Below are 71,504 nucleotides of genomic sequence, written 5' to 3'. Positions count from 1 at the left end.
TCTTGAGTCTCTGATGGTGTATTATTGGAGCCAGCGTTTGTAGTACTAAGACGGCGGATGGGCACGTTTGTCTGTTCGACCACTTAGCATTACTCGCTAAATATGTAACGACTAGTTACATTTGGAATTTTATTGATATGGTATGGAGTTTTTTTTATATGCCTAGCTAGATGCACAAAAGAATATATTTGCACTCATATATTGTCGTAGCAAGGGTCAATAATTTATGTAGGAGACTATTCCTTATTACCTAATCAATGTCATGAAACTAAACTAAACTCTACGCAAAACAATAAGCAAATAAACATTAGTCACAAGGAAAACAAAACAACCAAATTATCTACGTTGTTGCTGCATGTTTTTATGAATGTGCAGATTAACACCCTCTTTTCTCTTTACGTTCTCTTGGTTTTGAGGGACCGGCTAGAAATTACTTTTGTTGGGGAAGGTTTTTGGTTTGGTCCCCCTTCCTCTTTTTGTATTCTTTCCTTTTTTTTTACTTTATTAATAAAGTTAAATAGAGGGATGGGCGGTGGGTTTCCGGTTGTGATGGCCCCCTTTCTTTCGAGATTGCGGGTGGGTGTTTGACGCTCCAAATCAGCTGTCACAGAGGAGCTAATATCGCCTAATCCTCTATTTATTAATAATAATAATAATAATAATAATAATAAAAAGGAAAACAAACAAAGAATACGTACATAACATAAACCTTCATCAAGGTTAGCATAAACATTTTCACATTCATCTAGAAGCTAATATGGACTCGGACTCTCTAAAATCTGATGTGGATTTAATTAGGCTTTCAGTTGGGACTTAGGAGTTGACTTGGTGACAGTTCAATCCATGCATAAGCATATAAAGGGGTTGGAACAATTGAATTCAAATAAAATTGAAGCTGTTATCGAAAAAAAAAATTTGAAGCCAACCTAAGAAGAAAACAAATGAAAACTAGAAGGGAGAAAAGAAAACTAGAATGCGCCCCACGCGCGGAGAAAAGGAAAAAAGGGAAACTCAAGCGAGCCCTCTCCCAGCCGAACGCCGCCGGCGCTCCTGCTGTTGCGTTCCGGTCCGAGAGGGGATGGTGGATCTGCCCTGCGGCGTGGTCCCATGGCAGTGCTGCTGTCCTGGTTTTGGTGTGGGGGTGTGTGAGCTCGGTGGGGGCAGATTGATCGAGATTTGCTCGGGTTTCTGGGTGTTGTGGTGGAGGCCTGAATCAGAGATGGAGGATAGCGGCTGCATCTCGGAAGGGGAAGAGCGCTCTGGATCTCTTCTTCTCCGATCGTGGGTGAGACCTGACATGGAGCAGCGGCAGAGGCTTCGAGCGTCACGGCCTGTTCTGGGTGCTTGGCGGAGGCTGGGTCTTCGATCTCGTGGCAGAGATGAGCCTATAGTGGGTCTGCGTCTTTCTGAGATCTGGGTTCTGACGTCGGCCAGGTTTTGGGATGGTCGGCTTTGTGGGGTGGCGGTGTTGTGGCGTTGGGATGCATTGCGGTGGCGGTCCAGTGCAAGGCGATGGGACGGTGGAGCTCGCTGGCAGCTTGCTAGGTGGACGGTGGCGCTAGTTGTTTGTGGTGAGCGGTGGGTGGGCCGGGCCTTAGTGTCTAGGTCATGCCACTGGTTGGGCCGGGCCTTTGTGTCAGGGCCATGCTGCTTGGGCTTTTCTTTGTTGTTGTTGTCTTCAGTGTTTTAGTTACTTGCAGTGTTTCTGTTTTTGCTTTGTCGGAAATATGCTCCAACCGTGTTCTGGTTGGAGCCAGTGGCCTGTGTGCCAGTCTTTACACCTTGTGTGCCTGTTTTGCACTAGGTAGGCAGCGAGTTCCTTGCACTTGCAAATGGTCGCTGCCTCTTAGTAGCAGAGTGAATTTAAGTGTCACTGGATGTAGTGTCCAGTGGCATCATGATGGGAAAGCTGTGCGTATGGTAGTTATGCTTTGCTGCAGTCGGGTTGCAGATCAAGTTATATTTCCTTTGTGTCACTGCTGCGTTAATGCAATTAAAGCAAATAGAGTCGCCAGTAGAGCGCTCTTTGCTAGTTGGTGCTTTGTTGAGTACAAGCATTTAGTAGAGACTCAGGATAGTATTTCAGGATGTTCTACTTATTGTAATCAGTGGTGTAGGCTCAATGTCCCCCCTTGTATTCGACAGTTTTTTTAATTAAGGCTATCAAGGCTTGAGGGCTGCCGCACTGCCCTTTTTCTCAAAAAAAAAAAAAAAAAAAAAAATGTTCTCACGTGTGAGGAAACCGGCGACTACGGGGTTGTGGGAGTTATAGATGCATCACGTGCCAATACACGTGATCTACTACAGTACAGTCAGTACTCGCGCGGCACGGTGCAGCGTTGCACGATAGACAATCCCATGGTTTAACATGTCTTTGATTGCTGAGGGAATCTCCAGTTGTCAAAATCTTGGATTTTGTTTCTTTTCAGTGAACTGATGATATGCTGCACAAATATTTTCGTTCTTTTCAGTGCAACTGATGATTAAGAGAATAAGTATTAATGTATTATGCACAAATATGTATGCCCGATTACACAGCTGGAGATTCTCGCCCTCCTTCTCTCTCATGGACAAGTAGCCGTTACTGGAAGAAGAACCGGGTGGCGACGATCCGATAGTAATCAGTGTGGCTCTGGCCTCGTCCTCGTCGCCTTTGGACGGCCAGCCGGTCTCGGAGATGTGAACCAGAAGCTTCTTGTAGCCGAGGGATCTGAGAATCGCTTGGTCAAGCTTTTGTTGGATCTGATGCTCTTCGATCTTCGTCAAGTTCAAATCCATGAGATTTTTCTGCTGTGTTTCAAATCGTTAACTTGAATTTCCCTGAGTTTCAGGCTATGCAGAAAAACCGCTCGAAGATCCAAGGCGGCGTGAAATTCAACAACTGGAAAACTCGCTTCGGCGTGAAGGTAGCCATGAAGACGTCGTTTGCTGCCGGCCTCCACGTCCTCGGGAGTCCTCGTGAGGGATTCAGTACCAATGGCCTTGGCTCCATGCAGTTGGATGAATTTCACATAATCCATGATCCAATTCTTTTAGGAGCAGCCACATCATCTAGCATAACTTGTTGCCTTTTAGTCACTAACGAAGGCCAAATCGCCGTTAACATTCTCTTCCCCCTTTGTCCTCTCTCTATTCTATTCCCAACTTTATAACAAGTTCTTTCATGAATTCAATGATTTTCTTGCACAAGGTTGGATTTTAATGGGTTCTTCCTTGAGACCTTGACCTGTATTTATTTGGCTTCTGATGGTCCTAATGATATATGCACATGGGGAATGGGGGATTGTTATCCCACTTGAATTTTAATACCAGATTATATTCATTTAAGTTTTGATCCAAACTGAGGGGAAACATCGATCGCACCTCCCAAATTCGTTAAAGAGGGTCCTTTGATCCCTAATCTGTTCCAATTATACTCAAATCATGGACCAAAAGATGGAGTAGTACATAGTAATATCATCACATGATTCACATCCACCACTTTCCCTTTACTTCCCTTCCCCCTAATTTCTGTAGCTCATCAAAGTCTTCCAAGTAGACTTGAAAAAATCAAAATTTTATTGAACTATAGAGAAAGCCAGAAAGGAGTCGATGTCATGGATTATATCAGATTTTCTCTTAGAGATTTTTATATTCATTTGGGTTTCCATTTGATTTTGAAATTATAAACTCATATGAATTTGTTGGATGAGAAATGAGAGAGGAAGAGAAGAACTGAAGAAAAGAAGAAAGGAACAAAATTTGAATATCGTTTGTACATATTCAATTCCTTGTAAATATCTCCACGGTGTCGTAAAGATCTTGGTGATTTAGATATAGGTAAGTAGGTAACCACTAACCAATAGACTAAAAGAACACTGATGGTGAAATAAAGGTAAATTTAAACTCAATTGCAGGAAAAAAAAAAAGAACAGATAATTGAATCACATTATGAACAAAGTTAATTGAATCACATACAGATGTCAACAGAAGGTTGTGGTAGAGAATTCTGGACATACCATCTTCACGTAAATTCATGACTTATTCACTTCAGAGGATCCCATATCTGAAATCTATTGGTCTGTGTTTGGTTTGATTGGAAAATATTTTGCTTCTTTTGTTATTGGTGTTATTGTAGTAGTCGATTCAATTATCCGAGAAAAGGATTTGCAGGACCCAAAGAATAGGCGGAACATAAGATGTGATGAATCACTACATGCCGTTTTTCGTGTTAAGTCTATTGATATGTTTAAAATGAATAAAGTCATGTCGAAGCATATATGGTCATTGAACAGAGAAGTAGGTAATTCTCTACCCCGACCTCTGTTGACATCTATATGTGATTCAATTGACTTTATTCATAATGTGATTCAATTAACTATGTTTCCAGATCTAAGATCATTCAACCCCATAATAGGTTATCTCTCTCTACCTTAAAGCTCCAAGAGGATTCGTATGGCTGCGATTATAAAGTGCAAGTCATTTACTGAGGCGAGTATGGGTGCTCATGCATGGGTTTTTCACCCTCCCCATTCTCCGTTGTTCTTATTCGTGTTCTTGTTCTACGCTCTGGTTCTTGGTTCCATCTCGACAACCATGGTTCTTTCTTGAGATGTGTCTCTATGGTAGAGGGAATGATGTTGTTTTGAGGGATCTTCTCCCCTTGGATGTTGGGGTTTCATATAGTTTTTTGGGATTCAATTGGCATCGGACAATCAGTACGGTAATCCATGCTTTTCTACTTCTGGTGGTATATCGACGACATCTTGCAGTTGACAGCGTAGGGGTTTTCGTATTGTATTGGGCCTCTTATTGAGCCTATGTTTTAGCATTTAGTTTTTTAAGGTTTAATTTCCTTATACTGGCTCTTTATTTGAGCACAATTGAAAATTAATTTTTCTTTTTATTATTAGTTCGTTTGGGCTTGTCCATCGGACTTATCTCTGGTTCTATTTTCAGCTCTTTGGGCTTGCTTTGAGGGCGGCTTAATGAATTCCTCATTACCAAAAAAAATAAATAAAATAAAAAACAGTTAACTTATCTTTAATCTTCTTTGGTACCTTGAACATTCAATTGCATATAGCTCTCTGCTCAAGCATATACTATACTAGGTTTAGTTTTATTTTGGTATCTTAAATGGACTGTCTTTTCCTTGGTTGGTTTCATTGTTGCTCTTAGCTTGATCATGAATATGGTTATAAGTGTGTGCATATATATTGTAATTTGACATGCATTTCAACGCCTCTAAACTTCTAGGTGCATTAAGTTAAAATACAGAAAAAATTACCTTTGAAAGATTCATTTTTCTTCCACTATTACTCATTAAGGACAGGTAATCTCACACACCTTCTATTCTCTAGTTTAAGACTGATTTTACATTATGTATTTATAAGAAATCAACTTATAATAGGATGAACCATTCGCTTTTATTTACTTTTATTTAGATCATATCCATTCCGTACGTGAAAGTCACTGACCAAGTCACTCACTGTCTATCACATGTTATCTACCAAGTCATTAGCTAAGTCACTGTTATATCCATGTCACTGGCAAGATTACATTGCATGTCACTGACCATATCACTGTAACACGTAAGCTTAAGCTGCTTCGAAAGAGAAATCCTTTTAGGAGGCATGCTTAAGGCTTTAAGAGGTCCAACGACTCGAAGACTTTTGGAGGCATGGCTGGACTCGCGCTTATAGGGGCCATTCTGCAAAACGAAAACTAAAAGGAGCTCTAACGGCCTGCTCTCAGCACAGGAAAAATGCACTACGGCACGCCAATTTTACCAAGAGTATCCTTGTCCCTCATCATATTCTCTCTTACTTTCAATGGAAGCAAAGCAAACCCACTTCTACTCAATCACTCTCTCGTCTCAATACTTGTAAACATAAAATCAGATCAGGCAGGATCTTACGAAATCGATCAAGGATTTCAACGGAGATCGCCAGGCTCTGAACCCAATAAATCTGCCTCTCGATCAGATTGTGGAAATTGGAGGGTATGTAGTTGGGCCCGGCCCGTGCTGCTCAGCCCTAGTTCTACTTTATAATAAAAGCCCCTCTCTCTTACGACTAACGGGGGGAAGCTAGGGTACTCTCTCCCCTGTGCGGCTACAGTCCCAAATCCTAGCCAGGGATCCTCATCTTTCGCCGCGTTTGACTCAGGTCAGCCAAGGGTTTTGGTTTTACGTGTTTTATTTGTGTATGAAATCTGATTATGCTTATGCTTTCTGGTTCTAGAATCAGAAAAAAGGTTATGGGCTTTTATAAACTCTGTGTATGCTACTTATTATCATGGAAGAGACGGTGTTCTGGTTTTGAATTATATGAAATATGAGATATTTTTGTTTGTCGGGACAGTGGCCTAGTTGAGACTAACAATTTCCTTTTCCTTCTCATATTCACAGCAGAGCTGGTGAGTTTAAATATGTTTTTAATCACGGAAAATAGAGAAATATAATCAGAAACGAAAATCCTGGTACAGTACAGAATGTTGGTTATTGTTAAAGGTGTTTTCTTGCACCACAGTGTTAAGGATTTTGTATTGCTGCCGAATTTTTCACTTGTGCCAGTTGTTTGTTGGTTCTTCTGCGGTTTATTTTTTGCAGCACACTATGAGATTGTATTGCATCTCTGTGGAGCATATCTGTTCTTTCTCATATCCATATCCATACACACAATGAGATTTAGCTACGTTGAGCCCCCAAACCATTCTCAAGCTGCAATTAATGGAATCTATGCAGGCTATTATTCTGGGTCATATCACACTGTTGGTCAATAATATTAACCCCAACTACCTATTAGTATCCTAAACTTTCTCTGAGACAGCAGGATGTCCTCTTTGTGATTTATGATACATCCATCTATAATAATAGATAACAGAGGTGGAGTTAATAGAGAACAGAGGCTGACTTATGGACATGTTGATAATGGATGAAAGTGATGAAGATACAGGAAAGTAGAACAGTCTTCCTTCCTTTGGATTGCTGGAGTCTTCTAGTTGTTCAAGTGTTTCACTTGTCTTCTAGATGTTTCGTGTAGGTTTCATGTTCTTTGAATTGGGTCAAGTTTAGTTTACCTAAGGGATTGGCTGTCAAATATTAATAATCAGACTTTTAGGGGTCCTTTGAAGTTTTTAATGAGCGTCATTTGATGCTTGGTCTGTTCTAGTGTCTTCTCAGGCTCCATATAAGGGCTACTATGTATTTGTTCAAATCAGAGTGAATGAGATTGAGTTTGTTTTGTTATAAACAATTTCCTGTCGAGTGGTTCGTGACAAGTCTTGTTGTGTGTGATTCCAGATTGCTCCTTTCTTTTCCCTTCAATCCCAGACTCCTAACCACAATCTCCTTCCCCTCCCCCCCCCAAAAAAAACACTGTAGCCCACTCTAAAATCCATCCTCTTAAGTACTTAAACACAGATACCCCTAGGTTGTCCTACATCAAGCTACATATAAATTTCTTTAAACATCGGTTACTGTTGAGGCATTATATACCTACTGAAGTTTTCACTAGTGAAAATCTTGCTATTGCAAACAGTAGTTATATAGCACTTCTGCATTTTCTCTTACTTCTTCAATGCTATCTTTTTTGCTGTGCATCTTGTTTTTGTATTTATTGCAATTATGTGAAGTATCTCCCTTCTATTTCCTAGTGTGTAACCATATTCTACCTAAAACAGTACAATATTTTTTTGGGTTAAAATCTGATGATTTATTCTATGGATTGAGTTCTCTATGATAATTGTCAAATACTATTGTAGTGGTGATGATTTGCTGAATCACTTTGATCAATATGTTTTATAAGAAGACTTGGGAAAATGGATAAGATTTTGCATTCTGCATTCCTGTGTTTACTACATTATATAATTATATTGTATGGCTTCGTCATTGCTTTATTCTCTGCTAATGTGATAATGATTACTGGTTCACTTTGACTAGCTTGTTTGTAATAAGACATAGGAAAATGTGTAAGATTTAGAATATGCATTCTGTATTCCTGTCTCACTAAAGCAGATGGTATGCTTTCATCCATGCTGCATTATCTGCCAGAGTCAAAGACACTAGTTTCACTTTTACCATCTATTTTCAGTTATGTCTATGAAGGGGGAGTCTTCATCAAAGCAGGGAGAAGAAATATCTGTTTTTGTATTGGTGACTACCTTTGAGGGTGACTTCTATGGTGCATTATTTGAAGTAAAACTGGATCGAAGAGGTCAAGTCATGGGTGGATGTGGAGCAACTCAGCCCCCACTACTTGACCCTGTAGCACGTTTCTTTGAAAAGGATAGTAATATTCCTGAATTTTATACCTTCGGTGGTGTTTGCATATGCAACAAGTTATATCTATTGCTCAGTAGTGGTTCAGACATTGGTCCATGCAATGATGATGATGAGATCACCACTCCTAAGAAGCCTGACTCTTTGAATGGATACATTTTGGACATTAAGACTAGGGCACTCGTTAAGTTCAGCCCTCCCAAAGCATCTAAGTCATCTGGAACTGTTATACATGCGTACGAGAAAATTTATTTTCTTTTAGATCCATTTTGCTTCCCATGTGAACCAGAAGATTCTTTCGAGCGCTATGATCCGATCAATGACTCTTGGGAATCACTGAAGCCTTTTCCGTATTCTAAGGATTGGGCCACAACAAAGATAACCGGTCACGCCGTTTATGATGGGTCCATTTTGTTTTCTATATATGGCCACAGGCAACCGGCAGTGATGGCTTATCATGAAAATAGAGATTATTGGGAGCCAGTCAAAGTTGAGGACTTTTGTTGGAGTGGAAAGGCCTTGGTTGTAGGCAATACTATGTATGCCTTATCCTTGCAACCTGGGGAGGTTATAGCATTCTCTATCATAACGGATCAAACTGATGAAGGTCATGCTGCCTTTTCTCTTGGCAAGCCATCGCTGTTGTCAGGCATGGAGATTAAGTTCCCACCGAATCCTTCAAGGAGATCACAATACTTGGCTCATTTGGGTGGCCTGGAATTTTGTCTTGTCCAGAGTGGTTTCACATACAAAGGCAATGATCGGCAACCTCTTTCTATCACCACATTTCGAATTGAGGAGGGAAACAATATCAAGATCTTACATTCAGCAGTTCGTGATGTGGATATTGAGGGCTTTAGTGGTTTCCTTGTTAGCTTCTGCTTCACGCAGTAAGTTCATCACCTTTTCTGGTCATTTCCTCTTTAAATAATTTTTTGAAAAGTCACTTTTATATGAATTCTGGTTCTGGTTTTATCTTTGACTCCGAGAATGTGAAGACATTGAACATAAAGAAGTTGATTTAATGAAACAATCATTGAGCAGCCAAAACAAGAAGAAACAATCATTGTTAGTTACTATCCTCACCTCTCAGTCATGATAAACTGTTTTAGATGTATTATTTAAAAGAATAATAATAAAAATTAAAATATAAAAAAAAGAGGCCTTTCTCTGCCACACTAAAATCTAGAGGAGCAAGTTGTAATGTGTAGCACAGTCCTGACCCTTACCTGAATTTTGGACTCCTGGACGGGTCCAAAGGTGTTGAGGAGTAATAACAGCTCTGCGGAAGGAGTGGAGCTCGCGGGCCGTGAAGAAGGTGAAGGTTTCGGTGTCCACAGAGTCATTCCCCTAATCATCATGGCGATGAACTTATCTCCCAAGTTTTGACTTTCTCGGGTTCTCAGCCGTGTTTGAGAGCAGATGGGATCTGGTCAGTTTTAATCCTTCAATCCAACATTGGGGTTGTGGGACTTTCTATTCATTGATTTTGCATTTTTGGTACTGTTTTGTATGTTATGGAGGTCTTAGTTAGAATCTACAACATTAGTTTCAGAGTACCGTTTAGTATGTCAAGGAGGTGTTAGTTTTAGTATTGTCAATTTTATGCAAGTTTTGGTGGGATGTTTAATTCTCACAAGATATTTGAACCAGTTGTCACCTGAGAATGGTTAGCAAGTATTCTTATTATATATTGTGTGTATATAGATTGGATCCCTTATTCGGTGAAACACAGAAAAATTTATCGTTAAATCCAACATTGGGGTTGTGGGACTTTCTATTCATTGATTTTACATTTTTGGTACTGTTTTGTATGTTATGGAGGTCTTAGTTAGAATCTACAACATTAGTTTCAGAGTACCGTTTAGTATGTCAAGGAGGTGTTAGTTTTAGTATTGTCAATTTTATGCAAGTTTTGGTGGGATGTTTGATTCTCACAAGATATTTGAACCAGTTGTCACCTGAGAATGGTTAGCAAGTATTCTTATTATATATTGTGTGTATATAGATTGGATCCCTTATTCGGTGAAACACAGAAAAATTTATCGTTACTTGGTGAATGAAAGAAAAAAACTGCAGTATCAATCTCACTGTATTTCGTTCTTCTATCTTACGTTTTTCAGAGACCCAACTCTGCTAGGGTTTTGAAGAACGCCGACCCCGTAACAGAGTATTGTATCTTTGCACCCTCTCCATCTATGGACTCTTCTGCGTTTCTCCCTACTAACACTCTTTGCTGTCACTGGTGGACAAGATGTGGTCTGCCCGGTGGCTGATCTGGTGTTGGAATTCAATGGAGATTGGTGGGTCGGTTTTGGTGACTTGATGCTACAACAGATGTACAGGGATGGTGGTGGTACGGGTTCACTGGAAATGAACTAGAATGCTTGTTGCGGCTTTGGGGATCTGGAAAGTACCGCCTGTTGGTGGCCTGCTTTAGTTGCAGCGGTGTGCCGACAACAGAAAGACCCATTATTACTTGGTCGAGTAGCACTTGGGCTGCTGGAGATCAAGATTGGCTCGGGTTTGTCAACTTCGCCAGTGGTCGAGTCCTCTTTTCTTTTGCTTTTACATTTATTGGATTCCTTTTGAGAAAGACATGATTAGATCGAAGCCTCCCGAAGTCTTCTTGGTAAACTATTTGTGCAATTACATATTTTCTCGTACTAATAGCGCATGCAGTGTGGTTGGTTTTGTATCCCCCTTGCCTTGCCAAGATCTGCATTCGAATCTCTACTTTAAAAAGAAATCAAGAGCAGAGACAATAGCTAGGCAACTTTAGATCAATGGAGGTGAAGATGAAACTGAATGATCTTGATTAGGAAGATGCTCGCCTCTTCATATATAGTGATCTTAATCGTTCTAACTCCTAGCTTATGCTCATATATTTAAAAAAAAAAAAAAGTGTATTTAGTGAATATGTATTTTTTATTGTGAATGAGAATAGTTTAGGAAGTTTGAAATTGTGTTTCTAGTAAAATGTTAAAATAAAAAAGTTAATAGGTGTTTTTTTTTTTTTTGAAGAATAATTTCATTAAACTAGCGATGAATATCGCTCAAGAGGGCGTCCCTAATAAAGTCGGGAGCATACAGATACCAAGAGTGAGAAGTTTTTGAAACTAAAGCCGTACAAGCAAGTTGATGAACTACACTATTAGCTTGCTGATTAACATGAGATAAAAAGAAGTGGGGGTGTTGCTGTAGTAGGAATTGAACATCGGATGGTTTCCCAATATGGAGTCATCCTCTTCCTGGGCCAGTTATTGCTTGCACCAATTGCAAACAATCACTTTCAAAGCAAACAAATTCGTGCTGCATGTGTTAGAATTTTGGTATTTCAAAATACTTGCTGTTAGTATTCCAATCCAATTGAATTCAGTTTTTACATATCCGTTTCTTTCATGCCAGAATTAAAATAATTATTGATTGCCATAGATTTTCACTTACATGAGTTAATGATAATAGTGGTCTGTTCTATGATCATTTGAATTCAAGCATGCAATTATTTCAATTGGACAGTTCAAGTGGAATTCAAAACTCAACTGCTCTATTATTTTTAATTGCATGATTTGGCCCTATATTTTGTCTGCATGCGTTGGGGTGTTTGAATCGTGTCAGTTACAAAGCTTAATTGTTCCATGATTAATTTCCTCTCATGCACTACTATTTATATCCTCCATGACGAGCTCATCTATACAGGCAAAACCCAACATAGCTATCTCTATTTCATGTCTCTGTGAGTCTCTTTTCTCTGTTCTCTGTTCTACCAAAGGAAAGTCTCAAAGCTGTTCTACCAATCCAAGTATTGTGAGTGTACACATACGAGGATTAAGGTTGTTGTATCCTGGAGGGTAGGGCGCCTTAACCTGATACACCAAGACTTAGTCTTCGAGGGGCGGATCTACTCTTAAGGGCAGTGACTACATGCCTCAACCTAATAAGTTCTCATTCATTCGAAGAATCATCCATCTCCGTTTTTTTTTTTTTTTTCCAATAGCATGGATATAGCAAATTGAATGGCCATCTGCAAGGCCTGCAACTCAACATGCAGCGCTGATATAGCTGGGCTAGTAGGTCTCACCGTGGCTGCCTGAAACACTCCGTGAGGTCTTGTACAACACAACCCAAACCACCTTGTGAACTACCTGCTAGAAAACTGCCATCGATATTATACTTTAAGTAATTTTCCTAAGGACAACTCCACTTATACTCCACAGTATGCTGCTGCACCGGGGATGTATGAACCAGCCTATATTCATATACCACCCCAAAGTGATAATAGCAATATCAGCCGGCAACTTTGGCTTATCTTCCCACAATTTGTCATTCCGGTTCTTCCACAAAGCTCATAAAAACATCATGAAAACTTCGAACTATTGAAAAGTTAGTCTGTTCACACATTCAAGCATCCATTCCTGGAATATGAAGATAGGAGTCAGAGGAACTGCTAACTTAAGTGAAACGGACCAGAGTACTTCCCTTGCAACTAGACAATTCGCTAATACATGTCGATTTTGGTACATTTTGACACAACAGACACGTGGTTTCCCTTTCATAGGTGTTGTAGAAGATGTGTATTTAGTTATTTTTTTATTTTTTATTGGGGTGTATTTTTTTTTGGATCAAATTTGAGACATACCAATAGTATGCTCCGTTCATAGATTAAGAAATAGTACAGAAGACTACTCCAATAAAACATTTATGCTCTGAGTAGTCTATGCTACATACAAACACCTCGCCTTGCAGGCAATCCATTCTACTTAGTCTCACACGCCGAGCACGCAATTGTGGTACGTCAAAACCAAGTACTTCCACAAGACTCATAGAGGTATCTCTACCAGCACAGACAATAGTAACTAGGATCAACCTATCAAACAACTATTGGTTCCTTACCCAGTGATGGGTTGGAACCATGAACTGCCTCCACCACGGTGAATTCCGGTAATCCATTCACCAATTTCTCATCCTTCCTAAGAGGCCTGAGCTTCTTTGCAGATGACTTATCTCAAAATTGCCTAGAACTTGAGACCAAGACCAAACAACCTTGTTCCAGGCCCAGGTCAAGCCCAAAAATTAGCAGCCACACTCCAAGCCCAACTAACAGCCCAAGAGACCCATCTAGAGAAAACCCTAGCTGCACCTCAGTCAGCCACCAAAGCAGTCGCGCCTCCACCTGAGATACCAACTTCGGCCTACCCAATAGACTTCCAACCAGCCTTAACCCACTCACAGGCCACCATGCCGGTGCCGCCATCTCTGAACAATGGGAGGTCCATAAATGATCTTCCCCATTGATTCCCGTTCTGCTGTCCCACAGAATTGGTCCTTCTCCGTCGTCATCTAGATGAACAATGAACGGAGGGCCTTCTCCAAGGCTTAACCAAGGAAAATCCCCATCACAATCACAAACACCGTTGTCACTCCTCTGCGTCACTAGCACCCCCATTGCAGTCACCCTGCCTTCACAGACGCTGCCAACAGCCTTGTCGTAAGCCGACCACCCCGGAACCGCATATAGGCCACTTCACCATCGCCTACCAACAGGGCAGACGCACAACAGGAGGAATCCATGTCTCCTCCACCAGCAAATCAGCAGCAACAGTTTGGAAAGCTTCGATCTCAATCGAAGTCAAGATTTGGAGAAACAGCCCTAGCGAAGCCATAGAGAGAAGACCAGCACCGGGATGCGCCTGGCGCTTTACATGAGGGCGGGGATGACCGCCGTCATCATGCTCGGCTGCAAGGGTGGACGTCGGCACCGCTAGGGTTTCAATAAGAAAAGCTCGATGAAAGAGACTCATATTTTGCCTATATTTTTTGCTGCTACATAGTTGTTATTGAATGGTTTTTACCCGGATGTGTTTTTGGCACTCTATTTTATCTTGATCAGGGTGTATTTAGTATTTAGTAACGTGTAAATAAAATTCTACTGTTAGTAATTAATCTAAAAGAAAAAGAAGAGTTAAATATAGTAAAAGCTTGATAAATGAATGTTCGATAAATTAATAATCTCAATTAAATAATAAATTTCTCCAATTCAGATCATGAACTAGTGTATATTACTAAGAATCTCGCTAAATACGTAAGATAATAATTATTCTAGACATCTTTAAAGACCCAGTAAATATATAAAGTAATAATTGATTAAATAAATAAAAGAAATGTCGTAAAAGATATTAATAATTGATGAAATACATAAAAGAAATGTCATAAAAGATATTAATAATTGATGAAATACATAAAAGAAATAATATATAAAAATTTAAAATAAATAATAATTAAAGAAATTTTAACAATTTATATTTTCTCGACTTAACTAATTCTCAAAATATCCTTTTATAGTCTTTTGCTTTTTCCTTGTGTCTTAACTAAATTGAACTTCACGCTGGGTTGTGGGGAGAGGGAATTTACAGTGGACTCCACATTCCCCAGGTTGGCTTAAGGCTAATTGTGTTGGGGTATATGATGCTTCAAGCCATTCTAGTGGTATTGGGGTTGTGCTTAAAGATAGTTCTGGCTCAATAGTAGGCGGTGTTTGCTCTAAGGTGCGCTGGGTGTCAAATCGGCCAACTGTTGAAGTTTTGGCTTGCCGAGCTGCATGCAACTTGGTGGATAGATTTGGTCTTGCTCCAATTGCCTTTGAGTCTGATTGTCAGCACGTTGTGACTACCATTAACTCACAAGGTGTGAATACTTCTTTGTTGGGTAGAGTTTATGAAGATATTTTCACTATGCTGGGGAGCCTTTATGGCTCTTATTTCAGCTATATTAGTCGGACTGCAAATAAGGTTGCCAACATGATGGCTAGCTTTGCATTAGGTTCTGATTTTGATATGTATTGGAGTGGGTTTGTCCCCACAGAAATCAGTTGCTTCTTAGCCACTTTGTGTACAAACTAATTGACTTCTTCAATATATACTCTGACGTCTTCTCCTCAAAACAAAAAAAAAAAAACTAAATTGAACTTCATCTTTTATTTATATTCAGATTTGGTATATTATTTTCATTTTGTAGCAAGTACTATTCAAAGTTATCACTACTTGAAGGGGATGGTGGATACACTATACATATAACTTTCAACTTGTTGGGACAATCCTAGAAACCCTAGGGTTTAGCAGAGAGCGGCTGACAGGACTCGCCCCGGGTTTCACCTTGAAATTCGAGGTGGCCCTGCGGGGTCCACCTTAGAGATAACTCTATCGAGAACTGGTCGAGTCACCCCTAAAGTGGACTACCCAAAACATTAACCCACAATAGATCAGAGCCAAATAAAGAAGTGCAGAAGCTATTCATCAACTATGCCTCGAACCATGTACGCCCGGCCTCAACTAATAACGCCTGCAAACTGGGCATTAGAAACAGAAAGGCCTAGGGGAAAGTAGACGAAAAACGTTAGCGTGAGTGAACAAAAATAAACAATTTAAAAGAAAAAGGATTTCATACTTTCCCACATTTATTCTCTTAAAAATCTGATGCATGCACAATAAGAAAACACATTTAGCTTTAAATCCAAGAATTTCAAAATGATAAACCGACTAGCCTCACTAGTCACAACATTCGAAAAATAAATATATCGTAAAACCAGAATCTCGTTTCTCAAGAAGATAAGACCAGCCTCGCTGGCTACAGTGAAAATCGGACTAACCTCGCTAGTCAAGCAACAATAAGATATGGGGAAGAAGTATCACCATATGAAAGAAGGGAGCCTCCCAGGCTCGGGTCGGAGTGTCCCACACTCTAGAGCATCCCATGCTCTGCTCAGCTCACCCGCAAACACATAGTAAGCGGGGAGGAGTACTAATAAGGCTCAACTACACCCATATGAGGAGGAGAACTAAATGACGACCCAGGTATGGTGGCTAAAAACCATCAAATCCAATAAATCTATAAGGCTTCCCCATAAGTCCTGCAAATAAATAAAAATAAAACACGGGTACGATTCCTAACCGTATCCGGAAATTCTCGTAAAAAGTCACATAAATCAACAGCGTGTCCCACACGCTAAAAGAATAATTAGATCAATCGTTTTCTCGACCAAAATTCCATTTAAAATCCGAAAACAATTCATTTCCGAAATCACTTTATAATATTTCATAAATCTCAAGACCCAATCAAATCCGAAATCACTTCATAGTCCAAAAACCAAAATCACTACCGATAGCAATTCATCATATGCTCAAAATATAAAAGATGATAATTAAATAAAGCATTACTTTAGAGAAATAAATGCATGCATCAATATTCAAAATCAAACGTCCACTCACAGTACTGGTTGGCGACCATGCAAACAAGTTCCTTCGTCAAGCGGTAGCTCAATATATCGTACTGTACACAAGTACACTTCCATAAACGACAATTCGAATAAATAATTACGAACCTAAACGAAACCCGAAAATCTCTATCTCCATTACTTCTCGGATTCAATCCAAATCACACCCATAACACCAATTCCTCGATTTACATATTCCACAATGAAAACGAGGGAAATCCGACGGCCGGACTTCCCACAATTCAATCACAAAACTCCGAACTTCAGAAAATCACAAACAATTCCAAACTCCTCCAAAATTCACCAAACTTCGCATACAAAACATTTATAGGATTTAATGGGCTAAAACTAGAATCAAAACACTGCCTTACACGCTGCAGCCGCCGCCACCGCCACCAGCTCCGATGGCCACCAAATTTTGGCAACACCACCTACTCAACAGTCCAAGCATTTTTCACAACTACAACAAGTTCCAATTTTACTTGTAAGTGATCGAAATTGGCCGGTGAAGTTTTTCCAGAAAAAACCCAAGGATTTGAAATCATCGATTCGACCTCCACACTGCAAATCGTGGCTCAAGGCTAGGGGCAAAATGATCCTTGGCAAAAACCGAACCTTCGACGCCGGTTTGGTAGCTGGAGACGATTGGAATCACTGAAAATCGACGAAAGTTCCGATCGGCTACAGTGAACTTCACAACTCAAAATCGAGCTCCTCCGGCCGAATCACTGCAAAACACCACCACAGATGTGACAAGGAGGAAGAGGTGAGCTTGCCGGTGCCTTGATTCCTTCGTGGGTCGGCCAGAGAAGGAAGAAATCGGAGGAGGAAGAATCGGACCGAAGAGGAGAAAAGGATCGGGGAAGAAGAGAGAGAAAACTGGGTAGGTTTCCAAAAATGGCAACTCACTACAGTAACTTTTACATTTTCAGCCATAACTTTCACATACGAACTCTGATTTTTACGTACCACATATGCACGCGCTTGGTTTAACGTCCTCTATGACTTCCATGCAGAACATTTTCTCAAATTTTGACCCGAACAAAAAGTCAATTTTTAGGGCCACTAAAAGTATCGAAACAAAGTAAAAAGTGAAAGTAGGTGTCGTTTACCGTCCAAATGACTAGTAAATGGGTAAATTGAGATATGGGACGTTACAGCGGCGGTCGAGGCTCTTCCGGTTGCAAGTTGGTCAAGCGGTGACATGGTTTCTTGTCGTGGGTCGGGCAATCTTCAGGCGTGGCTGTGTTGGCCGGTCTGTCTGAATCTAGATCGAATGAGGTGGTGTTTGACGCTGGTCTTTTAGTGGTGGAGGACAAACAGTCAATCGGCGAGGTCAGAGGATCGCGCTGTGACTGATCGGATCTGCGCGAGTTTCTGTTGTGTGTCGGGGGAACATTGGGATCAGTTGGGCTGATCGCAAATCCGACCAGTTTGAGTGCAGGTGAGTTGTATAAGGTGATCGGCAGCTTTCTTGACGTGGAGAAGCAGGGAGTTTTGTTTTCTTTGGTCTACACGTGAGGGGGATCATGGGAAGCTGGGCGGGCTGACCACCCGATTAAGTGAAGGCGATGTTTGCAGGTTGGCAACAGAGAGAACAGTTTGCTAACCAGTTTGCCTAGGTCTGAACCTAGGTCTTATGGGTTCCATCTCCTATGGGCCCAATTGAGTAGGTCTGATTCCTTTCTGAATTGGGCCAGGGTGGAGGGTGCTTTGACACCCTCATCTATTACTTAGTGCTTGCTACTGGCCTGGCCTGAGAGTTCGACCCCCTTAGGCTGTGTTGAACCTTTACGGTCTCTAAAGTGCCAGTCTCAATTTGGATCATGGTTCTATAGAATTGGTAATTATCTCACGTTGGACTGGAGAAAGCAACTTATGGATGAGGAATTGACTCCTATTTGTTTGTTGGGAAGTGGCTCTCTGTTGGTACCACAATTGCGCTCCTGGCTAATGGGGATGCTAGTCTATGATTTTTCCTTAGAAGACACGTAGTTGTTTTTTGTTTATGGGTTCGCTTTATAAAGCGGGCTCAAATTGATTTGTAATGAGTTTACATTACTTAGATAGGAGCTTGGTTATTTCTGTTTTTAAGTGTATGTTAGACTCTGGCTTGTTGGTTGGTCATCTAATGCAATGAACATTTATTTCAAAAAAAAAAAAAAAAGGACGGTGGGCTTTGACCTTGGGCCTTGGCCCCTCTCTCTCTCTAACCAGCTAGGGGAGGTGCTGCGAATACCTTTCATCCCTCGTCCGATGTCATCTCTGATGACATCTCGCCATTATTATGATGTTGCTGGACAGAAAACGAATACCCATTGATCTGGGAGGTGGTTTGGCCTGAGGTTTTGATAGATTTTGATCGACGTGAGTTTTCCAGATTGGGCTTGGAGGCAAGGCATCCATGGACACTAGTTCAAGGAGATGAGTTTGGTGCTAGGTGGGACTAGATCTGAATCCATCTCATCTCCAGACTGCGGTCTAGCTCTGAATTCATCTTGGAGGCAGGGCTTCGGTATGGCATTGCGGTGCTATTGTTTTCGTGTTTCGTGGAGGTGGGGCAGCTGGTCCCTGGGTTCGTGGCAGCAACGGTGCAATCGATCACTGTGCGCTTGCGGTGGTGTGCTTGCAACGACGAGTTGTGTCGCTCGGGGTTCATTCACTTCTTGTCTGCAACAGTGAAAGAAACTAGGCTAGGTCAACTGTTTTGGGCCTTGGGCTGTTATTTAACTAAGTTTTAGTCATTTCTATTTTCAATAAATTTTTCTACTTGTTTTTAGGGGACTAAGCACTTGTGCAATATAGGTGTCTCTAGCGCCTTTGAAGTAGTACCAAAGGAGGATTCACGCTATTTTTCTATGTAATTTGATGTCTAATGAGTGGACCTATTGTCTATGTACCACCATGGGTACTACCACACCTTCTTGTCTGTCACTACTTAAGATGACAGCGGATGAGTATGTTACGATTACTCTAGCTTGAGATGAATATATTTACGCCCCTTTGGTGATTCAAAAAAAAAAAATTAGCATAGAATTTGATTTGCTGCTTGATGATGCTTTGGGCTGTGGCAACTGAGGTTTGTCGACGGTGGTGGGGCTCTGCTCGGGCATAGAATTTGGCTAGCTTGGTTTTGGGTGGACCAAGGTTCTTGTTGGGATTCTCGTTCGATGGTGGTGGTGGGGATAACCTAGCGGCAAGGGTCAGGGTGATTTGGCTGGTCCTGATATACAAGGTGGCTGTGCTAGTTATGGTGGTGACCGGATGGACGTTTATGGCGACGGCTGGTTGGTGTTGCACCGTTGTCAGCGGGCCTGTGATTGAGATGGCACGGTCGGCGACAGTGGGATGGTCTACTACGGCGGCTGGTGAATGGGAAAGGATGCTAGGGTTTCCTTGTGTTGGGCTGTACTGGGCCAATCTCTACTGGACTTGGACTGCCCATCTGATGTGGTTTTGGAAGATTTGGATCTCTTTGGCCCATATTAGTGCTTAAATGTTATAGGTCGCAAAATCTAGTGCTTGGGTGTAACTTTTATTTAAACCTCTTGTTTCTAGGTTTTATTAGAATAAAGGTGCGTAAATCTCCTTACAAGGTGGGTGTATTCAGGAGTACGAAGTTCTGTTTTTTAGAGTAGGTCCTTTGTATGTCCTAAAAGACGGCTCTTTCTGTCGGCCACTCAGGGGTGTGTCGTTTTTGAGTACTGCTTGTTGAATTATAAATTAGCTGAACTCCTTCGATTCAAAAAAATAAATATGTAATCCGTCAGTTGTGTCTCCACAATTGAAGCATCATAAATTATAATAAGTCGATCCCCTTCCAAAAAAAAAAAAAAATTATAATAAGTCGATAATGCAACCCGGCAGATTTCATGTAAAGAAATAAATAAAAAGAGAGAGGGGTTGGAGAGCCTAGTCCAGAACTCATTATTCTCACTGTCCTGCCCTTCAGTGCCTATAGCATTTGATTTTAAGTGGGTAAGTAGTCAGCTGAACAATGCATTTCAAATTCTGGGCACACTCCAACTAAAGTGCTTCATTACGAGGTTCAAGACACCTTTCCGTTCGAACTGGATGCTAAGCAACTGGGTTTCGGAATCTGGCCGTATTTAACACAGCTAAAATTTTCTAGTGCAGGAGAAAGATATAATATATATTAGGAGGCATTGCAACAACAAAAAAGAAAAATATATAATACGATTACAGGATACTTGGTGATGGTTCCCTTGATGAGCCAAAGAAGCACCCAGAAAGGAAATGATTCTTTCTCATTGCTTCGTACATTTAGTAACTTGGTACCATAAACTGATCATAAAAGGAAGTGGGCTTTGTAGCTAGGCTTTGATTTCATAGTAAATACTACAACAAGACTATGAATACGATTGTTACCAGATTAAAACCTTGACATGGATTATGTTTTATTTGTTAGATAGACTTCGCTGCTCTGTGCTTCATTGTTCTTTCTAGCAGAATTAGATAGAGAAACTTGGCAAAAGTCTCCATCTTCCGCTGTATAAAACCCTTTCATTTTGAAGGTGGTCATGAAGACTAAAGTCACTCTGAGACCAGCAAATCTCTTTTGGAGATTTATTACCAACAAGGTGCACATTAGAAAATTGAAGTCTCCCTTTTGTGGCATGTACTACTGTCAGCCTGAAACAATTGAGACAATCTCTGCCCTTGGACAGAGAGAATATGGTTTCTGATTGGTATAATGCAAAGGAGTAAACAATAAACTGGATTATATACAATGCACTGAAGAACCATACCCATTTTCATATAGTGAGGCCGCATCATCAACAATAATTACTTGAACTCAGAATATTACTGAAACAAATATTACGTCCTACATATTTACAATAATCCACTTTAGAGCTTCTCATGAAGTTTCTCGAGAAAGCCCGGCCAATGCTTTCTAATCTCTCTATCCAAGTCACACACAGGAAAGTCTGCACCACGGTGCTCGTAAGCATTCCTTAAGAACCGCAAAAGGCCCAATATGGTGTTGCCATAAGTAATGGGTTTGCCATATGTATCAGAAGTGTAGAGTGCTTTCAACTGACGGCTCATATTCACAGAGTTTATGGTGCCACGATACTTACCAAAATGATTTCTTATGGCCTTGTAGAATACATCAGGTCTTGGAATTGAATCAGTCATATGCTGACGATGTATCTCTGAAAAATACTTGACCCTCCCTTCCGAAGTCTTCAAGAATGGGTGAGTAATTATTTTCTCTATGTGAACATCCCACCTTGACAAAAGAAGTCAAAAAATGAGGAAACTAAGGAAGTGAATGTCTTTGATTTGAGAACTAAATGATGAAGAACTAAATGTTGATGAACTTACGGGTGTAGGTTCTGATCAAAGATACTGAGGAAGTAATCTCTCTCAGGCCAGGCATTATCAGATTTCAAAAGAGTTTGCCATAGTTTCTTTACACTTGTTATCTCTTTCCTTGTGAGAGAGTTTAAGCTTCTCTTGCCCACCAAAGTCTGAACATCTTCTCCATTTTTCAATTTTTGAGGGTCGACCAAGTCCTCCCAACTGCTCATGATGTTAATTATCTTGATCTTGCCTTCTGCAATAACATAGTTCTTCAAATCTCCTAGTCCTGAATGGAGTAACCGACGGTTCAACATGTTCTTTATGGTCACCATGACATCCCTGCATAGCAGCGTTAGCAATGTCACTATAATACCACTGCCCAAGTAACCATATATATATATATATATATATATATATATATATATATAAACAGTTATCAGTAATTGGAGAGATAAACAGAGAGAGAATGGGGAAGAAGGTAGCACGGAAAAAGAAACTTGAAGAGGCAATTGAAATAGTGAACTTACCTAATTGAATCTTGAACCCAAGGTTTTATATCCCCATGCTGGTCTCTCATCCCATTTGGGTGATTCTTGAACCAATTTCCGAACAGAAAGCGGTCAAATTTCTCATAGAAGATAAAGTGCATTTTCTTTTCCGGACAAGAAGTCACATCCAATAGCTGCAGGATTCCTGCATCACTGATCTTTTTAGACTCATACTCAATCTGGTACACCCTTCGCCCTTGGCGTTCATATGTGAGTCCTTTCTCTTCTTTATAACAAATAAATGAAGCAGGCCTCACTCTACCATTCCGAAACCGTAATTTTTCATGACCAAACGATTTGCCTGACTTGAAGCCGGACGGATTGGTTCCAATAGTCTGTGTAAAATCAATTTCATCATAACCTAGTATAATACCCTAGCATGAGAGTTGAATTTATTAATTATGATAGTTATAATAACCATACCATATCAAACGACCTCTGAAATATCTGTTCCGAAAATTTCCGTTGCGGCAGCACCAATGTTGTATGCCTACCTTCACAGAATCATTTTCACAATTGTAATTTCAATAGAGACTGAAAATCCAAACAGCATGGTTACCCAAAACACAATGACATCCTGAAATGAAACTGAATTCATAAGCCCTTAAACCGAACCAATGATGAGCCACCAACCACAATATGAAAGGAAAGCGCACTGGCCAAGACTAACATCCCCTAAAACTAAAACCCCCTTCAAACCTTGCCACCCTATGATAAGTTGTCCTAGAGCGTAAAGCCAAGTATGGAAACAGGGTCAACTGTCAGGAAAATAAACAAACAAAAACAAATGGGGGAGTTTATCCAACACCTGGAGGGTGAAACCGATTTCATAAAACATAAGCAAGACGGCCATTGATGGAGCATGGCCAAAGTAGCAGTATCAGAAAGAAAAAAGAAAAAGAAAAAAGAGCAAAAGGAAATTGAATTCAGAGCAAAACAATAACCATGAATGGAAAGAAAATATCAATAAAATGAACCAGAAATTCAAACCCAAAACTAAGGAATGAAGAAGAGAGAGGTACCTTCAGAGTGGGCGGGTGCAAGAGAGCGAAGGAGATAGCAATGACCCGCCAAGTCTAAGATGGAGATATTCTTGAGAGTCTTCTTCCTCAACTCCGGACGACTTCCTCAGTTGGGGAACCAACTTGGCGAAATATATAAGTTCCGAGTTCGAGTGAGGAGTGAGGAGTCCTTTAGAGTTTAGACGTGTCCGATCCGAGTGACGAGTTGTGGGTCCGATCTCCTCACTCGGTTTTGGCCTTTTGGGTGTGTGGGATTGATTGGCTGAGTGTGAGTACAAATTAAAGTAATTGTAGTCTACATTTCTCTCAAGAGAGAATCCGGATTCTTTGTTGGGTGTTGGTTTTGCTCGGTGTGAGTAGTAAGGGTAGCCTACATTCTCAAGCTCATTACCCTCATGAGTTCGCAGCATTTTTTGGTGAGTATTTTGAATTTCCAAGCTATTTTTAATGATTTTTTGAAGTTTGGGTGGAAATTAAATTTATTGGTGATGTGGTGCCTCATTATTGGTTGAAAGCATTACTTGGTGACCGCATAGTAGCAGCCTTCTTGCTAGCATCCTAAAAGGCTAGTTATCTGTCAATTGTCAAAAGAGACATAAGCTTTGTTCTATAGCTGACAAGTGTTTCAAGCACCTTGGTAGAAGTTGCTGATGTTGACACAAGGCAAGTTATCATTGGTCTTCTCTCCCTATCTCTACTACTATAAAGCCAGGCGTGGTTTTTGATGTCAAAAGCTTCACCAATTTTATGAAGTCCCGAAAATCTCCATGATAGAGAAAAAATAGATTGAAAGAAATACCACCTGTAAGGGTTAATACGGTAAACTGTACAAAAGAAAAGAAAAATAAAATTTAGAAAAAGATGTGAAAAACGTGGGAGAGCATAAACTTAAGTGGAGTAGAGGGAGATGGCTTCACGCCTTGATCCACGTTTCAATTTTAACTGCCCATTGCGGTTTCGTACAAAAAAAAATGAGAGAAGGCCGCTGATGAAAATAGAAGAGCAATTGGGAAATTGATCAAAAACAAACCGGGTAGGTTTCTGCAAATTAAATTGAACTTTGTGGTTTTTTTTTTTTATCTCAATTTCTGAACAAATCCTAACCCGTTTGGTTTAGTAATTAGTATGCAATTGATTTTCTATAAATGAGAGAAAATGATGGATTAATTTTCATGATTTTTATCGTCTGTGTTTGCAAGGGTCATGACGGAAACAGAAACAGGAAGACTTGAGAAATTCAAAGGTAAGGCATGTCTGTGCAGTTGTGCAAATTGCAAATTGCATATTAAAGTTTGATTCTTGCAACTGAAGGTTTAACCATTTTTTTTTTCTTTTTATAAGATTCAGAATTTATATAAGGGTTTCAAACCAGGTGAGTCTTCTCTGGCCCATATGTTTAGTTTAGTTTGGTTTCTTAGACAGGTTGTCGGAGTTGATGCAGAGAGAATGAATATGTTACAGCTTCCACACTCACATACAAGACTAAAAGAAAAAAAAAACCAAAACAAAAAGAGAAATTAGCTTAGTTGTAATTTATCCACAAGTTAAGGAAATTGCCTCTGATGTCTAATAGATTTTAATTTCAATGGCTTCTTCATCCCACTCTTCCACAACTAATGAAAATTAAGTAGATTCACATTAGGCTTTCCTTCCACCATTGTATAGAGTAAGAAAATTGTTGTTTTTGTTAACTGACTTGTTACTTTTCAAATTCTACTTAGAATTGCATATTACGAATTGGTTACCTTTCAACTGTAGGTAAGTTGTTGTTTTTAGTTGCACTGAGATTATATGGAGCTCAAATCAATCTTACTGTTGCTGTTTAACTCTCTCTACAACATTAAAATCTGATCTTAATTAACTTGGTGCTTTTAGTTTTGCTTATTCTATTTTTTTTTTTCTTTTCTTTTTTCAGGTACTGTAGATTTAGAATTTGGGAGGTCTTGGTGTGAAAATAGGAACATTGCGAGAAGATGGTTCATGGTTGTTCTTTATATTTGAGAAGTGCAAAAAAATTTCCATGTAAATGTTGTTCATTGCTTTTTGATGCCTGTTTTGGTCCTTATCAACAAATAACAATTTTTTTGTTTTTTTTTTTTTCCAGTTATGTACATTATCTACTCTATAGTATTACAAATAGCACCTTTATGTGATAACCTCGGAAATTAACCAAATATGTCCTCATTTCTTGATTATTAGATGTGAGAGAGAGAGAGAGAGAGAGAGAGAGACAGAATTCGCACGCACGAGCGCAGTCCTTCCTCACGCGCAAGGCGCGTGCAGGAAGGCTAGTAAATAGAAACTCAGCCGCTGTACCAATTTTTGAGAGACTTTCTCTTTCCTCACACAATCTCTCTCTAAAATTTTGGCGGATCATAACTGTTGATCTATAACTCCAATTCAAGATCTGCGAAAAGCTGCGGATTCGTCTTGATGTCATCTTTCTATCCATAGAGGTTTGAGTTAGATCCAACAATAATTTCTAAAAGGCTCGTATTAGAGGTTCGATTTATGATCGGTATTTTGGGAGGTGATTCGTATTGTCGAGGTAAGTGGGTTGTGTAATATGTTTCAAAATATTCTTATTTACTATAAAAATGGTGAAAAAGCATGATTTTAGCTATTTACGAAATATCTCTCTATTTTTCAAGTAGAGCATGTCTATTTGCGAAATATGTGAGGTTTATATATATTATGTGTTGGATCCATTATTTGACTAGTCATAGAACATGCGAACTTCTTGATTGGCTATGCCAAGGTAAGGATGTGTCACATGGTGATATAGGGCTAGAGAATGCCATTAGGGTGCCCGTGGGGTTTAATTGAAGGATAACGAATAAAAAGGGATGATGCAATGTGATGAATTGCTATGAATAGATGTGTATACGATATACTATTTTCTAGCATTTATGAAATGACATGGCTTTACTAATATATTAAATGATCTACTCACTGAGAGTGGTTTCACCCATCCATGTCTAATATCTTTCCCAGAGAATTTCTAAAAGTTTGTCAAGTTGGAAAGAGATTGGACGAGCCTAGAAGGAAGAGTTTATTTACATTCTACTTTGTAACACTCACCCCTCGGATTCAACGCTAAGTACTTAAAATTCACCGACACCAGGTCCAGAGCAATCTTCTACTTGTAATGGTTTTTTTTTGTCTAAAGAGCAGAGACGATCTGCCTTTGTGTTTCTTTAGCTCTGCTCTCCCTTAACAAAATAGGTTATGAGGTTCTGATGCAAATGGGTAAATGAGACACTTGACTCTAGCAATCTTTTGCTCTGCTCTTTCCTAGAGCAAGTCAATCAGGCCATTTCTTAACATGTTGCCAGTTGGGTTTAGCCCCAGAAATGGAGAAAATTTTGAAAAACCCAAATTCACCCACAAAATGGAAGCCTGGTCTTTATCAAGTGGGGCCCACCATGTTATGTGAGAGAAAAATCAAAAGCCTTAAAATTCTCCATATATGTGGGGAGAGTCAAACCCCTATCGTGAAAGAAGTGATTGAAACAATCAACCAACTTGGTATTTTGGTTACTTTTTTTGGCTAAGTTTTTTATTTTATTTTTTTATGAACAAAGAAAATTACAAAATAAAACTACGAGGAACACCCCTTCCCAGTTGATTCAGAAAAAAGGAGACAAAATAACTAAACTGAAGGACTCTGAGAGGAATGATCGAGTGAAGCTAATTGAATTGCCACAAAGTTGGCTTCTTGATACACATTTCTAAAGCAAGTAGAAGAAAAGTGTGTTGCCTGATAGGAGCTATTTATGCGACGTTTATAACATTAATCTCTACTTTCTTTGTTAGTTTAGTGTATTTTCTATTTATTTACTTTGTTTATTTGTTTTATATGTATTGTGGAGCAAAGAAAAAGAAAAGAAGCAAAAGAGGGATTGAAAAGCAAAATCAGCAAATCTGCCTGTGCAGATCAGTCAACTTCGATAGATCACTGAGACCAGCACAGAATGAATCAGATGTTGATATTTATATTGATGGAAAGCCTCAAATGTCTATTTTCCCTATCTTTTACAATTAATCAATATCATTTTTCTAGAATAAGTTATGATTGATTTAGTACAAGAAGGTCAGGTTGCGCGTGAATCTGAGGTTGGACGAGAATTTATGTTTCGAGGCCCAAATCACACCAGGAAGCCCGGGGCCGAGTTTGTGCTTTATATTCCAACTTAATATGGACAAATGGCGCGACGTGAATAGTTGCAATAAGTCATCAAGTTCAAGAGCCAATAGGAAAACTCCACCTAAGTAAGTGAACCTTAATTCTTTTAGGTTTTGGATTTCCTACATAACAAGAAAGATGAATGCAACCTCTAAGCATATAAAAGGAGATCAATCTACAACAGCTTGCTCTCTCTCTCTTCCTCCCCTTCATTAGTTTGTTTTATTTCTTCCATGTTTAACTAGTTTTTATTAGTTAGGGGCTGCTTGAAGCCCCTAGTCCCTAGACATGAACTACAAGATGATTTGACCTTGGATTTTATTTTCTTTTAATTCAAGATGAGACTTTAGTTTACTACTTTTCCATTGATGAATGCTTGCTTGTATGCTTTGAGTGCACGCTTAGTATGGATGTTAGGATTCTAACGCTTTGATTGTTTGATGCCTGTGTCAATAGTTGGACTCCTCAAACCTTCTAGAGAAGCAATTGTTAGTTTTCACTATCAAGTAAACTCAGTCTTAGGTTTAGCAAGGCGCTAAGTTATTTGGGATGCCTAGTGATGTTTCAAGCCCTTTTAGAACTTAATGATCTCTTCTTGTTAAATCTAATAAGCTTACCTTTAGGATGCATTGTTAGAGAATAGCCTAGGTGTAGAGCACTTCTTGCCTAGCATACGAAGTAAGAAAGGGTAATAGGTTGCGTTCAAGCGTACTGAGCCAACCTGAGCGTCTTTATTTAGATTAATTGAATTAGGATTGAACAAATTGTCTTGTGTGTGATTGTTGGGGGAGGATGCATCTTCCCTAACTCTCTTCACCATAATGTTTTCAAACCATCTTAAAACTAGTTTTTGTTATTTTCAGCTTTCGTACTCTATATTTTCATATTTATTTTAAATAGTAAACGACATCCAAAAATTTCCAAATTTTGTGTGCTGGACCCCCTGTTGTCTAGTATAGCTCTGTAAATTTCTATAATTTTTTGAATAGCTTAAATTAGGTTTTAATTTAGATTTAGATTTTCGACTGCTGTTCGCTAGGAACAATGGTCAGTTTTTTGACATTGTTTTGAGTAGTTAGAACCATAGTCTTATGCGGGAAAGACCCTTGTTTACCCTTTCTACAAGTGACACTCTTAAGTGTGAATAAGAAAAATTAATAACTTATAAATTTATCTATCACTGCCAAACTCTTGATATCAGCAACAATAGTTTTGATCCTCCAAGGAATCTCAATTTTATGATTCAAACAGTCAATAAGAATCTTGCAGTCTCTCTCTCCTTGATGGCTTCAACTTTCTCAAGATTGAAATGAGTACTTCATGAATTGAATTCAATCTCAAGAGAAAAACGCAACCCATTTCGAAGAGGGACAAAATTTGGAAGGGAATAGGACATGGAGTATAATTTATTTTGGAAGATTCAACCGTTGGATATTCATGAAATTTGAGTAAAATTTAGAAGACTCGATTTAGCAACAGAAGATGGACCTTTTAGCCTCCGAAGTCAGCTTATGAGCACAGTTTTAAATATTTATGAATTCAGAAAAAAAGAAATAGAGCATGTTGATTATATCCAAATTCGGGGGCAACAATAATCTTAGTTTATCATGAGTAAAGACACTATTGCTGACATAATAACCTCCATACGAAATGCATGCTGACATGAATGAAAAAAGAACAGTTCGAATACCATCTACTAACATGACTGAAAATATTGTTAAAATACTTTTATGAGAAGGTTTTATTGAAAACGTGAGAAAACATCAGGAAAGCAATAAATATTTTTTGGTTTTAACCCTACGACATAGGAGAAATAGGAAAGGATCATATAGAACTGTTTTAAATTTAAAACGGATCAGCCGGCCCGGCCTACGAATTTATTCTAACTATCAAGGAATTCCGAGAATTTTAGGCGGAATGGGGATTGTAATTCTTTCTACTTCTCGAGGGATAATGACAGACTGAGAGGCTCGAATAGAAGGAATCGGCGGGGAAATTTTGTGTTATATATAGTAATCTTTCTGATAATTGAATTTTGTTCATCTCCACTATGTATTTCCAGTTCAGGCCTTGTAATCTAAAGTGATGAAGTGGGTTTCCTGAGAATGTAAAAGGCAATTCCAAAGTGAAGGCATTTGGGATTGGTGGTTGGGCTAGGAGAGAGAGCTTGGTGGTGGTTATAGTGGTTTGGGTGTGAAAAAGAAGAAGAAGGTAAGGAGGAGAAGAAAAAAAAAAAAAGGGTCGTGACCACTTACCCAATTTTAGCCTAAAAATTACCCACTTACTCCACCAAGAGTTTTTTAACCCCATTTACCCAATCTAACAGTGTTTGACAGTATTGCCCTCTTTTTAATTAACAAATTATACTCATATCTCTCTCTCCTCCCCCTCATCTCTCTCTCTCTCTCTCTCTCTCTCTCTCTCTCTCTCTCTCTCTCTCTCTCTCTCTCTCTCTCTCTCTCTCTCTCTCTCTCTCTCTCTCTCTCTCTCTCTCTCTCTCTAAGCCACCACGCCCACCACTCCACCGTCGATGTCGGCCTCCACCGCCGCCGCTCTGTCCCACCAGAGGATGACGCCATCCAACTCCATGATCCCAACCCCTCTGGGCTTCACCGGTTTTGTTCGTCAAATGTCCGGGAAACTCTCCACGCCGGAATCGAGTCTGGGCTTCACCGGTTTTGTTTGTTAGATGTCCGGGAAGCTCCGAAGCTCCACGCTAGAATCGGGTCTGGGCTTCGCTTGCAGGTCTCGGACGACGTCAAAACTGTGGTCTATTGGGGGGCAATAGACAAATTATTGCCCCCCAATAATTTCTTAACTGTGATTAATTAATCACTGAAATTAGAGTTTTGATAAGTCTTATGTTGTTTTGAGTTTATTAAAATACAATAATCTGTCAATGATAGAAACTGGTGATTTTTGGGGTGGTCTATTGAGAGGCAATAGACATATTATTGCCCCTCAATAATGTCTTAACTGTGGATAAACCTACAAAAAATTTCAAAATTATAAACATCTTCATTTTTAATTAATATTGATCCCTAATAAACTTGCTACTGGGGGGCAATAATATTATTATTGGGGGGTAATAAAATCAGACGCCGGAATTCGGTCACCAGTCCGGCAGTCGGATTAGGGATTCCGGTGACCAGAATCCGGATTCCGGTCACCGGTCGCCGGAGACTGCGACAGCTACTGGTCACCGGAGCACAGTAGGGTGGAGGATGACTTGTCTCTCTCTAAGTGAGAAAGAAGCTCTCTAAGTGAGAAAGAATGAAAGGGCAAAAAAGTCCCCAAAAAAATAAAAATAAATAAAAAAAGAATTAATTGGGTGTTAGTGAAATAATCCCTTAGAGTGTTTTGGGTAAATGGGGTTAAAAACATATTAGTGGAGCAACTGGGCAATTTGGTGTCTAAAATTGGGTAAATGATCATTTCCAAAAAAAAAAGGGAATTAAAAAAAAAAGGAATAAAAGAACACAATGCTATATTGGACATTTTCACTATTATCAAGTTGAGTTGACGTAAAAGAGATTGTCACGTCAGCGACTTAATGGAGCATTTGGATAGAAAGTTAATGGAATAGACCTATTGGAGAGACATTGACAAGTCAATGAGTTTTTGGATGAAATATCAGGGACTGAAATAATGTTGGAGACAAAGTACATGGACTAAACAAATTTTATCCCAATAAATAAAGAAGGGGATATGGGATCTCCCTCTCTAATGCCTCTTAAAGGCTTGAAATGACCATGAGCAGCACCATTGAGAAGAACATAAAAAGAAACAAAAGTTAAACAAGATTTAATAAGATTTGTCCAAGAGTTATGGAATCAAAAGATTGTAAGCAAGCAAACAGGTAATCCCAACTTAAAAAATCATAAGCTTTTTCTAAGTCTAATTTGATGGCCATACAACCTTGTTTTCCTTTCTTTTGATTAAGGAAGTAAACATCTCATTAGCTATAAGGATATTATCATGAATTGTTCTATCTAGAGCAAAAGCTCCCTAATTTGGAGAGATACATTTGTCAAGTAAAGGTTTAAGCCTCGAGACTAATATTTTAATAATAACTTTATAAGCAACATTACACAGGCTAGTAGGCCTAGAATGATTAATTGTTTCATAATTCTCATTTTTTAGTAACAAATTAAACAATATTAGTTTGATTGTTGAGAGAAATCAATATTGTTAAAGAAAAAACTAGAGACCAATTTATGGATCTTTTACGTAATTCCAAAAAGTATGAAAGAATATAGCATAGAGTCCATCCAACCTGGAGCTTTCAGAGGCCCTTTTTTTTTTTTGAAAATCAGAGGCCCTATATTATGAAGAGGTTGTAAAGATGTATGTCATAGTAACTGAAGCAAAGAGAAGATTGTTATCATCAATACACATACAAAGTTCTATACAAGAGATAAAATAGTATGAAGCTTTTTTGTTTGGAGCTGATACTCGAGTGTTAAGAAATATGTTTACAAGGTGTAGAGACGTTGATAAGGGTGTGGTCATTGCAACATTCAAACAAGGACTTCAGAAATGTCCTTTCTTGTGTATCTTGAATTCTGAGCCAGCACCGGCCACTTATGAGGACCTTGTGGCCAAAGCAATTCATCGTATGCTCAAACTGAATACAATACCTATGGTGCAACACCACCTGCCACCACTAAAACTACCAAAATCATCAACCCCCAACCAAATCCACCCACCACACATACATAAATCTCATGATCTCACTCAAGATGTTCGAGCTCACATGGATATATAACATAAAAGTTACACGATAAATGTATTATTTTAGTGATCGATCTACATTATTTGCATAAACATGCCAAATTACTAGTCCTATTATTCGCCTTTAGCGATGGGACCATCATTATATGTGTGAAAAAATGAAACTGCCAACTTAATTTGCATGTGTTTTGTACCTTAGTGAAGATATATGAATTGAAGCTGATGGGTAATGATCTTTATTCAATTGATTGTATAGATTCTTATCAATGGTAAATATATGAGTGTGATGAAAAGGCCGATTGTGAATAACAAAGTGATCAAGGATATCCACAGCCATCCTACATGGACCTATAGATCAAGGGTGCGAGCGGTGCAGTTCGGTTCGGTTTGAGGCCCAAACTGCTTTTTTCGATTGGGCTATATATCAAACCGCAACCGCATTACAAAAGGGCTAGACCGATTACTTCGGCTACACCATTTTTCGGTGCGCAGGTCAATTTCGGTGTGGACCGGTTATTTATTTCAACTAGAAAGGAAAGCCCAAAGTCAGCCTTATTTTTACCTAACAATTTCAATAAGGTATATATAAATTTTCAATGCATTTAAAGTCCACACAAATCGGCAAATTTCACCCAAATATCAAGCAACTAGCAGAAAGACCATGTTTGAACACTTAACAAACCTACACGAGCGCGCGCGCGCCCGCACACAGATATATATATATATATATATATATCAATTATCAAGCAAACATAGCAACTTATTACAAACTGAAAAACCTAAACAAAAATGGATTTCTTATATATTACAAACCAACAGTTCCATCAATAGAGAAATAATAAATAAATAAATAAAATATAATTAAAATAAATTAGGTGCGGGTCGGTTTAAATCGGGCGGTTTATGACCCGAAACCACAGCCGAACCGTTTTTATGCCATTCGATGCGGTGTGACCATAAAACGACACTGTTTTAATTCAGTGCGGATATTGAACAGCTTTTTTTTGGTGTGATTCAGGTCAGTAACTGCATTTTCAGAACAAACTGCCCACCCCTAGCTATCGATATAATCATCGCACCAGCACTAGAGCGGTGTGAAAGAGAAGGCTAAGCTCCAATGTACCTTACTATGTGTTAGCACAGGCTTTGTTGTATATTGGCATTTCTAATACAAAACCTAGAGTCTTAGGTCTAATGTAGGAGTGTGTCAATCATTGAAGTGAAGACCTAATCGGATGAAAAGGAACCCAATGCCCTAACTGACTATCCCGGTTACTTCACAGGTAAATGCATTGCATTTTGTAATCTTTTGTGTCGAAATGCAGATTGAAGGTTGTGTTGCAATCCCCGTGAAGTCTGTTTGTGTAACTTACTTAATTAATTGTCGTTCATTTTTTTTCAAGGATATTTTCTCATTCAAAGCAATATGTCACTGAGTCTTAGGAGGATATTCATTCAGACTAATTTGGTTAGTTATGTCTCTTATTTTTCTTTGGGGATAAAATCACATTATATTTATTAATTATTCTTCTAGAAAATTTCTATTCAAATAGGAGTCAATTAGGTTTGGAAGTCTTAAACTCCCCAGGTTTTAGGGGAAGTTTGCACAATACATATAGGCAGAAAAATCATTCAATCTCTATGCTTTTGAAGAGAAAAAGATTTTGTGCGTCAAAGGAGTTTTTCAATTACATCAGAAAAACCATTAGCTTCATAGAAAGTCATTAATTTACTTGTTCCATGCTTAAGTAAATTGGTGAATCAAACAAACATAGTTTTCATCACCCTTTTCATCCTGCATATCGAATAACCCACACGATCAGTTGGATGTCATTGATTGCAAAGTGATTGAGAGTCGAGGTCAGTGCTTGTCAATCCAAGAAGATTAGTGGAAGTGCTTCAACTGTGGAGAAGAACAACGTCAGTGTGATCAGACAATCGTCTAGAGAGAGGTCTAGTAGGGATAACCAAGGTCAATGCTATCGGTTGTAAGTTAATTGCACTTGTATCTTTCCATTAAGTGAGTTGATTTTCACTAGAGCCTTTAAGTGTTAAGGCCCCGCAGTTGTTAGCTCATGTTAAGGGTTTTATTGCGCAAACAATTCCTGTGTTTGTTGATTGTTGTGTGATTGCTTCTCTTACTTGACTTCTACTTCTGTGTTCTTTATTTTTCTGGGATTCCTTGTCTGCTTGCTTCAATCCTGAAATATAAGTGTTGAGTTTTTGAAAAAGTTGTGGGTTTTATTAGGTCAGCCTATTCACCCAGTCCCTCTAAGCTTTTTTGTTTTATCCCAATATTTTCAATTGGTATCAGAGCCGGTTGCTAAGAGTTTTTAGTTAGATCCGTATAGGGGTCATCATTTGGCCCTTCGACCCTAAGCCCGCCCAAAGCCAGCCCAGCCCATAGGGCCGAAGCCCTACCCTGCCCTTGCATTAGGGCGGGTCGGCCCGACCCTTTCTCAAATAGGGTAGGGTAAGGGCCATGCAATTGAAACCCGGCCCGGCCCTTCGACCCTACCCTTTTGAGCCCGTTAGGGCCAAGCCCGGCCCGACCCTCTAGGCCCGCCCGTTTAAGCCCTAATATTTTCTATTTTTTCTATTTTAAAAATAAATTTCTCTTTTTTCTATAGCATACAACTTATCTCTTTTTTGGTAATTGATTTCCAAAGCTTTATTTTCTTTAATTCTTGTTTCCTTTGTTAAATAAAAATTAATTTAGAGGTTTAGAGAGATAGTTAATTAAATATAACCTCATTAACTAATATTTATAAATGTTATAACTTATAAGTTAATCTCAATATATATATATATATATATATATATTAAATATGATCAACAAAAAACAATGAGTCTTATATTGCCTATATGACCATGGAGCCACATTTTAAGGAAAAAAAGAATAATGTATTTCATTTTGTTAAACAAATTAAAGCCCATTTCGGCCCTATTTGGCCCTATTAGGAAGGCCGGCCCGACCCTTTTTGCCCTAGTGACTCGGGCTTTTCGGGCGGGTAAGGGTTAGCATATTTAAGCCTCGGCCCTACCCTACCCGGCCCTAAATTTTGTTGACTTTGACTAGGCCGATCCGGCCCTACCCTAAGCCCTAAAATTTAGGGTAGGGCTGGCCCTAGCCCGGCCCATGATGACCCCTAGATCCGTAGGTGGAATGGAATTTGAGCATGATCAAGCCTTTGGTTTGATTAATAGTCCTCATTGGTTTGATGGGGAAGACTATTCTCAATGGAAGATCATGATGAGAGCCTTTCTGTACTCTCAAGATGAAAATATGTGGAAGATTGTTGAGACAGGGTGGGTTCATCAAACCAAACCCGAAAATCTTAAGGCTATTGAGTCTTTTAAGGCCAAAATGATCCCTAAACCAAGGGACGAGTGGAGTACGTAGGAGGTTTGTGATTGTAAACATGATTATAAGGCAAGAAATAATTTGTTCACTGCCTTATCGAAAAAAAAAAAAGGGTTAGGATTAGTCATTGTGAAACTACCAAGAAAGCCTGGCATCTTCTTCAGATTACTTATGAGGGCAATAAAAGGGATAATCTATGTGTTGCGTAACGTATGTAAAGGGGTTAGAGCAATTGAAGCCAAACAAAAATTATGTCGTAGGTCTAAAAAAGAAAATTGCAAAGAAAACTAGGGAGTTATTTTAATAAGGACCACTAAAATGATGACTAGTTGATGACTTCTTTGTGAGACTCATTTTTCAATCACATTTCCATAAATCAACCATTAGATGTTTAAATATTCATGTAAAGATCATTTATGTAATTTTTTAACCAAATAAAAAATTGTTAAGGCATTCATAATCATGATTTATCAGTTATGAACATGAATGGTTCATGTATAACAGATTTAGTTCGTCTATTGATTTGATCTAGTTTGATACCATAACGATTAGCAATTTAAAAGAAAATTTTCAGAAATGATATACTCATATATACATAAACATCTAACAGTTGACTTTCTAATATATAAAAAAGTGAGTATCTCAAATCGTTGATTAGAAAGTTGTTAACTAATTCTCATTAAAAGCACTCCCAAAAAAACTAATCTATTTATGCCATCCAATACAAACGTGACACCCGCCTGGCACTTACATACGTGACAAAATCAGGTTACCCTTCCTTCCCTTTCCTCCACCACTACCCAATTCCTTGGCACCACCCCACTCCCCAAGTTCCCAGCTTTACATACCCAATACAAAAACAACGCCAGATCAGCGCGACCCAGATACTCCATTGTCACAATGAATCAAGCTTTTCTCCTCATTCTCACCACACTAACTGGTAACTACCAACCCAACTTTTATCTAATCTTTCTTCATCTTCTTCTGCATGTTTTGCTGACTTTGAGCTTCTCAATCTTGTAAAGTTTCAGGCTTGATCAACTTGGCAGTTGCTGAAGGTGGGTTTTGCTCTGCTGCTCCTTCAATCATCGACTCGGGTTCGGACACCAATCAGCTGTATTGGAAGGCCACCAATCCCACACTCTCTCCTTCTCATCTTCAAGGTCAGTGTGTATAGAAATCTGTATTTTATTTGGAACTATATGTTTTGGGTGATTGTGAAAGTGGGTTGTATTGGTGATTATTGGTTTGTGGAGTAGTCAGAAGCATTGAGTTTTGGGTTGGTTTTTCAAAAACGGTTTAACATGTCTTTTTGGTTGCTGAGGGAAACTGAAGTCCAGTTGTCAAAATCTTGGACTTTTTGTTTTTTTGTTTTTTTTTCCTTCAGTGAACTGATGAGTAAGAGAATGAGTGTTATGCACAAATATGTATTTTACTGGGTGATCACTCAATAAAGAAGTAGTATTTATATATTTTGCTCTTTGATCTGCATTGGTAATTTGACAGGAGAATGTGCAGACACTGTAGTTAATAATGAAGAAAATATTTGAAATGAAATTGGAGTCTGGGAGTTTTGAATTATTGTCTCTAGTGTTGCGGTTTTTGGATCCAGTGGAAAACTCAACGAGACAATGACAGAAGCTTTAGACATTTCTCTCACTTGTTCGACATGCATGTAATATGTAACTAGTTTGAATTCGTTTGTTGGGACTCCATTTTCTAAAATCAGCATTCTATGCTGACTTCTAATTCTTCTTCCATTTCTTTATTTGGATCGCATCTCCTTTGGCCTGTTTGATTTACTATAATCTGTTGGATACATGATTTTGTTGTTATTAGATTGGTTGTTATTAGATTGAGATTAGTAATTAGACTTTTTAGCGGACTCCTTTTCCTCTGTGTAGTAACTTCCATCTTGACTTGGATGGAATTATCCTACAGACCAAATAAAATCCACTGGATGTAAGATCAGAATACAAGAATTAGCAAACAAATAAAGCTGGACTCTTGTAAATTCTATTGTTATTGAGTTTTTGATTCATTGGGAGCTGACAACAAGAGCTCATTTTGTATTACCATTTCTAGCTTGTTGGTTCTTTTGATAACCAGTGCTAATGGAAATTTAAACCACCTGATGTCTGTTTGATTTTTTGCTTCTCAGACCTGCCAGGTTTCACACGAAGTGTCTACAAAAGAGACCATGCTTTAATTACACCAGAGAGTCATGTCTTTAGCCCTTTACCTGAGTGGTACTTTCAACTTGCAATCTTGCATCATGATTTATTTTTTTTTTAAGAAGTTCCTCTTTAATTGCTGTGCGGTAATATTGATTGCTCTAACAGGACCCTGACATCAGGAGCGTATTTGATCACACCTGCAATGGGCTCTCACTTTGTAATGTACCTAGCAAAGATGCAAGGTTTGTTACATTGATATATGGTCAATTTTATCGTGTTCTGTTAATATACAATAGGGCCAAGGAATTTATTAACTGGCCTTTCCTTTCTGATGGTACTGATATATATATACCATGTACAGAGAACTCGCAGTCTGGACTTCCCCCAAATGATGCAGAAAGGTATGGGCAACTTGATTTCCTCAGTGTCTATTTTTACCACATGATAGCAAATTCCTTCTTTTTCAGATTATGATGCAGGATATATTTCAAGCATTTGATTTATATACTACTCTGTCTTTCCTACTAGGTTCATATTTGTGGTTCAGGGTGCTGTGACCTTAACTAATACTTCTGGTATTAGCCAGAAATTAATGGTAAGAAAGCTCTATTGATTTTCAGTGTGAGATTGTTGGATTTTGATGACTAAATGATAAATCTACATTCGTTTTCAACTCTTCAATATTATTCCATTTGATTTCTATGTTACTAGCTTTAGGTGATAGCTGATTTAATATACACTGCCACAGTTTAATGTTTGATTCACCCAATTGCATATTATCTTGGGGCCTGTTTGTTGGCATTAATATTTCTATTTTATCGTCTTTTCTTCAAAAAATAATATATATAAAAGAAAGAAGAAAGGAGAATGGAACGGAGGGAAAGAAGGGAGAGTTGAGAGAATTAAGTATGATGTTGCTAGACAAGCCCTTACTTGTTTGCATCCGCCCTTGTGCTTTTGGCGAATTGATTGTCTTAAATCTGCATCATATTCGGTTGTATATATTGGGTCTTAGGATCTATTGCTGTTATAGTTTGCTAAGAATTTTTAATTTTTATGGTGTTTCCAAATCTTCATTTATACTTTTTTCACTGAAATTAGACCTCTTGTGGTAGAATAACGACATTTCTAGTAATCTGTGAGGTGGGAGTGATAAAAAGTCTGATTTCAGTGGCAATAAGAGGTCTAATTTCTTTCATTTCTGAAACACAGGTGGACTCATATGCTTATCTACCTCCTAATTTTCACCATTCCATTAGGTGTGATGCATCTGCTACCCTTGTGGTTTTTGAAAGAAGGTTTGTCTCCCATACCTTATGATTGTCTGGATGGATTCTCTTCTCATTCCTCAAGTCTTGTGTGATCTCGTGGTATCCTTAACATCGTACACTTAAATGACCCTACATGGCATTAAATTCTATTACTAATGGAATGAAAGCCTTGAATTATGCGACACAGTTTTCTTGATAACGAAACATTACTAAAACAATTATTGTTCTATTTAGGAGATAAGATTTTGGAAATCTCCCTGCCTTTGCTTTCTTTTTGATGACCATTAAGTACTCTTCAAGTGGCTAAAATACTCTCTGATGCTTCCCTTAGGCGTTCCTCTCTGGATAATCTACATACTGAGCAGATTGTTGGTTCAACAGACCAGCAGCCACTCCTGGAAACTCCAGGTGAGGTAAGTACTAGCATTTTCAAGCTTTATGTTCATTCTGGATAAGATGTCAGTTTAGAATAAACTCAGGAAGAGCTATCTATGGCATTTTGCTGTGGATATCTCGGATTCAGTCCTCAAAAATTATTAATGGGGTACATCTCTCAAGAAAATTTTTCTGGTTTTTGCAAATTAGATTATTCATACTTTTGAGAGTCAAACAAATGAAACAACGTCCAACTTTTCCTTGTTGATGCAGACAAATACACAGTTTTCATTTTTTTGTTGTAATCTTTTGTCTTAGATGATAGAATTAAGATGTCTTAGTCTTTTTTTTTCCTTCACTTTTTCTGTAACAATTTTCAGGTCTTTCAACTAAGGAAGCTTATTCCAACTTCTGTATCATATGACTTCAACATCCATGTAAGTAATCATTTACTTATGTCTGGTCATTCTTGATGGTCCTCACAATCTAATAGTGATTAAACATCATTTGAATGTCGGCAGATTATGGATTTCCAGCCTGGGGAATATCTTAATGTGAAGGTACTAGTCTCACCTTGCTAGCCAACTCTATTGTATTCAGTATTCACTATTTGGTCACATTTTGAAACTAGAATTTGGGTAAAATCTCTTTTGGATGGAATTAACCCTGATAGGGCAGGAGATCAGATGTTTGAATAGTATCCCTTAGTCCAGAGTAGTCTGAAGATGATATAAATAACCAATTTGTGTCTACATCTGAATTTCTTAAACTTCCTCATACTTCTCTGATATTTATTTGGTCTCCATCTTGAAAAGGATTTGATGACAAACATGTTAGTTTGGTGTAAAGATTGTGTGTTTGGCTTGTTTGGTTTGCAGGAGGTGCATTACAATCAGCATGGTTTATTGCTTCTGGAGGGACAGGGCATTTATCGGTTAGGTGATAGCTGGTAAGAGTTCCATTCACTGTTGAAACCAAACGAGGTTGATCCCTTTACATGCATTGTTTGGGGAAATCAGGTGTGTGGCCAACTTTAGTTGAGATGACTAGATGAGTCAAAATCAGGATGTTTTAAATTCGTATACAAAAATGCCAAAATCATGACGGGAAAGTTGTTCATTATGCCAGACTCTAGTGCTAGCAGGATTGTCTTAAGGTCCCTTTGTGGAAATTTTCAATCTTTACGTTTTGCAGCTTTTGCTTGACACATATCTTATGTTCTACAATTAAAACTAGCGTGTCATGCTGCAATAGTGGATGTATGTGCTATTTATTCATTGCTCAAGGGCCACATGTCCACTGTTTTGAACTCTCACACCAGAACTCATGGCATGACTAATATGATCTATAATAAAACCAATTGAATTTTGGTGTGTGGGCGCGGGGGTTTTGTTACACACACACACAGAAACTAAACAAACTGATTAGTGCCTCTTGGCACATGGCATCCTAAGTTTGCTTTTCTTGTACTACAAAATTGGTAACAAATTTCTTAGTCATCTATACATGCAAAATCATTATGCTTATTGTCTAACAAACTCTAATATTTGAACATGACCACTAAAGAATCTTTGGTAGAATAGTTTTGGATTCTGTTATGGTACGTATCATTTTATATGCGAGTTGTGCATTAGAGTTTGTAATCATGCTGTGATGGCAAATAGAATCATCAAAAAAATTTCAAATCATGGGACCGTCAGGAGAATGGAGCGAAGGAGTTTTGACAATGTCTATACCAATATCTGGAGAAAGAGGCATTAGAATGGGTGTGGAATATGAATGTGGAAATAGTTTCACTTTGATATTTGAAGTTTACCTACCTTAGGAAAGAGTAAAATTGGCTCTGTGTGGTGCTCAATTATACGCTTATGCCAGAATTATTGCTCATCTCTGATGTAGTGATTTTTTTTCTTCTTGTTGGTCAATTGTGCTCCTTACCAACCTCTAAAATGAGTAAAATCACACTACTATATCTCTAGGTAGATCACTCTTTATACACAGCTGATCTTAAGTAGTTGGCCAGAATACAAGTCCCTGAAACAGCATGTTTGGGTGTAGCCATCACCAGTCGCAACCCTTTCTGATTATTCTTGCCTTTCTCTGCTTATATATTTGGGGTCTGGCATTCTGCTGCAATAAGAATTTCCTGTTGAAATCTTATCACATTTCGACTTATATTGATAATGTTTGGGTCTGGCATTCTACTGCTGCTACTTTAAATTGTGTCTTGAAAATTGCACTTTTATTGATAATTTTGTAGGTACCCTGTTCAGGCAGGAGATGTCATTTGGATGGCGCCATTTGTGCCACAATGGTAAGGGACACAACAAAATTTACTCTGTTTCATATATAAGAATTTCTCCTCTCCCCCCATTTTAGGGTGACCAAATCAATCAAATTTATAAATGTAATTTGCATACATGACAGGTATGCAGCATTGGGTAAAACTCGGTCACGATATTTGCTGTACAAAGATGTAAATAGGAATCCATTGTAGTCATGTGTCATGAGGATGTTTTCGGTTCCATGTTTCTGGAGACAGATCGATGTATCATAAATCATAAGCCAAATTGCTGCCTTCCGTTACCTGTGAAGTGTGAACACTGAACAATACATTGTACATTAATCATTGCAGCAATTATATTCTTCTAGTATTTACTGACTTGAGTATATACATTGTACGTATTTACTGACTTGAGTATATTCATATGATTGATAGAATAGAAATTAGAAAGTTCGAAACTTTTCAACTAGATAAAATGTCGGAAGTCTGGAATTTATATATAGTTGATCGCCTCTTTTTCTGATCAACTTCTAAACCTGTATCATATTGCTCCCCTTCTGATTCTAATGTACGTGCATCCGCAAGAACATTTTGTTCACGATGTATATAAAACTGCATTTCATCAAGAGATTGTGAATGTTTTGACCAAAAAAAGAAAAAGAAACTGCAATTGCTTATCAAGTTCCATTTCCAAACATTATCAGTTTAAGAATTAACCGGCCTTCATACAAAACCTTGCATGTCAGTTAAGTTAGATTGGCATATACACATCAAAATTGAACAATCAATAGTAGACCAGCTCCATGTAATCATACACAAGCTTGAAATCAAGTCGAACTAGTCTATAAATGTATGGAGCTAGTCTATTAATATATCGAGCCGGTCTAGTCATATAACAACATTAATGTAGCGCAGATTAATGTAGCGTTTCAGTTGGGTTCCCAGAAGGCGATGGGACTGAGGAAATTAAGATCCCATTGATGCGTGATTCAAGGCTCCAAGAGGTAGGATCCTCTACTGCCTCGGAAGAAACTGGTATTACTGCAGCATTGCCGCCTAGTATGATGTCATCAGATGAAGACCCTAGTCTGGAGAAGGTGCTCTACAGCGCTGCGAGAAGCAATCGAATGAATCGATTCAGGATTTACTTATTTGCTTGCACATGGGGATGTGGGGTTTGTTTTCTTAACAAGCTAGTCATAAACTACTTCTACGGATTCTTGAGGAAGAACTGTAGAGCTGGTGTTGCAAAATTACATTGTGCCTCACATGAACATCATTGAAGTGGGAATGACTTGCATGGTGTGATTTGTTGGTTACTTGAAGAGAATTGTCCCGGTTATTGATTTTTGGCTAGAAGAACCTCTCCATGTGAGATGTGTAAAAAATAATCATTACACTGATAAAGTTAGTGAATTTAGATAATCAATTACGAGTTACTTCATGAAAACAATTATATTTGGATTGGACTATTCTATAACACTAGACCCTAGCTAATTTACTAAAACAAACTAGATCGTTCAATTAGTATTAATGTATTACACGATAAAAGCTCAATTTTCTTCATTTCTTCACGATTTCGTTGGCATGTACCATACATAGATACAGTGTACTTATTCTATACGTAATGTAGAAGTATTTTACATGCATATGCATCCACATTTCAATCACGTGTAGTCCCATGTAGTGGGCTATTCACTTAATTAACTTATGTAAAAGAATCTAGAATTTCTATGTTTAGTGTGAGGATTTTGACCACGTTTATAATTCAATCTCACTTCTGCTTGACGTACTACTCTTATATATGGGAGCCATTTATTTCTTTCATTCCATAACAACTCAATTCATCACTCTTGCTCCTCTTTCACATATTACTCAGTAATCACTTCGATCACCAAATTCTCAGGATGACTGCAGTTGCTCCCACCACACAGATGAAATTAGGAAAAAAAAAAAAGGGAGAAAGAAAAGAACTAAGAGGAGATTTGGTAACCACAAAATCAAGATAGTTGTCTGAGTTATCAGAAAATTCTAACTTTGAGCTTCCTTTCCATAATATGGCCAACACAATTATTTGGATCATACGTAAAAATAAGAACTCTTAACATAGTTATGGTTGACTTGTTAAGCCCACGACAATTCCAAGATAAAACTCTAGGATTGTGCTTCCTCTTCTCTATCTCCAACAAGATATATTATCAACTCTCAACTAGCTCATAGTTACCTGATAGATCCTTAAACCCAAGGTTGTAGGTCCCCATATTCATTTAACATATTTTTTGGATGATAATGAAACCAATCTTCACTAAAAACGGCATCGATTTTGTCATAACAGATAAGGTGCATATTTTGTTTAAAATAAGATGTCATAAACCATGGCTTTAAGATGCTTGAATCGTTAATCCTACTAGACTCATAAAAAATCTGGTGGTGATCTAATATGAGTCTTTCCTCTTCTTTATAAGGAATAAAGGAAATCCTCCTTTCAGTGTCATTGTGAAACACAAGTTTTACATCATAAAATGATTTGTCCACCTATACTTGAACTCATATTCTAGCATTTTTCTGGCTCATACTTGAACTCATTATGCTAGAACGCTTTTATTATTAGTCATGCATCTCTAATTTCTACATTCTTTGGATAATATACAAGAGCATATATGGTCAACATTTCATTGGCCACCAATTGGTTAATGATTGTGTTTTCCATCATAAAATGATTTGCCCACCTCATACTTGAACTCATATTCCATAATTTTTCTAGCTCATACTTAAACTCATTATGCTAGAACGCTTTTATTATTAGTCATGCATCTCTAATTTCTATAATCTTTGGATAATATACAAGAGCATGTATGGTCAACATTTCTTTGGCCACAAATTGGTTAATGATTGTTTCTCACCATTTGTGGATATGAGATTTTAGACACTTTTCAAAGGAGAAATTTTAAAGCCACAACCTCATCCGATGATTTTTAAGATATTTCCGAGTTGTTTCATCGTTCTTCACCTATTTGTTAATTTTAGCCAAAAAATCACCAATAGTCATTGAGTTAGGAGATGTTTAACACTTAACTCTCTGACTATTTGGTTCATCTTTGTTTACAATGGAAGCGTTCTAGCATAATGAGTTCCTATCAACAACATATATAATGTCAACATATTCAACGCAATAAGCACATATGCATGGAAGTTGATTGACTATAACATCCACCCTAGTATATATTAGACCATTATTTACATATATATGCGTTCCCCTAAATATTATTCTTGAGTCTATTTTAGTTTTCACCGAATAGTTTTCTTATTTATCGAGGAATATTGCAAGAGTGAAGAAAACATCCATTTTGGGTTTTGAAATGAAGAATTGGAGTTAGGAAGAATGACGGTCAAATGTAGAGCAAAATGATAAATTCTAATTTCGGCAAAGGCTTGAACTGATTGGCACTCACCAAAGTTTTGATATCTTTCCCTTGCTCTAATTCCTCAGGGTTGGCCAAATCTTCTCAGCTACCACTGAGGTTGATGATCTTAATAACATCATCAACCACCATATAATTCTTCAAGACTCCCAAGTTCACATGGAATAGGTGATTGCTCAGGATGTATTTGACCGCTTCCATGGTATCTTTGTTGCATAGAATATACACAAGTTAAATTGAGAAAAAGGGAAAGGGGGAGAAGGGAAAGAATAAGAAGAAGCGATCAAAGAAGTACTAACCTTATAGAACTTTGAACCCAAAGTAATGGGTTTCCATAACTATCCTGCATCCCATTCTTATGATTTTTGAACCAATCTTCTGTTAGCAATGCATCAAACCTTTCATAACATATGAGATGCATCCTCTTATCCAAGCAGGATGCGACAAACCACAGCTTCAACAAGCCTGCGTGGTTGACCTTGCTGCTCTGATAGAAGATATTGTCCACCATTTGTTTCTGATCCTCGTAGGAAAGCCATTCTTCTGCCTTAAAATGAACAAATGAAACTCTTCTTTCCTTTCCATTCTCGAACCATATCTTATCATCATAAAACAAGTCATCTGCTCTATAATTGAATTGGTAGTGCACTGGTTCGACTCCATTGATTACCTCTGCCATTACAACCAAATCTGAACCAGATAGTATATAATCTGCTTTAGTAAACATAAATCACACAACGAACTACAGTTGCTCACAAATGATCAAATGGAAGCTACTTTCCATGACCAACATCCAAGAGGAGGAAGCCACAAAAAAAAAAAAAAAAAACTTATATGAAAGAAAAAGCTTGAAATAAACAAAGAAATCAGAAGTATGTGTTGGAAATAGAATACGGATGGAACAACAAGAAGAGGAAAAAACGATGATTTGGTAGAAAAAATAAGGAGGAGGAAGAAGAAGAAGAAGAAGACAATGCGTGATAGGCAAGATCAAGGAAGAATAATGTCTTAATATATATAGATTCATCTTTTGAATTCAATCAAAAAATTACAAGATTACAATAATTTAGGATTACAATTAATATATTGGCTTTTACTGTTTATTGTGCAAAATATATTAAATAAGGGTATGTTAGGAATGAAAATTTTAGGTGTTGAGTCAGCAAAATAAAAAAGGAAATAAATCCAATGTGGCAGCTGAGTCATTGGACCGCGATTAATTAAAAAATTCATCCGGATTGCATCTAATATGGGCTGTGAGTTTTGGACTTAGATCTAATTAACTCATAAAAATAACCAAAGGATACAAACCCAATGGGAAGAGCCCAAAGTAAGGCCTAAATACAAATAACCTGACAAGAAAAATTACAGCTTAACTCAAATTCACATGGATATGGTAAAAGAGTGTAATCCTAAAAATTAATTAATACATCATCTCCTACAATACAACAGCCGTCGCCCAAGCCATTTGCACAGCCACCACCATAGCTGCTGCCCAAAGTCAAAAGGTCGCCAAAAGTGCCATATCAAGGAAATAAAATCTGAATAACCTCTTCCATTACAATATCAAAATACAAATCCAGACGAAATCAAGGTAATGAGATGATAAATTTAAACCAAACCCACATACGTCTCAACTATTTTTGTTTTTTTTAGGGAAATGAATATGATTGTACGAAGACGAAAAATTACATACATCAAAATCTAACTCCGGAGCTTTTGAGTATTTCCAAAACTCCAATTTCAGTAACATAAAATAATATGAAGTTTTGAAATAGCACTATTTTAGTGGGTTCAAACAAGTACTTGAAGGGAAAACGGAAAACCAGAGATTAAACATCGTTCATTTCATGTCTCAACTGAGTCTCAAGGTTACAAGATATAGGGATTGAACTCAATTCATGACAAAAGGAGAAGCTGACATGTGTCATGCAAGACCACAACATTCTTGTAACTATTAGAGCTATTCTTAGACTAATGGAAGAGCATACAAAGCAAGGTTAGAGTAGAAGTAACAGAGGTGGTCTTAGCAAGTCCCGCCCCCTTGAATCACAAGCCGCCAATGGTTGCCGAAATCAAGAAATCTAGCCATTATGGAATGGGCCTCTTCCCAATCGCATCCTCCTTCAGCAGCCCAGACCATTGAATTAGTCATTGTGTAATGGGCCTCCTTTTTCTTATGGACCACAGACATGTCCAATACTCTTAGGCCCCGTTTGGATGGAAGGAAATCATGGTATGGAATGGGAATTAATTTCATTTTCCATTTAGATGTGTTGTTTGGTTGTAAATAGAGATTGGAAAGGAAATCAAAAATGAGATTTGACTGGAAATTGACTCCCTCATAAAACTTGAATTGAATTACCTAGTTAGGGGTGGTATTCTAATTCCATTTCTCCCTGTCAAAGGCAAAATTACATAAATTGCCCCTCTAAAAAAATTAAATTCCCCCGCCATTATTTTTTTTGGGACCATAGTTCCCGCTATTAGATCAGCATATAAGATATCGCATAACCCTTCTTCTCCCTACAACTGCCGTCGTCTTCTTTTAAGCAATTTGTCGAAGTCTTCTACTAACAAAGGTAATCTTCTACATAATTATTTTTGTTATTTTTTATTTTTTAATATATTCTCTTCAAATTCCTTTCTTCTGCTCTTCAAGGAAGAAGATGATACATCAAGAATCTGATTTTCTTCTTTAGATCTGAGCAAACAAGATACAAGTTTTTCATTTATGATTATCTATTGTTTTATGTATGTTTCGATCAATTTTGTGGGATTGCTATTGGATTACGAATGATAAAATACATGTTTCAGTGAATATGAGTTCTTATTGGTTGTTGTGTTTGGTGAAAAGTGAGTTCAAAGGTCTTCTCTCTGTTTTATCTGTTCATCTGGAATAATTGTACCTATTTTTTTTTGTTCTTTATCATTTGAGTTGGACGTTCATTTGATTGCAAGATTAGAAACACTATTATGTTTATATAACCTGAATCATCTGTTTAGGCCCGTAGGGATCTCAAAATCTAAGGGCTTAGTTACTAGAATATGGGTTTTCTGGTATATACATCAAATCATCAATCTGTTGTTTCTAAAAGTGATCTGATTTGTTTTTTGAGGAAATAATCTAGTGTTTATAATTACTTTAGTTTTAGCTGCATTGGGCTATCTATTGTGTTTAATTAGTTTGTTCTTTATGTTTATCAGAATGTGAATCATGTAATGCCCAGCTAATCTTGATTTCCTATTATTTACAATTATGTTTTCTAACCTTGCAGCATGGCACGTAGAATTGTGCAAAAAAGGAAAAAAAGTTAAGCTTGCATTAACATTCATGATCAATGTATTCAATATTATGTGTATGATGTGTCTTGCCGTAGAAAGACATTATAGAAAATATTTGTTGAAGAATGAACCATAAGCTAATAGAGATGGTATAAGACGTGATAATCTTAGGCGACTCATATATTCAAATGATTTAGCTTGTTTTGAGAACCTTAGAATAGATAGGTATACCTTCAATAAGCTATGTTTAATGCTTCACACTACTGGAAAGTTAAGAGATTCAAAAAATATGAGGGTAGATGAAATGGTAGCAATGTTTCTACACATTCTTGGTCATCATGAAAATAATAGAGTGATAGAGTTTCGTTTTGTAAAATCTGGTGAGACTATTAGTAGATGCTTCAATAAAGTATTGAATGTTGTTCTTCGATTGAGTGGCAACCTACTTAAATCACCTGAACCAGTCCTCAATAACTCAACAGATGACAGATGGAAATGGTTTAAGGTATTTAACACTAAAAAGTTAGTTGCTTTGTTATACTTCTATGAGTCTGTACTAATAGTATTATGTTATTTGGTCTGCTAAACTATGTTGGGCTATCCTTAGAAGCCCTGCCTTTTACCCAATAAAAACACAATGCAAGATCATTCTTGCTTGTTGTCTTCTTCACAATCATATAAGAAATGAGATGCCTATAGACCCACTAGAAGATTTGTTAGTCCAGAATGTAGATGAAATAGAAGTTGACCCAATCACTGTTGTTGAATCATCTCCTCAGTGGAGTAATTGGATGGACAATTTAGCAACAGAAATGTTTAATGAGTGGACAACTAGTAGGCTAGGTGGTTAAGTACTTCTGTGTTTGCATTGCTAATAATGTTTTACAATTAAAGTTTAGTTTATGTTTGTCAGTTCACTTTGTTATGAATTCTATGTTATTATAAATATTGTTTCCATTATTATATGGATTGCACAAATGTTCATGACGTTAGTATCAATTGATCAGCAAAAAGGAAGAGGAAGAAATAAACATAATTGGATCTTGACTGAGGATGAAAAATTAGTTGAAGCTATGGTGGAGTTATGTGTTTCAGGAACAATGAAGAGTGACAATGGTTTCAAACCAGGAATATTTGCTCAAATTGAAAAGTTACTAGAGCAGAAGTTACCGGGTAGTGGGATCAAAGCTAGTCCACATATTGAGTCTCGAGTAAAGACACTAAAGAAACAATATCATTATATCAGATATGATTGTCACCAGCAATGGTTTTTCATGGGATGATGAGAAGAAAATGATCATTTGTGAAAAGGATTTGTATGATGGTTGGGTGAAGGTCAGTTGCTTCTTTATTTTGTTTTCTTTCTTCTATACATAAATATAACTCAAGTACATTGATATCTATTGAATTTTTCAGAGTCATCCAGCAGCAAAGGGAATGTGGATGAAGCCTTTTCCTCATTTTGATAACTTGGGAAATGTCTTTGGAAAAGATCGTGTTAATGGAAAGCAAGCAGCAAGTGCTACTGATTATGTGAATGAGATCGATCAAAACAATGATGGCCTAGATGACATTGCTGAAGTAATGAATATCCCTCCACCTGTAGTAGTAGTAGTAGAAGGTTCCAATCAAGCTCCAAGGAATAGGAAGATGAAGAGGACAAATGCATATGTACTAGGGTTGACCCAAATGGTTGGTGCAATGTCCAAGACTGCTGAAGCAATGGATAGGCTTGTGGGAAGTCTTGTAGAGCTTGATCCCATGCGTCAAGTCTATGATGAGGTATCCAAAGTTGAAGGTTTAAGTACCTCTTCTAAATTGAAAGTAAGTCAGATTATCATGGCTGATCCAATGAAAGTGAGTTTCTTAGTCTTCTTGGAGATGTTAAAAAAGAATGGGTGGAAGAATTGCTTCAATAAATTATTTTGAGTTTTGAATAAACCCTCTTGCTGGGTTCAAGCCACCAAGACATGAAGTTTTGGTTGGTTTTACTTATTTATAATTGAGATCATTCTTGTCTCGGATTGAACACAAATGTATTGCTTTTGCTGTTTAATAAAATAATGTTTCCTTAGCATATTTATCTTTCTTTTTTTACGTGACAAGTTCAATATATGCTGAAGTTGATGAGTTGATATCGAGATGGCTTGATGACTTGTTTATGTAGTTAATCTCTTGTATGAGAGTTTGATTGTGTTCCAGACTTCCAGCTCATACAATTAGGTCACGTCCCTATATACAATATGATAGACGTAAGCAATTTTTGTGGTTTTTTGTTTTGATGTTATATTTGTACTTTAAATTAGTAAAAGGGTGTTATTGGAAATTACAATTTACTATTTCACTCTTATGACGTACCAAACACTACTATAGGAATAGAAAAATTAATTCCATAATTTAATTTCCAATATGTTCCAAACACTCACATGGAAATTCCAAAACCTATTCCATTCCATATCAGTTTGGAAAGGAAAATAAATCCTTTTCCTGTTTCGACATTCCGACCAACCAAACGGGGCCTTAGGCCTCGTTTAGTTCACGGAAATGAAAGTAATTCTTTTGTCTTTTCCATGGGAAGGGAAATAAAATTTCTCAACAACTTTCCATTCCGATGTTTGGTAACGTAAGGAAAGTTATCAAGAAAGTTGGTAAATAATGTAATAAAAAAATATGTTGTGAGTAATAAATGCAAGGAAAGAAAGGGGAAAGTGATTCCTTTGGGGTTTGGAAGGAACCACTTTCCCCCTTATTTTCCATTCCTTCAGGAAATGATTTCATTTCCTTTTACATTCCTTTCCTGATATTTATTTTCTTTGAACCAAACGTGGCCTTACAAGAACCCAAATAAGCTATTTTCTGATCGAACTGAGGCAATGTGTGCAATGTAGGAGTTGTATGTGTTGCTTACGTGTTAGGGGTCGTACTTATAATGCCGCAATTAACCTTGTCCAGGGTCATTAGTTAAGCCTTTGGTTGGTTGCTTGCTTGTGTGCTTGGAGTGTTTTGGTAATTTATAAATTATGTAATTTATTTTAATTAGCATTTAGTTTCCTTGGCCAAGTGCATGTTTCCTCCTGCCTTGGCCATTTATGCCAGTTATGCTCTTTAGGGAGGGGTTCCAAGTCGGCATAGTTCGGACTACGGAACAAGTATAGGTAAGCACATGTGCTTTTGCCTCCCTTAATTACCGTCTGACCATCAATAAAAGAGGAATTATTCAATCAACTGTGTCCGATGACATTGCTCCATGATCTTTTCTTTGGATTCATTTGTTCTTCGTGGTTACCCAACATTTATATAATTGTGTTCTCGCTTGCCGCTAGCACCGTTTTAATATCATGTAGCTTTCATTGTTCCTTACAAGGTACTCACTTGGCTGACTTGCTTGCTAGCAAGTGTCGCGCGATCCTTTTTGCGCATCACAAAGTTCGGCCTGTGACACTATGCATTTCTTCAAGAGAGAAACATGAAAAACAGCTTGGATTTTTGGGGAAGGCAGCAGTTCCAAGTGGTATGCTATGCTTCCAATTCGATCCAATATCTTAAAGGGACCATAGAATTGTGGTGAGAGCTTGTGAGAAGTCCTCTTAATGAGTGATTGCTGGCAATATGGGTGGAGCTTGAGAATGACCCAATCCCTGATTGCAAACTCACAGTCAGTTCAATTCTTATCTGATTGTTGCTTCATTCCATTTTAGGCGATTGCCATGTGCTCACGGAGAGATTGAAGAAGAGCATCCGGTTGCCCAACGCGAGGTCCACATAATGAACTGAGATGGTGCTAAGGATGTACCGCGTCACAGCGGAATGCCATAGAGGGCTTGAAAAGGAGGCATCTTGATGGTGAAATGAGAGGTGGTGATCGATATACCACCCTTCCGCCCAATGATGCAGGCTTGTCTACAATGAAGTACCTTAAGTAGTGCTCCACAGATTTGTTGATGACCTCCGTCTAGCCATCCGATTGAGAATGGTAGGCGGAACTATGACACAACTAGGTGGATATATGAATATTCACTTTATAAATAAAAATAATAATAAACCAAACCAATCGATAACTCTTCTTTCTCTTCTTCACATATTACCCAGTAGTCATTATAACCACAATTTCAAGATGACTGCAGTTGCTCAAGCTTGACAAAATTCATTAAATCACCATATTTAGTCTTTAGGTTCCTTAATTAGATCTCTGCTAAAATCGCTAAATCATAAATCTTTTGTCTACTAAATTGTATTTCCTGAAAAGTGAGATTACAATGGTAACACGTGTTTCAAGAGCTAAACAACTTTTCATTTCATGTTGTGTGAGTCTCCCTTTGAAGAATCACCCAAAGTGAGATTACTTAATAACATTCCATAGCTTTCCCCACCCATGCTAAAATCACTGAATCAAAAATCTTTTGTCTACTAAACTGTATTTCCTGAAAAGTGAGATTACAGTGATAACACGTGTTTCAAGAGCTAAACAACTTTTCTTTTCACTGTGTGAGTCTCCCTTTGAAGAATCACCCACCATGGGGGCAGGAGTGAAACTCTTTGATCCTCTTTATAAAAAAATATTAAAAAATAATATATCATATCTTTGTCCACCCATGCATATATATCGAACATGATTTCAATTAACCAGAATCGAACTCAAAAATTTAATCAATGGATCACGCAACCTAACTCCAATTAGGAAAATTCCTTTAATTCAATTAGATGTAATTATTAATCCTCACCCTTTATATAATTCTATTTTAAGTCTTCTTAAAATGCAACTTTTGTTTTTTGTTTTTTTAATAAGAAACATAAGATTGTGACCTAAGTTTGCATAAGCATCTGCTGCAAAGTTTGTTTTTCTTAGTATATGTTTAAAGGTGATTAAGTAAAAATTTATTTCGATCGTCCTGATAGGGCTCTAAACCGTCTCTATACTAAAGTGAGCGGTTTATGCCTTTTGGACAACCTGTCATTAAAAAAAATAAGCTTAACCCAATCCAATCCAATCCAACTAAAGATGGTTTGGTTGAGTTGGTTAGCCAGTTTTTAACCTATATTATATTAACATACTATTTATGAAAAAAATTCTAGTAAAATTCAATCTAAATAATAAAAATTATATTAAATAAGCATAATCTAAATTTAAAATACAATAATCAAATCCAAAATCAATATTTAAAAACCAAAATCTAGAATAGATTCAAAGTGATTGACTTATTTCATGGCCTAGCTATAAATACTAGCTTAATATGGTAGTATTAAATGTTAGAGAATGCGAGATTGAGATATGTGATATGAGAGGATCAAATTAATCGTAGCAATTATATATTAGACTTTTAGGCCTTTGGGAATTGGATTAGATATGGTAATATATCAATTGAGAATAAAATTATAATTGGATATTTAGAACTTACTTAGAACAACTGGACAAATGAATATATATATATATATAAATATATATATTTAAAACTTTTTCTTATTATATTTCAAACATAACAGTCGGTTCGGGTTCTGCTGTTTAAGCAAAAAAGAAATCAAACCAACCCAATTCATAAATGGTTTGGTTCGGTATTGAACCGGTTTTCAATTTTTAAAGTTAAAAAACCTTAACCAAACCATATTTATTGGTCGGTTTTGACTGATTTGGTCAGTTTGTACCGTGTTTTGCACACCCCTACGTCCTGATATCTTCAACGATTTCTAGTATCCTTGTGGGGGCATTTTGTTGTTCACCGCATCAATGATGAGCATGGAGTCTCAAAATGAAGCTTTTGTTCCTTTTAAGTGAAAACAGAAGTCCAAGCACTAAACCACCAACCCAAGTCTCCACCACATGGTATAGAATTTCTTGGGTTACTATGAATACAATGATGTACATTATTATTTTCTACAGCCCCGCGCACGCCTTATTGCTAAGTTGATTTGCTGGTGACAATAGCTAGCTTGGTAATGTTTTTTTACTATCCTTCATATTCTTGGGTCACAAAGAAAATAAAGTGCCATAAACTTTCGTCACCTTTGGACCAAGTGTGGTACAACCCTTTTATTCTCCATCTGTCATTATGCATTTCGTCACTTTTTGATCAACTGTTGCAAAACCCTTTTCCTACTCATGCATCTGTTTCTATCTACCTTGGTTGATAGTGGTGGATTTTTTTCTTCGCCACCTATCAATAGCCAATGGTTTTTTGATTCCCCTCACGTACTGCTTTGATATATGAGATTTTAGACTCTTCTAGATAGAACTACAAATTCCAAAGCCACGACCTCTGTGATTTTTCTTGATCTTTTCGAATCGCGTCATCTTTCTTCAGTATTTGTGGATTTGTTGTTAGTTTACTTCATTGATTCGGAGGAATCAGGTTGCTAATGTGGTTGTCTTTCATTAAATAAAGAGTTAATTAGTTTTAAGTCCAAAAATCATGACCTATTTTGAATGTAATCCAGGGCAAATTTTTTTATTAATTGCGGTCCAGTGACTAAGCATCCACATCAGCTTACTTTCCTATATTAGCATGATGAGTCAACTGCTACTTTTCCACATACCAAATTTACCCATAACAATATTACTCAAAGAGTTTTTCTATTGGAACCTCTAAATTTACTCACTTGACCTCCTTGCTTTTTACACCTCCTATTAAATTTTCAAATACTAAATTTACTCACTAAACCTCACTCAAGTTCCTGAAATAACCTCACTCATATAATTTGCAAACAAACTATTAATTACATATTCATTCCTTAACTAGATTACATAAATCTCTTATCTAATAAAAAAGAAACTCAAACACAAGGTATTGGGCTTTAAAAATTAATTTCTAATAAAAAAGATTTTTTTTTTTTTACTTTTTTTTTCTCTTGTAGATGTGCAAAAAAAAAAAATGAAGAGTAATTTTTCTTAATGTTTAATTATTTTCTCTATTTTCTGTACCTCATGATTAATTATTTAATAGCTTTTTAGATTTTTTTTACTACTAGCTCTTTTTTTTTTGTAAATATAATAAATAGACTGGGATTTAGGTCATAAAATGATTTCTTTTGTTATCCCTCACCAATATGCGTTCAACATATATGATGATAGAAATTTTTCTGTCACATGATCTTGATTATAGTTTTAATTCTTATTAAATATATATAAATGCTTTAATGAGTATGTAGTGAAATTGAAAAATGAAAATAGATAAGGAAAATAATAAAGAATGCAATATAATATTATTGAATTGGAAAGTCTAGAGAAATTAAATATAATATTTTTTTGGGTATAATTATTGTTCTTAATAGTCATTTTATAAGAGGTTATATATGTCATTTAATAATTCATAATAGAGTGAGGTCAACTGAGCAGATTTGGAGGTCCCAATAGAAACACTCTTACTCAAAACAATCAATAATTTATGAGTCAATTAATTGAGAGTTAATGTTGTTTTTTCAATTAATTTGGTATTCATAAAAATCATACCAATTATATTATGTCATCAGCACAACAAAGCCCTTAATTGATGCATCGTCATTAAAAAAAATTATGACTTAAATAAAATGATCATACCTTACCATCATTTTTCTACACCCTATATATATCGTCTCTTTTCTTCTTCTTTATTCTCATCACTCTTTCTTCTTATTTTAACACATTCATATAGAATTGTACAGAGGATGAAGTTAGAATTTAGAGTTTATTATCCTTGTCGTGTCGGCTATGTAGAAAGCCTAGTCTCACCCAGCAATGCTTATAATAACCTTGTTGCCAACAAAACTTGTAGTCTCAATATCAAAATTGGACGCACCATGAGAAAAGTAGTGAAGGATCGATATCCATGATGAAAAGATGAAGAAGAGCAGGAATGGACAAAAAGCGAACAAGGCACAAGGTGTTGCCAAACAGAAGAACAAGGATCAGAAGGGAACTGCCCCCAATCGTCCCAATTTGCTGAGTAACTTCTGTTGTCAATTGACTGGCAGGGTAGGTATAAGTTCTATATATACATATTTGTACCTTTTGATTAGATTTGGAATATATTCTATGTTTTTTTTCCTGTCTTTTAATATAGAATCGATTATGGTGTTATAGGTAAGATTTGTCATAGAATTTGATTAGACATTTTTATTTCACATTTACATGCCTTAAAAAAGAAACGGATTCAACTAGTCGTGACGTGGATACTGCGGGCTTTTTTTTTTTCAGTGTTGCCTTCTGCTTCCCAGGTGTAAATTCCTTCATTCACCTTTTCTGGTTATTTCCTCTTTAAAGAATTTATATATGGAGTCTTTTTCATTTGGCAAATCACTTTTGTATGATTTTTGATTTTGTCTTTGACTCAGAGAATGTGAAGATATTGGACGTAACGGTGATAATACTACCCCAAATGAACCGGCAGAACCAAGAAGAAGAAACTATGGGCAATGTAAGTTGCTATCCTCGCCTCAGTCATGATAACTATTTAACATGTATTATTAAAATATAAAATAAAATAAAAAGAGAGAGGCCTTTCTCTATGCCACAATAAAACAGGAGAGAGCAAGCTGCAATGTGCCTGAATTTACATCTCAGCGTGTTGGAGGCACAAACCAGGGCACACACACGGGCTCCAATAGTTTGAATGAGCTATCAAGTATCAACAACTCAGTCCCGGAAGGTTTGGAGCTCGTGGGCCATGAAATTACAAATCCACACCTTGATACCCAGTACACACTAGTTGGCGGCAAAGCTATAATACCCATCTAATAGAAAAGCCAAGAGACCCATACCCTAACCAAATCATATTTCCTTCACGAACAAATAGAAACCACAAATTTGGAAATTTGGATAATTTTGTAACTAGTTGTGGAGAAGCTAGCTTTAATGGAGAAAATCAATTTCCATTGAAAGATTCTTGACAGAACAATTACCTGTTTCACCTCATAATTCCAAACAGAGGTTGATGAAACCGCTCATGCGCTCAGAACATGAGCGCAATACTTGAATAAGACCATTACTGTGGGTCAAATTAATGGGAAATTAATATAGCATTCTTCACCCGTTGATTCTCCAATGGATCTGGGTGGAAGACATAAAATATATGTACTGGTGGTCATAGCATTATTGTTCAGGATGATGCGTGACGAAATGTCAAGTGGTTGACAACTTTGTACGATAGTTGCCTATAACGAACGTAAGGTTATCGTACTGAACGATACGAGGCTTCAGCATACGGAAGGATATACGTTACCTTTTCGTTGAACCAGAGTTGTTGATGGTTGGTGCCGGAGTGTACACACCCCCAGCACAAAATGATACGATTTTTGACTGTAAGTGACGTAAAGTGGCGAATAAGGAATTGAATCTGAAATTTTGGTTCATCACAGCTACGAATTTGTATACAGAAACTGACGATATTTTAGTACAGGTGACTACAACATACGACAGGCTATTAGATCCGATGAATGAACGCGATGGCGGACGGCTTGTTGACGAACTACTGGGACCGTTGAACATATTTGTTGGAAATTTGCGATTGATCTAACAGACTTGCCGCTGAAATATTAATGGTTGTCCAGAGTTACGAATATGTATACGAAAGGCTAGCTACTAGAGTTGATGAATGGACTGATGGATTAACTGATGATGACGTTGGAATTTAATGGGAATGGTGAGCAGGTAGAGCAACGAAATTTGACTATAGTAAACGTACGGATCTGAATTTACCTCTAACATTGTACACAAATTTACGATGTTAACGAATTGAGACTACAATAATGAAGGAAGGAAGTGTGGCTATATCATCGTTACTATATCGGATGAATGAGGTCGTGAATGACACACTAGATATTATACTGACGAATTATGTACAAGACACTGACTAAATGCAACGATACTCGACGACGATTGAACGAAAGTTTGCGTATATGAATTTTGCCTCTGAGATTGTACAGAGAAATTTAAACTGAAATAGTTAGGAGACGAACCGTGCAGCCACGCACAATAGACAAATCCCATTAATACATGATATGATAGCCCATAGTTTTTCGTTTTGGTGGTGACGTTCCACGTGGAGCACGGCAGCAGTACCGAACTCCGTACGTAATGTATGGTGTGGGCTGACTGGCCGCACCCGTAGTGGCCCCTATCGTGGCGGACTCCCTGTGCGACCTTTTCACCCGCCGCCCAACTGCGCCACCCCGCGCACGTTAGCATTACCTCACCGCCTTCACCAACCCCACAATATGCCACCAACCAAATCAAAACCACCCCCTCTCCTCTCCTTCACCGCAACCCAACCATGTCCACCGTCGTCACCACCACCGCCCTCCCCACCAAACCCCGCCGGGTCCCACCCCCCTGCTGGACCCAGGACGAGGCCCGCTCCCTCATCCTCGCCTACCGCGACCGCTGGTTCGCTCTCCGCCGCACCAATCTCAAATCCGCCGACTGGGACCACGTCGCCGCCGCTACCGCCGCCGCGGCTCCCTCCTCCCCGCCCAAGACCGCGCTGCAGTGCCGTCATAAGATGGAGAAGCTCCGCAAGCGGTACCGCGCTGAGAAGCAGCGGGCTTCTGGGTACCCGGGTCGGTTTTCCTCGTCGTGGGCTTTGTTTCATCTCATGGATGAAATGGAGTCCGGCCCGGATCCGGGATTCGATAGTGGTGGTGAGTTTGGAGGTGGGTTTTCGCTAAAGGCTCGTAATTTGGTGAAATTTAATGGAAATGTTGGTAGGGATTTTAGTCCTGACGTTGATGAGAATTCTAGCTTTTATTCTGAAGGTGAAGATTATGTTAATCAAGGGTTTGGGCCAAAGAGTAATGGCAAGACTGATGTGAATCTTAAGCACAGTTTCAGGAAACATGGGGACTATGGAGTTGATATTAGAAGTGATAGGGATTTTGTACCTGCCGGTTTTCGGCCAAAGAGTAGTGGCATTGTTGATGGGAATGCAAAGCGCAATGTGCGTTTTAAGGAGTTTGATGGGTATTCTTGTTTATCAGGATCAAAGTTTGTTGAGAAGAGTAGTGTTGTTGGGATTAAGAGAGATATGGATCCTGTTGAAGACTTGGCTTCATCGATTATGCGGTTGGGAGAAGGGTTTGTGAGGATGGAGAAAATGAAGATGGAAATGACAATGGAGATTGAGAAGATGCGAATGGAGATGGAGCTGAAGCGTAATGAGGCCATGATCGAATCCCACCAGCAGATTGTGGATGCTTTTGTGAATGCATTATTGGAAAGGAAGAGGAAAAAGAAGGCGAAGGTGGAGTCTTCCCATGCTTAGATGGATGGAACTTCGTTTACACTTGAACTGTTCGTTTGTAAGTTTGCTGCTTACTCTTACCGGAACATGCAAAGTTAGGATGATCTTCTTTCTTTTTCTTCCTTTATTGTTGACAAAAGAAATAGTATGATAGGATATCTGCCCTTGTAGTTGATAATTTGATTTGTTGACAGGCAGATAGATGCATGAACTTGTCATCATGTTGTTAGTTACTACAAGATGTTGAATTTACCTGTCTCCTTTTTGTAGTTGATTCGTGATTCAATGCATGATTAGAATCTATTGATTTCCTGATTTTGAAATGGTTTTATTGTGGAGGCAGTGTGTGTGATGATATGTGAATGCTTATGTGTAGATTTTCTTCTGGTATCAGACCCGCAAATTAATTTCTTTGAATGAAAAGATTTTAGTTTTATGGTTTTATATCTGCTGAGGTTGCCAGACCATTGATTCTATATGATTTTTTTATCTGTTTTTTATTGTTAACTTGTTTTCAACCTGTGCTTTTTTATTGTTAACTACTATTTAAGTTCATAATAGCAAGTATTGTATAGTGCACTGCCAAACATTTTCACGGTTCTATCTCCAGAATCTATATAAGCAACCCTAAAAAATTAGAGCAACCTTGGTGTCGTTTTTTTTTTTTGGAGAACCTTTGATAATTATATTAGAACATAATAGTAAAATGTTTTAAAGAATAGTAACAGAAACAATCTATTCCAGCCCTTTCCCTAACACACCTCTTTGTGACAACTCTTAGATTAACTTGTAATAACCCTTGGCTTAGCCGGGGGCTCCAGTGAAGTGTTGGATTGTGAGGAATAAGGAGGAGCTCCAAGAAAAAATTTCGGAGTTATGGGGTTGAGAGTCTGTATGTTAAGAATTGCCTTTCTTAATGTGGGACTGATAGGGCCCAAATTACTTGGCCATAGGCCCATAGCTAATCACTCCAGTTCCTTGTTTCAATAAGCCTTATCAGAAACACGATTCCAAATCCAAGCCTTGGCCATTTTAATCCGAGGCAAAGTGGATTTATCATCAAGATTTTTCTCCCTATGTCTAATACTTAGTACTTTACAGAGACAACCAAGCAACTGGATAAACACACTTTTGGTGGCCTTTTTCCCTGTTCTGTTACGAGGGAGGGGCCAAAGGGGGAGCGAGGATTTGAATTTTGTTCTTGGTGCAGGGGTTAACGCTCCTCGACCACTAGAGCGACTAGCCCCCACACCTGTGTTTATCAAATGAAGAGGACTTTCTGAACCCTGTGCATGGGTTATATTCCCTTCCTAACTGAACTTCAGAAAGAACTAGTCTAAGAGTATAATTTAGCATGATGAATTCTTTTTGAAGAATTCTAGGAGCACAAGACTAAAACATAGAGACATGAATACAGATTAATTCTAACAACCATAGAGTAGTAATAGCATGGAGGGGCTCTTGACCAGTGAAAGAAAATTTAGATCCAGACAAAGGTCAGTTAAAGGATTTGGTGGTTAAGTACCAACAATTTGGCTTCTGATAAATGGTCATTCCTAACTTCGTCCTCACTTTTTAACAAGTTTTATTTTGTGACATATTGATGAAATATCTATATAGGAGTTCAAAGCCATTCTCTCAGAGCCCTATCCCAAGGGCTGTTGGCTTTAGAACTTTACATTAAGCAAATGTATAATATTATGGCAGTTGTTTGCTTTAGAAGAGTTTAGAAAATGAAGAATCTATAGCAGTCACTTTATTTGTCCCAAAGTATTTCAAACAGCTGGCCTTTACTTGGGGTCCATGGGGTCTTAAGTTTGACTAACATCTTCAAACATCCAACCAAAAACAAACTCTTGCAACTATAAGAGAGAGTTCTTTAAAGGAATCACTTTCTATTATTTTGCTCTCTTGTCTTTTTAGTGAAAGTTTGTTTCCTTTATTCTTTTTGGGTCTGGTAAAGTTTGTTTCCCAAATGAAAGAAATTTGGCAAACTTTATGGTTTGTTCGATATTTTTACTCAATTTTATGGAGTCCTAAAATCAACGGCGGTGAAATGAAGAATCCATAGCAAATTAGCAATATACCTCACTCCAACACTTTTATAATGGAGAAAGGAGAAATTGAATATGAGAATAGGATATCAAATGATAGTTGGAAGAGGGATGTTTCTCTGTTTCCACCATTGAAGTCACTTATTAGGGAAGATTGTATTTTAATTTACAATGATGGAAGGGCAGACACTTTTTCTTGGGCAATGTGAGACTATGATTCGGGCATACAGACCTTAACAATTTGAGAGTAGGATATCAAACGATAGTTGGAAGAGGGATGTGTCTCTGTTTCCACCATTGAAGTCACTTAATAGGGAGAGATTGTATTTTAAATTACAAATATGGAAGGGGAGACACCTTTTCTTGGGCAATGTGAGACTATGATTCGGGCAGACAGACCTCAACTCTTTTGATTCTGGCCATTGGAATAATCAGACATACATTGTGTGTATGGGGTTTTGGGGGAGGGGTACTATCATTGATTATCTTATATCTCAGAGATATGATGGGTCCATGAACTGGGTAAAGGGCAAAATCACAATAAAGGATCTCAATGGAACACTAGAAGTTGCAGGTAAAGTTCTCTCTTTCTGGTGTTATGGCAGTGACATTAATCAATCACAGGAAGTGGTCCAATGGATGCAATTTTGTCAGATCCCACTAGTTGATCTTTCTAGTGCAATCATCAGTGCCTCAATGGAATTTGGGACCCTATGACCCACTGTACACTGTAGTTCTTAATATTCTGTTATGATTTGTGTGTGTGAATTGTTTTTGAAATGTGATATTGAACAGAAATGGTTTCTTACTTCTCTTTGAAGGACTTGCCTGATGGCACAGGACCCTTATAATCCTGGTCGCCCTATGCTCAATCAAATGGTCTGGGCTGGACAGAATGTAACATCAGACTCAGAAGCTATTGCTAACATTGTTATTCCATTCCTTTTTGCATGAAGCAATATGTAGCTTAGCTAACAAGGAAATGAAAGTATATACTAGCTTTTCATGTATGACACTCTTACTATCTTTGTTGAATGATCTTTATAGCAATGATCTCTGAGTTTAATGGTACCTCCTTTCCTTTAGGAACAAGGTGGGTTCTGAACTTGAAAAAATAATTACTTGTACATCAAATAATTGGTTTGTAGATATTTTATGGAAAAGCTGAGGTCAGATTCATATACTAGTTGGATAAGTACACGAGTTCTTCAGACCAAATATGTGGTCATTTTAAATTACAGCTGATATTCATTTTATCTGGAATTAGATTATAAGTATATATGAGTTCTTCTCCAAGAAGTATCTACGAATACAAAGCTGTTGTGTTTTTCAATGCAACAGAGGGTGCAGGATATGGGACTGCTCTAAAAATATCATGGTCGATTGACTACAAGTTGTTCTGGCTATCTGCCGGTAAGTGTCTTTGTTCAAGCTCTAGCTTTGTTCTATAAATTGCCTCGCTCATCTATGTGTTTCAAAGTGGATTTGAAGAAAATTTTGCTTATGGATTTGTTAAGAAAAATAATCTTTCGTAATTTGAGATCTTGTAATCTAGTGAGTACTTATGTGGGAAACTTCAGCTAAGACAAAGCAATGATAATTTTTCCTTATACAAAAGAAAATTTTAGCAAATGATGAAACTTAAAATATTTAGCCTTTGGATTTCTTAAGATCAATTCTTTCTTAATTATCTGAAAGTGAAAACTTCTGTATTTCCGCCATAAGGATTATTGGTTTCCTTAATTATACAAGTGGATTTTAGATAAAAACATGAAGTTGAAAAGTTTAGCCTTTGGGTTTCTGGACAACAGATTATAATCTTGCTTAATTTGAGAGAATCTCTTATTTTCTTTGGAGGATGTCATGAATTCTGAGTAGAAAACTACAGTATCTATGTAAGACTAAGAAGCATTAATATGTTGTCCTTGTAAAAAAGGAAATTTTAGTAAATGATATAAACATGAAAACTTAGTAAATGATATAAACATGAAAACTTTGACTTTTAGTGAGGTTCATAATTTCCCCGCTTTCTTTTCAATTGAATCATGAGGTTCTCTTTGATGCCCATCATTACAATCCGTATGACTGCAGTCGTCTTTCCACTCTCATAAAAAGCTTATATGATCTTTTCTCTTTTTCTTCTGTTTGTGTGTGCTAGAAAAGAGTTTATATGATGAGGCAGCAGAAGGGAAAAAGGGAAGTGCAGAAAAACTAGTGACAGACACATACACATACACAGAAGTACTTTGGTTTCCTTTTGCTTTGACAGTTTTATGGACAATTAACTTTGTCATTCTATCTGATCTGAATTCCTCTTTGCTTGATGGGAATTCCCTAAACAAAATGAAGTAGCACAAAAAGTGCTATGAAAATAAAGATACAGAAAATACAATTAAGTATGCTAATAGCTAGTCAAACTACTTGAATATCTAGCTTTATTTGTTGCACTGCTGAGCTTGGATTCACTTCATCAACACCAGTACTCTCCCTCTCCTCTGCCTTATAAGTCGAGTGAACACCATACAATAGATAGAACAATGTTATGAAACATGCCCATATGGCAAACCTTTCGAATGAGAACTTCTTTAGCGTGGTCATGAGAAACACATTAAGGAAGATAGATAGTGCAGCCGGCCATGGCATGAATGGCATCGACCACCCAGTGGGATGGCAAACACAAGGTACCATGTAGTTGAAGAAGGCAATGATGGTAACTGTTGACATTCCGAAAAGCGGTAACCCCCAGCGTTGTTGGTTAAGCTTCCAGGACACGGAAAAGCCGATGGCACTAGATGAAAGGAGGAAGAGGAACAAGAGAGTTTGAAATGGGGGGTTGTTGGTGATGATCACATATCGACGATAAATGAGAGCATTGGCCACAAGGTAGAACACCAAGAGGGTGCCGATGGAGATCATTTCAATCACTATTTCGAGGTCAGTGAAGAGTGCAATTGATGCTGTGCAGAGTCCTACACCATAAAAGATTCACCGGTTAAATTGTCTGGTTTTCTACTCTTTATTTCTTCAACTATTTCACTTTTTGTATGATTTGATGCGTCAACTTAAGGCAATTGATTATAATTAAATGTCAACATATGACAAGATGTATTGGTTGCTTGATGTTGTTGCAAAGTCCTATATCACAGGTATTGCCTGAAATTCTTGTTGACGCAAGTGCTTTTGCCATCATCTGTCTGTAATTTTCTTTCTTGCGATGTAAATAGAGAAAAGATTTGGTGAGGGAGGTTGGAAATTAGGTTTGGACTATAATAGACGAGAGGTTCGATTCCAATGTAACAAAAAATATAGGGGGATAAGATTTATGAGAAGCAATCAAAAAGCATAAAATTATTGACTAATTTACCAAGGAAGAGTGTGGCATTCAGTGGAGTGCCTGTTGAAGGATGCACCTTGGCTAACCAGGATGGCACTAGCCGCGCCCTGCCAATAACACAAAGGTACCTGGCTTGGCCTAACATGGCAACCAAGAGTGAAGCAACAATCCCCAAGCTTGCACCAGCCCCAACCACGTTACTTGCCCAGTCCCAACCAATCTGTCTGAAAGCCACTGAAAATGATATTTTCTCTGATATCTGTGGATCACTCCAAGAATTCCAATTATTAGGGATATATAGCCCACTAATTGATTCTCATCACATAACATGTCAAATTGTCTAGTAAGAAAACATTCAAATTAAAATACGTAATGTACTGACCTTGTTGTAAGGAACCATCAAACACAAGGACAAGGCCATAAGGCAATAAAGCATGGAGGTAATGACAACGGAACCAATGATGCCGACGGGCAGGCTCTGCGAAGGGTTTTGGATCTCTTCGGCCATGGTTGAAGCTGAATCGTAGCCGATGTAACTGAAATAAACTATAGCTGCCCCATCAAGAACTCCTCTAACACCAAAAGGCGCTAGTCCCTTAGGCTTCACCAAGTTGTTGGTGCTCCCAATGCAGAAACCAGCAATTATAATAAATCCAAAGAACACCACATGAAACACCGTCATAACAAGGTTCAGTGTGGAGCTTTCCTTTGTGCTACATATTATCGAAAAGAAATCAACACCCATCATTTTCAGACTAAAGATCACCATTGCTTCATAACCCAATAATAATTGGGACTTCATCAATTATACTAATGGTACGTGATGTCAGCAATGATAATGTATTGATTGAAAAGCTAGAAACTATATACAAATGTCCACCAACTCGATGCCTCAAAAGGTCTAGATGCAAATGTTGGGCAGCTAGATTATGAAAATACATACAAGCTAAGGAAGAAGTAGAAGTACGTACCTATGGCAAAGGCAGAAAGTGAGAAGTAGAATAAGAGCAACAGCTGGGAAGTCCAACATATTATAGCCCTTTACTAACCCATCCACTTCTACTCTCCATGTCCTCGGATCATCTTCTCCAAATGCAGAGGATAAATACTCTGTAAAACTCCTTGCCACAGCAGCATTTGACAATACATACTCCATGAGTATATTTGCCCCAGCAAAATAACCTACAAATTCTCCTATTCACACATGAAATGAAAGTAAGATAAGAACCAGAAAATGAAGCCAATAACATCGATTAACCAGTAATAGGGTAGTAGATCATATACCAAAAGTCACTCTGAGATAACTAAAAGCACCACCAGCAACTGGAATTTGAACAGAAAATTCAGTGTAACACAAGGAAGAAAGAAGGGCTGATATTCCTGCAATGATATAGGATATGAAGACAGAAGGACCAGCTGTTTTGTGGGCTACAGAACCTGTTGTGACAAAGACTCCAACGCCAAGCATGCCTCCAACACCAAGAGCCATGAGATCATACCACTTGAGTTTTCTCTTCATATCAGCCCCTGACCTTTGCCTCACTTGGTTGAGCTCCTGGTCTGGGGTCCAGGTGGCAAGCATTCTCTTTCTGAGCCTGTGGGGTGTTTGGGACAGGGATTGGAGATAGTTGGAGAAGCAAAGACTGGTGTTTGTGTTGTTGGGAGGAGTTTGAGTTGTGGTGGTGGTGGAAGCCATGTTTGCAAAACTATACTGGAGTGTTTTGGCTTCCATGGGAAAGATGGGGTTCGAAGGTTTAAATATATAAGCACTCTTGGGAGATGATATATTGCTTTGATTCTATATGAGAGAACCCAAATGAGTGTCCCTAGCTTTATTAAAAGCACCTAGTTAGCCTGGGCCTCATTTAAATGACAATTATAACCCACTCCCTCTTTTTTAATTAAAAGAAAAATACACTTGAATCGCTACACTTGCCAAAATTTTGCTTCATCAAATGTGTTGCATGTATTTCACTTTTTCAAGTGAGGAGGAATTATTAGGTGGTCCTGGAGTAAATACGTATCATTTGGTAACGTTTAGCCGTAGACACTCATAACAATTTCTCATTCATTCTGAGTTCACTTTAAATCTCACTTGTATTTAGCTGGACATGTGATGATCAAACTAGAGCATTATTGTCTGTTGTTCTCTATTGTCTGCTAGTCCCGGGGACTTATATATACTAAACAAATTTGATAAGCAAATTTGATGAACAAATCAAATATGGTGTTAGTATAGTATTTTCCTTACACATATAACTACAGTTTTTGAGTGTTCCACTCCCTAGAGGTACGTTCTTCTGTTTTAGGAGCATGTAGGAAAAGGTAGAAAAAGGCCAAGCCATTTTGAAATGAGCTTAATTTGTAAAGAGGAATCACAATGTGAAGATTTAACAGACTTGACCAATCTCTTGGAATTTCCTCACCTGAAACTTTGAAAAGATGTGACAATCAAGCATCCACACTTTGTTAAAGCAACTAAAGGGGTTTCCTCTCATAGTGTCGAGAATAAGTGGACTTGATTCCTCACCAGAATATGTAATACGTGCTTAGAGATGTATACATATACTTGCATATATGTTATCAATTCACACAGGTATTCTGATTGACATACAAAGTTGTAGTGCCCAGCATTTAGGGACTGCATTACAATTGGTTACTACTACTTTGATTTCATTTCAAAGCCCTCGATATTCTCTATCTTAAGAATGATACTCAAGTTAATGGCGGTGCCATATGTTTAGCCTCAATTTAGAATTCCTTTTAACTAAGGTGCCAAACTAGTGGTGTTTGAGTACTCCATCTGTGAAATGAGAGAGAGAGAGAGAAAGAGAGAGAGAGAGAGAGAGAGAGAGAGAGAGAGCGCAATTGGACATTATATATATAAGGATGTTATGCTTAAATGTAACAATGTTGGAGGAGGCTATGAGCTTTTCTCCATTCTACTGTGATGTTCCAATAGTCGTGTAATTAATTGACATACAAAAAATGGAAACCATCTTCTGCCATAGATTAGGATTAAGCTCTGTTTGAGGTTTATTAGAAATTGTATTAATTAGCTCAGGGTTAAAACATATATAGATCATTCATAAGATACTTGAAAATGGGAATACTATTTTAGTACATACATACTGCACGCATGCATTTGTATGTCAAGAGAGAACTCTAGTATAAACTGATTAGCTTATTCGTACTCTAAAACTATGTATTAGCTTCGTATAACGAATAAACAATCAAATGTACATTGGATCAGATTTAGCATAGGACATGATGCTAGTAGATATAAAGCATATATGTATACTTGAGCCCCAAAGAAACAAAAAATTTAAAAGAAGGGGAAACGAAAACTCTTAACTTCAATCTGTAGAAGCTATGTCAAATGGTTATCTTGTACTTGTATCCTTTGTATATATCTAATCTCTCGACTTGGACACTTAGTTCAACTCATTGATCTTTGGGTTTCAAGTGAAACAAAAAACAAAACAAAAAAAGTATGTTTGAACCCGTTAATTTTTTTTCTTTTTTTTAAACGTATATTCTTGCTAGTAGATAATTAAGTTAAATTAATATGAATAGATATGCGTCCATCCTATCCCCATTTCAAGATTTGAGTCTATAAGAATTTGAATAAAGGCTAATGCTAGGTAGCTTCTCATCTTAAGGTTGAGAGAATTTGGCTCATTTCAACCTATAGGAGTTCATCAAAATACTTTACTAGCAGCCTAAAAGACTATATGTAGCTTTCAGTAAAAGATATAGATAGATCAAATGATCCAAATTCATCAAAGTGGATTCATGGGAATCAGTTTTAGCAGTTGGCCGTTAAATAAACAAAGCAATTCAATTGTATAAATACAAAGTACTAGAGTATTAGTGGTGCAGATCTTCTTCCTCTATCTCTCTCTCTGAAAGAAACCAAAGTCAAAAAGAATTTTCTCTCTTTTTTATGAATCAAATCCAATATATACTATGTATATATGTAGGCAATGAGCAGTAGCTAGGGAATTCTCTCTAACCGGCCTTGTTGATTGCTTGTGTAAAATATACTCGATCACGATCTGATTGTCATCCTATAGTTATCGATATCAAATCATAAATCATTTTCAGCTCGACAAGAAAGCATGATCGAGAATATCGAGTGTGGTCCATGCTCATCTTCTACATATATCACAAGTCACAATGGGAAACTACATGAATTAGTTCGTGTGGAGGTAATTTATGTAGCTTGGATCGTTAGGCACACAAGACTTACTGCAGTTGTGCATAATTTCAATTAGTACTTGGACAAATGCTAATCTGACTTTGAAAGAGAAATTATTAGAACCATGAAGTTTGATATAGTTTGTGATTGAAAGTCTGGAGTGACGGTCTGTTCCCCAAATGCATGCGTGAGTTCTGGAGTTTAATGGTTGTCTGATAAGATATATCCGAATTATGGTTCTCATGATGATCAACTTCAAAACCAAGCTACTATATATATATATATATATGGTTACTCACTTTCCCTCTCATTTGTTGATTTGTAAGATGTAGATATTACTAGATCAGTGATCTGTTTCCTAAAATACAACTCAAGTTTTTGGAGTTTTGCGATTCACTAGCACGGTAACCTTACTATATGACTATATCCACGTACGTATAGTTCCATTGCCCCTTACCTATGGCATTCCCTTCTTTGGCTAATCCCATGCACATGCCAATCTTTTGAAAAGTCTAATTAATCGAATTAGAGTTAACCACTAATTAGCTTAATTTAATATACTAAAACATGTAGTATATATGAACCGAGATGACAGAGACACTGGATGCAATTTGTTCCAATAAGATTAATGGGATTATAATAACAAGTCACACTAAAATAATCACAAAACTAGAGCTATAATAAGAAAAGTAAGAGAAGAGAATGGAATTTATGTGCTTTTCAATGCAATTGGTTGTTAATAATTTGCATTCAGAAGGGTGGTAGGAAGCAGCAGTGGGATATTGAAACCTTTTGCTTTTTGAGATATATATATATATATATATATATATATATATATATATATATATATATTTGCAAGTGCAAGTGGTTCACATATTCATCCATTTTTTCTATTCTCCAAAAAAAAAAAAAAATCCATCATTTTTTCATTGACCTTGTTCCTCACCTCTAGCTTTCCTCCATAGTCTGATCATCAGTGAGTGTTGCCAGTAGTGTTTCGTTTTTCTGAGGTTGCCAATGGAACCTTCACATGTAAGGTCCTATTGTCTTCGAAAAGTGCTTTGTTTTATACTTCAGTAGAGACAATATATAATAGTAACAGAAAGGTGGGGGTGAGAAGAATAGTGTATGATATATATATAAGGACAGGCCCGCTCACCTGCGGGACGAAAATAAAGGGACAAAACGGGACAAAACCATCCCAGCCGCTGGATCTTAATTCAGTTGATCAAACGGACAAAACGGCAAACCATTAAAACAAATTTTTTTTTAACCTATTATCCAATCCCGTTTAGTCTCAACCAAGACTCTACGTTCAGTCTTGGGTTCTTCCTCCTCCCTTGTCTCCAAGTTCAGTCTTGAGTTCTTCCTCCTCCCTCGCCTCCCATATACCATTTTTGATTCATCCTCATCCTCATCATCATAAGATTGGCCTATCTTGAAGGTATTTTTCTTAGATTTTACTCTCTCTCGATTTTAGGGTTTTTTTTTTTTTTTAATTTTTTCTCTTCAGTTTGGGTGAATCATGGAGCCATCGTATTTTGTTTGATGATTTCATTTCTGGTGTTCTGATTTGATTGTCGAAATTTTGGTATTCTTTTGCAAGTATTGATTTTGCTGGGATATAGAGTTGGTCAAAAGAAATTGAAAAAAGGTCAATACTTTTTGTCCATGGAATGGATTGAATCATTGAATAGGAAGCCTCATTGTCTTAATTTTGATTTCATTCTCTGTCTCACGGTCAAAGTTTCTGCTTTTTTTTTTTCTTTTTTTTAAAAATCTTTTTCAAGTAGGGCAATATGTTAATTCAGAGCACTAAAATCTCAAACGGTCAACATAGATTTGTTTAATGAGGAGCTCATGGCTTCACACAATTTTGTCGTCAAAATGCAATTCCATACATGAAACTGTGGAAAATGTGGTAAAACTGGGCACAACATAAAAACATGTGAGAAGCACAATACTAATGGGTAATAACTTTATTTACTACTAACACTTGCTTTTATTTCTTGATGTGATCTATTTCATGCTTATTAATGTATCATTGATATTGTATATGAGCAGGTCAAGCATACAAATCAACCCCACTGAGCAATCAAATGAAGCACCACTTAGCATGTAAAGGATGAAGTTGATCTTTCTTCTGTTTTGTTTCAGCATAATCACAAGTTTTTTTATATGTAATG

The 71,504-nt window shown here is 37.6% G+C and overlaps 6 protein-coding genes across 13 annotated transcripts in view; 4 read left to right on the top strand and 2 right to left on the bottom strand.

The window, feature by feature from the left end:
• The window catches only part of LOC112180047 (2-oxoglutarate-dependent dioxygenase 19), a 1,917-nt gene extending 1,760 nt beyond the window's left edge, over positions 1-157 (top strand). The window contains exon 4 of the mRNA XM_024318546.2: positions 1-157. This exon is cut by the window's left edge and continues 352 nt beyond it. The gene's annotated coding sequence lies outside the window, so the exon portion shown is untranslated.
• Positions 158-5,654: 5,497 nt separating this feature from the next.
• Positions 5,655-11,164, top strand: LOC112176473. 6 transcript variants are annotated; one of them, XR_002926943.2, is made up of 4 exons: positions 5,655-6,146; positions 8,073-9,150; positions 9,477-9,692; positions 10,384-11,164. XR_002926943.2 is itself a non-coding variant. In XM_024314408.2 (3 exons), the coding sequence occupies exons 2-3, from the start codon at positions 8,075-8,077 to the stop codon at positions 10,406-10,408; spliced, it is 1,101 nt and encodes a 366-aa protein (XP_024170176.1). In that variant the 5' UTR covers positions 5,656-6,146; positions 8,073-8,074; the 3' UTR covers positions 10,409-11,164. The 6 variants fall into 6 exon arrangements, 1 of the variants encoding a protein (XP_024170176.1); XR_002926945.2 differs by having other exon boundaries at positions 5,656-6,146; positions 9,521-9,692; XR_002926944.2 differs by having other exon boundaries at positions 5,656-6,146; positions 9,472-9,692.
• Positions 11,165-21,191: 10,027 nt separating this feature from the next.
• Positions 21,192-23,592, bottom strand: LOC112180747. Of its 3 annotated transcripts, none has more exons than XM_040509953.1 (5): positions 23,428-23,592; positions 22,829-22,982; positions 22,385-22,740; positions 21,879-22,196; positions 21,192-21,783 (listed from the first exon to the last, which is right to left on the bottom strand). In XM_040509953.1, the coding sequence occupies exons 2-5, from the start codon at positions 22,829-22,831 to the stop codon at positions 21,399-21,401; spliced, it is 1,062 nt and encodes a 353-aa protein (XP_040365887.1). In that variant the 5' UTR covers positions 22,832-22,982; positions 23,428-23,592; the 3' UTR covers positions 21,192-21,398. The 3 variants fall into 3 exon arrangements, with proteins under 3 accessions (XP_040365887.1, XP_040365886.1, XP_024175074.1); XM_040509952.1 differs by having other exon boundaries at positions 22,829-22,899; XM_024319306.2 differs by having other exon boundaries at positions 22,829-22,895; positions 23,428-23,591.
• A 12,861-nt stretch (positions 23,593-36,453) lies between these two features.
• On the top strand, positions 36,454-42,206 carry LOC112180629 ((S)-ureidoglycine aminohydrolase). Its single transcript, XM_024319186.2, has 13 exons — positions 36,454-36,651; positions 36,737-36,874; positions 37,873-37,960; positions 38,054-38,130; positions 38,250-38,289; positions 38,417-38,483; positions 39,101-39,186; positions 39,491-39,572; positions 39,915-39,971; positions 40,056-40,094; positions 40,413-40,483; positions 41,795-41,848; positions 41,962-42,206. The coding sequence occupies exons 1-13, from the start codon at positions 36,612-36,614 to the stop codon at positions 42,029-42,031; spliced, it is 909 nt and encodes a 302-aa protein (XP_024174954.1). The 5' UTR covers positions 36,454-36,611; the 3' UTR covers positions 42,032-42,206.
• Positions 42,207-58,301: 16,095 nt separating this feature from the next.
• Positions 58,302-60,060, top strand: LOC112178555 (protein FIP2). The gene has a single exon (XM_024316705.2). The coding sequence runs from the start codon at positions 58,764-58,766 to the stop codon at positions 59,748-59,750; it is 987 nt and encodes a 328-aa protein (XP_024172473.1). The 5' UTR covers positions 58,302-58,763; the 3' UTR covers positions 59,751-60,060.
• Positions 60,061-64,075: 4,015 nt separating this feature from the next.
• Positions 64,076-66,888, bottom strand: LOC112178554 (cationic amino acid transporter 6, chloroplastic). Its single transcript, XM_024316704.2, has 5 exons — positions 66,402-66,888; positions 66,089-66,311; positions 65,500-65,830; positions 65,148-65,376; positions 64,076-64,752 (listed from the first exon to the last, which is right to left on the bottom strand). The coding sequence occupies exons 1-5, from the start codon at positions 66,847-66,849 to the stop codon at positions 64,196-64,198; spliced, it is 1,788 nt and encodes a 595-aa protein (XP_024172472.1). The 5' UTR covers positions 66,850-66,888; the 3' UTR covers positions 64,076-64,195.
• Positions 66,889-71,504: the final 4,616 nt, after the last annotated feature.

The sequence above is a fragment of the Rosa chinensis genome, chromosome 7 (genome assembly GCF_002994745.2).
Source record: "Rosa chinensis cultivar Old Blush chromosome 7, RchiOBHm-V2, whole genome shotgun sequence".
NCBI lineage: Eukaryota > Viridiplantae > Streptophyta > Magnoliopsida > Rosales > Rosaceae > Rosa > Rosa chinensis.
The sequence above is the reverse complement of the archived record's forward strand: the minus strand, read 5'-3'. Positions and strand labels throughout refer to the sequence as shown.

Coding starts and splice junctions, on each gene's coding strand:
- LOC112176473 (XM_024314408.2), top strand. CDS start 8,075: ATGTCTATGAAGGGGGAGTCTTCATCAAAGCAGGGAGAAGAAATATCT. Junction 9,151..10,383: donor GTTAGCTTCTGCTTCACGCA/GTAAGTTCATCA, acceptor TACGTTTTTCAG/AGACCCAACTCTGCTAGGGT.
- LOC112180629 (XM_024319186.2), top strand. CDS start 36,612: ATGAATCAAGCTTTTCTCCTCATTCTCACCACACTAACTG. Junction 39,573..39,914: donor TCCTGGAAACTCCAGGTGAG/GTAAGTACTAGC, acceptor AACAATTTTCAG/GTCTTTCAACTAAGGAAGCT. Junction 39,972..40,055: donor CATATGACTTCAACATCCAT/GTAAGTAATCAT, acceptor GAATGTCGGCAG/ATTATGGATTTCCAGCCTGG.
- LOC112180747 (XM_040509953.1), bottom strand. Junction 22,197..22,384: donor TGGGTTCAAGATTCAATTAG/GTAAGTTCACTA, acceptor GCTGCTATGCAG/GGATGTCATGGTGACCATAA. Junction 21,784..21,878: donor TTTGATCAGAACCTACACCC/GTAAGTTCATCA, acceptor TCTTTTGTCAAG/GTGGGATGTTCACATAGAGA.
- LOC112178555 (XM_024316705.2), top strand. CDS start 58,764: ATGTCCACCGTCGTCACCACCACCGCCCTCCCCACCAAACCCCGCCGG.
- LOC112178554 (XM_024316704.2), bottom strand. CDS start 66,849: ATGGAAGCCAAAACACTCCAGTATAGTTTTGCAAACATGGCTTCCACC. Junction 66,312..66,401: donor TTATCTCAGAGTGACTTTTG/GTATATGATCTA, acceptor ATGTGTGAATAG/GAGAATTTGTAGGTTATTTT. Junction 65,831..66,088: donor ACTTTCTGCCTTTGCCATAG/GTACGTACTTCT, acceptor GATAATATGTAG/CACAAAGGAAAGCTCCACAC.